At 49.7% G+C, this 71,163-nt stretch overlaps 1 protein-coding gene across 1 annotated transcript; it reads left to right on the top strand.

Moving 5' to 3' along the window:
* Positions 1-63,320: 63,320 nt before the first annotated feature.
* ASPRV1 (aspartic peptidase retroviral like 1) lies at positions 63,321-64,472 on the top strand. The gene has a single exon (XM_012925421.3). The coding sequence runs from the start codon at positions 63,593-63,595 to the stop codon at positions 64,361-64,363; it is 771 nt and encodes a 256-aa protein (XP_012780875.3). The 5' UTR covers positions 63,321-63,592; the 3' UTR covers positions 64,364-64,472.
* Positions 64,473-71,163: the final 6,691 nt, after the last annotated feature.

Raw genomic sequence — 71,163 nt, 5'->3', positions numbered from 1 at the left:
CCTCCAAATAGTTCAGAAAAAATAAAATCTTCACAATTCTTTTTTCTTTCTTAACTTGATCCATTTTCACAACCACTCTAGCTATAAAACCAGATGTGAACAACTCGGAAAACAGTTGCCTAAGTGGGAGAGGCTGCATGGCCCAGATCTTAGTGTATACTATTCTTGTTGCAGCGTTTGTTTTTAAGATCTATTTATTTATTTGAAAGAGTTAGAGGGAGAAACTCAAAGAGTTCTTCCATATGTAGATTTACTTCCCAGATGGCTGCAATGGCCAGAGTTGGGTTAAGCTGAAGCCTGGAGCTTCATTTGTGTCTTGCATGTGGGTGGCAGAGGTCCAGACTCTTGGGCCATCTTTCTCTGTTTTTCCCAGGCCATTTTCAGGGAGCTGGATGGGAAGTAGTGCGACCAGGACACAAACTGACATGGGGGTGCATTGTGGATGGAAGCTTTACCCAATATGCCACAATGCTGCCCTGCCCTCTTTTTAACAGTTTGGTTATTTGAAAGGTAGAATGATGGAGAAGAAGGAAGGTGCCCGGAGAGATTGCATCCATTGGTTTTCTCTCCGAATGTCTGCACCAGGTAGGGCTGGGCCGAGCTGAAGCCAGGTACTCCATCCACATCTCCCACATGAGTGACAGTTCCCAGCTGTCACTTGAGCCAGCTCTCTGAATCAGTGAGATGCTGACATCACAAGTAAGGCTTAACCTCAAACACACTGCAGTGCTAGCCTGTTTCGGTAGTTTCTGAGTAGTTTGCAGACTTTTTATTTGTAAAATGAACAGGTGAATGGGAAAAGAAGAAGGAAGGGGAAAGCACCTCCCGGGAAAGATCCAGGAGATGGGGTGCCTCCTGAAATCAGAGAGGGAGAAACACCAGCAATAGAGTTTGGTACATATAAAGGAGAAACTTCTGAGGCTAGTGCTGTGCCATGTAGATTAAGCCTCTACCTGCAGTGGCAGCATTCTATATGGAGGCTAGTTTGATTCCTGGCTGCTCTACTTCCTATCCAGCTCCATGCTAATGTGCCTGGGAAAGCAATGGAAAATGGTCCGGATACTTAGCCCTCTGGATTCATGTGGGAGACTGGAAAAAAGCACCTACTCCTGGCTTCAGACTGGCTCAGCTGTGGCCCTTGCAGCCATTTGGAGAGTGAGCCAACATATGGAAGAACTCTCTGTCTGTCTTTCTGTCCCAGTAAATCTGCCTTTCAAATAAAATAAATGAATCTTTAAAAAAAAAAAAACCTATACCTTTTCTCTCACCCTTTTGGGCAGTTTAGAGCAGAGGGAAGAGACCAGCCTCAGGAAGGAGATGTGAGTGCAGTCACAGTGCAGCAGCAGGTGCAGAGGTCATTAGCTACTGGAAATTTGCAGAAATGTTGTGAAGGACATTGGACTTCTTGTAGAACTTGGGCTAGAGGATCCAGGCAGATTTTTTAAAGATGCCTAAGGGTAGGATGATTGTCTTTGACGCTTGATTGCTGTGGTAGGAGTTAACTCAGAATAATTCACAGGGGTCCTCTAAGGTCCAATTATGTGGATGCTCTATTAGTTATTATTTATGCTTTCTGCTTAGTGGACACCTTTTTTAGTTCGGGCTACAAAAGAATAACAAAACTAACAAACAAGGGACTGTGTCATAATCTTCCCTTTCTGTGTCATCCAGAACCCAACTGGTTAAAAAGCCAGAAAACTGGAGCCTCCCCAGCCAAACTAATAAAGGTGCATCATCTAGGTGTGAAAGGGAGTTAGCATAGTCTTGAGACTTGAGGATCCATATGGGATTCTGGAGTGTGCAAGGCAAGGACTTTCGCCACTAGGCCACCATACCAACCCCTGAGCACTTTTTTTTCCAGTTAAAAAAACAAGTGTGTATTTGAAAGACAGAATTACAGAGAGGAGAGATAGAAAAATCTTTCATCTGCTGGTTCACTCCTCAAATGAGTGAACTGGGCCAAGCCAAAACCAGGATCCAAAAAATTGTTTGAGATCTCTTACTTGGGAACAGAGGCCCAAGCACTTGGGCCCTCATCCCCTTTCCCGGGTTCATTAACAGTGAGCTGGATCAGAAGTGGAATAGCCAGGACACGAACCAGCACCCATCTGGAATGCTGGTGCTGCAAGCTGTGTCTTAATGTGCTGCACCACACTGCAGGCCCCATTTTGTTTTTTTTTTTCTTGGGAAACCTTCCTTTTTCTGTGTCAGACCAGGTTCCCCTGTGAAGAGTCTATCCATTAGAGGATGCATATCTATTCAAATCAGAGTAGCACTTGGCATGTACATGCTCCTAAATTCAGACCAGTTAGGAATGTTTGGGTTTTTGTTGGCATTATTAAGAAAACAATTCATTTGTTTTCCATTTGGGTTGCTAAGCCTTATAGAATGAAAGCCTTATAGTGCTGGGGGCCCTCTTGCCATCCCAGAGGGATTGCTGCTGAGGATGAGTGGGAAGCCAGCACAGGTGAAAGCTGAGCTTTGGCAGGAAGATGGAGACCTGAAGACCTCGATTTAGCTATGCCTTAACCTAATCTAACCCTGGCATTTATTTTTTTCCTAGGGAAGATTTCCTGCCAGCAGGCTCTGAGACCACTGAGGGGGGAGGCGACAGTGTTCTTCGGCCGGCCGCAAGAACCACCAGGGTGGTTCTGGTGGGACATGTCTGTTTATTGTAAAACAAGCACAAACTTATGCAGACTAGAAATGGGAGGGCAGAAGGGCATCTCCTAACAGTCTTCCCACCCAACAATGATACTGTAATTGGCTAGAAGGCATGTCTATCCCTTTAGATCCTCAAGTCATGTTCTGCATTCCGCATGCATGGCTGGTAGCTGTGCCATGGCAGGTAGGCGTGGGTCACACTCACCAGATAACAAGTAGAGATACAGGGGTGGTTGCCCACAGTTTTTAGTGATGTTTACACAGTTGATGAGGATGGGAAGGGTTGAGGACTAGGGAAAAGCGGCTGAGATCACTATTTCTGCACCTTCCTTCTTCCTGTATCTAGGGAGAGAGGGGAGACAAGGGAAGAAGCCACACCCAGCTTCCCAACCACCTCATTACCCTGGGATGGGGAGTGGCCACCTGATAATGATCCCAGAATCTCTGGTGTGGAGCATTTTCTGGGGGTTCCTTTCAAGTGGTTTCAATAGTTCTGATGTGGTATTTATCTCACAGATCCAAGGATGAGGAAATCTTTTCAAGGTCCATTAGCTGACACAGTCTACCTCACAGTGTCTATTCGCCAAGAAATGTACTGTCAAGCTTCTCTGGGGTAGCTGACCAATTTGTTCTGCTGTGCTTCCTCTGATATGGTGTCAGCTATCCTCCGTAGGCTCCAATGGACTGCCTAATCCTCTGTGTGCATCTAGGTATGCTGTTTGCTGCACCACCTTCAGTAACTGAGGAGGCCCTGTTCAGACACATGCACTCCATTGTCAGATCACAGGTCCTGTCACTCTCCCAACAGTTGAAGTTCTGAGTCTAGCAGTTCAGTTGAGGGAATCCTCAAAGATATCTTGTCTGAGGTAATCCCAGACTTGTCTCCTCCGTGTGCTTGTCGGTATGGAGTCTGGCTTGTTCTGGCACTCACCTCAGTCCACACACACACTGATAGTTACAATTGCAGATCTATCTCCAGCCCAGTTTCTTAGTAAATCAGTGGGTGCTACAGCCTAGCCCAGCCCCACTTGGCCCCCACTACACCATCAAGAGCTGCAGTCCAGTCAGAGCTATATCTGGTAACTCCCACTGGGCCATTCCCCAGCCCTGTTTCCTGTGCCTACCAGCATGTGCAGTAGACTGGTTTGATTTGTTCCACATCCCATTCTGCTCTCATACACATCATTGGGCATTGAAGCCTAACTCAACTCAATTGACTGCACCCTCTAGCACACACTCATGACGGTGGGTGCCACCTCCTGTCTAACTAGGCCTGCTCCCTAGTCCTGGTTCTTGTGCTCACCAGTGGGAGCTGTAGCCCACCAGAAAAGTGCCCACGATTTCCCACTGAACCCATTCCCTGCCCTGGATCTCGCACTCTCCAGATGGTTTTGCTGTCTAGCTCAACAGGACTCCTCCCCACCCCCATTCCTAGCACTTGCCAGCTGATGCTATGGCAAAGCTAAACCAGCCTGCCCTTACTCTGGCTCATGCCTACTCCAGTGGATAGAGTTAGCCCAGCCAGACTCCCTCAACCCAGCTCACATGTAGGCCAGCAGGAGTTGTAGCCCTGCTGGGCTTGGTCTGCCCCCAGTCCTAGCTCTCACACTCACCAGCAGGAACAGTGGCCCAGCAGGGAAGCCATCTTCTCTACTGGGCTCACAGTCCCCTGCCTCCCAGAGCACATGTGTGCTGTTGGGTGCTGTGGCCCAGTCTGGCATGGCCTGCCTCACCTTGGCATTCACTGGCGAGTGCTATAGCCTAGCCAAGCTGGTCTGCCTCCATTTCCAGCTCGGGCTGGCGGGTGCTGCCACCCAACCTGACTCAGCTGCCCCCAGTGCTTGCCCTAATGTGAACTGTCTGGTGCTGCAGCCTGACCCATCCCATCCCGCACCCTGAACTGGTTCTCAGATCTGCCAATGGGTGTAATGAACTGGCCCACCCCCATACCTGAGCCACGTGTATGCTGGTGGGTACTATAACCTGGCCTGAGCTGGACTGCTCCTTGTCTTGGTTCTTGTGCTCATCTGCAGGGACTACATCCTGGCAAAGGAGTTCCCTTAGCTCCTCTGTCAGGCCTCTTCCCAGTGGCAAGTCTTGCGCTCGCTGGTGGGTCCTTGGCCCAGGCTGACTTAGTCTACCTCTTGTCTTGGCAGGAACATTGGCCTTGCCCAGTTGGCCAACCCCATTCCTTGCTGTAGGGTATTACAGCCTAGCCATACCTGGTCCACACCCTGACACAGCTCTTGTGTGGTTGAGCAGGGGCTGAGACCTAATCCAGCCTGTTCTACACCCACCCTAGCTCTCACAAGCATCAATGGGTGCTGGAGTCAAGCCCAGCCTGGCATGCCTAAGACTGAGTCCCCACCAATGCCAAGAGAGATTGCAGCCATTTATATCACAGATCGCTGTCCCCACTCTGGCCCTCACATTCACCAGGGGGAACCACATTGCAGCTGGAGCTCTCTAACCAGGACTGTTCCCAGCCACAGATCTTGTATGTGCCAGTGGTTGCTAGATCTCATGCATGCCAGCAGATGCTAGGTCCTTACAAGGCAGAGTCTGGCTCCTCCGTTCTGGCCTTTGTATGAGCTGGTGGATGTTACAGTCTGGCCCGCCCCTCACCCCATTGCTTAGGTGTGCCTACAGGTGCTACAGCCTGGATGTGCCTGCCTTGCACCCAACCCCAGTACCCATGAGTGTTAGAGGTTTCCATGGTCATTCCTAGCACACCCCCCCCCCCCCCCCCAGCTCATTGCCACCCCAGCTCTTAAGTAAATGAACGGAAATTGCAGTTTCACAGGGTTGGGCCCATCCACCCCTGCACTCACTGATGGATACTGTGATCTGGCCCTGTCAGGTAGGTCCCCAACCCTGGCTTTAGTTTGTGCCAGTGAGTGGTATTTGGTGGTGGTCAATGTTAAGTAGCCCAGCTCAGGTCCCCCACGTGTGCTGGTGCTTTGGTCTGACCCTTGAAGGTCCTCCCATTACTGCATCCAAACTGCTCAGTCTCAGCCCCCTAGCTTACCTGCAAGTACAGTGGCCTTGTCAATAGAAGTCCTTCAGAAGTCACTCCTCACCTGGATGTGAGCTCTCAGGATCTGCATGCACACTCTGTACAATCCCCCAGATCCCCGGTAAATCAACACCCCTAAGTTCCCAAAGCGTGACACTGGGTAACCCGAGGGCTTTGCCCGGCGCCATCAGTGCCCTGACCACATCGCCCAGGCTTCCTCACTTCCAGGGTTAAGTCACCCAACTTCCCGCATGCCTGCCAGTTCCAAAAGACCCAGTGTGGGGCAGCCCTGGTCCTTGCTGGACCTCCTGCCTCTGAGGTTAAGTCTCCTAGCTGCCCATATGCATACCAGTTCACAAGAGTGGCTGTTTATATGGGTTTACATTTTGTTTATATGGGTCCAAGTTTTGTTTTTTAACATTTTCCATCTGAACTTTGATTAGGACTTTGATTACCTGCTGTCACAAATGTCTTAACTGAGCCATGCAATAAAGAATGTATGTAGGTCTTGATATAGAGCACTGATCAGTCTTTCTCAGTAGATCTTTTAAATTGCTGAATTCTGGGGCCCAGCATGATATCCTGGCAGCTAAAGTCCTCGCCTTGCACATGCCAGGATTCCATATGGGTGCCGGTTTATGTCCCAGTGGCCCCACATCCCATCCAGCTCCCTGCTTGTGGCATGGGAAAGCGGTCAAGGACAGTTCAAAGCCTAGGGAGGACCCTGCACCCACATGGGAGACCCAGAAGAGGTTCTAGGCTCCTGACTTCGGATTGGCTCAGCTCCGGCTGTTGAGGCCACTTGGGGAGTGAATCAACGGATGGAAGATCTTCCTCTCCGTGTTTCCTCCTGTCTGTATATCTGACTTTCCAATTAATCAATCAACCAATCTTTAAAGTTTTGCTGAATTCCAAGTTTGTTAATAAAATTCAAATGAGACCATATATGTAAATAACCTGCCATTATCCTCTGCATAGCAAACAACAAAGATGACAAACAATACATCTTAACTTAGGGATGCAAAGAAGATGGCAAAGGGAGGAGAGAAGGAAAGAGAGGTCCACTCTGCAATCCCGAGAACTCTCAGACTCTCTGGTACTCCATTCTAAATGCCTCATAGTTGTCATGGAGGTATCTGTCATATTTTGATCAATGTCTGTCTCCTTTCCTGCCATGCAGTTCTGCAGAGCAGTGGTTTGGCCCACTGCTTCGTCCCCAGCATCTATTCCAGTGAGTGTCCTGCATTGTTATCCCATTTGGACAGATGCTTCCTCGTTATGGTTAGGATTATGATAGAAGTGGCAAAAGTCAGGGGAAGTCCCTGTTCCCTCTAGATCTCCTGTGCCATCTATACTCCCAACACAGAGGCTCCTTGAGGTAGTTTAATTTCTGTTGGGTTGTGAGGCCCTTTACCAAGCCACTAATTTCTATGTTTCTGTTGGATCATTTTAATGAAGAATGAATGGACTCTGGCCCAGTATATTCATAGAAGCCCTTTGTGATGAACAAGCAGGCTTCCTAGCTCTGGTGTCTTCATAAAATCACCTTCCTCAGGCTCCTCTAGCAATGCATCAGAAGCCTTAGGGAGGCCAGAAGTTGCTAAAAAGATCCTGGCTGCTGGGGACTTCGCTGCCTACTGAGAAACAAGAAAAGGTGGCCCTTGGGGGTAACTGGAAGCTCACTCTGTGAGCACTTTTGGTTGGAGCAGCCTTCAAGTCTCAGCTCCCCGCCCACCAGTTGGCCTCGTCTCAGGCATTTCATCCCTTCCCCCTGCTTGTTTTCCCTGAGGTGGGGGCGGTGTTTCCCAGGCCCCATGTGACTTCCATTGGCAAGTGACCCTTACAGGCAGTTTACCAGTCAGTAAAGCGGCTAGAGGCTTTTGTGCCGTAATAATCCTTTTCCTGTTTGAAACTCTGGGGATTTTCTACTGTTGCCAATAGTTTTTCAAGTCAGCACTTATGGTGTAGATTATGTAATGACTGAGTATTAAAATAGAAAAGACCAGAGTTTGCATCTATTTTAACCACATCAAAACAGAGCAAATGGAGAGTAGGGGAGGAGAGGGAGAGAGCAGAGGAGGAGGGGAAAAAGGTGGTCATGTGACAAGCAGGGAGGTCACATCATGTGACTGGATAACAGCCCACAGTTGACGGTGCCTTTATTCTGCCATTTGGCCGGTGGGCCTGCTCTCCCTTCCTTGTACTCCTCTGGGGAAGGGGTGCTGCCGAGAATTCTGTGGCTAACACCCACCACTGTGGGTGTTCCTAGCACAGTATTGGTGTATTTACCTGCTTCTGACAGCGAAAGTGGCTGAAGGGAGGAAGTTGAGCTTGATGTCCTCCCTAGCACCTCCAGTATTCCTATCTTGCTTTCCAGGGCCTTCCCACTCAGCTTGTTTCTACTGTTGTACAGTCAAAGGGTGAATTACTGGGGCAGAGGGTGGGAGTGTCTTTTTCCCCCAATTTATTTGAAAGGCAGGGTGAGAAAGAGAAAAATCTTCTGCTAATTCGTTTTGCAAATGGCTGCAGTGGTTGGTGCTGAGCCAGACCAAGGCTAGGAGCCAGGAATTCTGTTCGGGTCTCCTTTGTCAGTGAAAGATGCCCAAGCACTTAGGCCATCTTCTGCTATCTTTCCAGGCACTTTAGTAGTAGGAAGTTGGATTAGAAGCAAAGTAGCCAGGACTTGAACTTGGGCTCTAATTTAATGGGATGCAGGCATTGTAGGCAGCAACCTAAACCGTTGCAGCACAATACTGGCTCCATGGGTGGAGTCTTTTTTTCAAATCTTTGTCACCTCCTTGACCAAAGACATTAGAAATAAATATTTAGTGTAAGTAAAAACCATGTATCCACTATAAGAGCATAGCTTTAGAATACATACCCCTGACCCTCTAACTTCTTAACCCTCATATCTCCCTGTACTAGATTACCTCTAATGGAGGAATTCCAGGATTGCCACAGTTTGTTCTTGTAGAACTTGGCACCAGTTCTTTCTCCTACCCAGAGTTAAGGGGTATTTGTATTTTTCTGGAGAGCTATTGAGTAACTTTAAAGACTAATTGTGGGCCCGGCTGCTGACCTAACGGCTAAAGTCCTCGTCTTGAACGCGCCAGGATCCCATATGGGCGCCGGTTCTAGTCCCAGCTACTCCACTTCCCATCCAGCTCCCTGCTTGTGGCCTGGGAAAGGAGTCGAGGACAGCCCAATGCATTGGGACCCTGCACCGCGTGGGAGACCCGCGTGGGAGACCCGGAAGAGGTTCCTGGTTCCCAGCTTCGGATCGGCACAGCACTGGCAGTTGTGCTCACTTGGGGAGTGAATCATCGGACGGAAGATCTTCCTCTCTGTCTCTCCTCCTCTCTGTATATCTGACTTTGTAATTAAAGTAAATAAATCTTTTAAAAAAAAGACTAATTGTGAAATGTTAGGTGCGGATTGGATCTGGGGCAGGGAGTATATCCTTGGAAGGAAAACTTCTGAGGGTGTCACAGATGGCATTAAAACACCAAGTTGCTTATTGTGTCACCTCTAGAGTCATCCACGGGGAGTCGGCAGGGGTGGGGGGAGTTTTTGAGTTAATCTCTTGCTAACAGTTCTTGATCCTGTCTGGAGCCCTCCTTCCTGGTATTTGGATTGTAGGGAGTAGTGGTGGCATTAAGGAAGCAGCCTACTAACTTGCGAAGATTGAATCCAGATTGGGCCAGTGGCTCTAGGGAAACCAGAAGGTCTAGATGGTCAACAGACTTGGTCACAAGAAGTATTAGAAAGTTGTCTTTTCGGGCCCGGCAGCGTGGCCTAGTGGCTAAAGTCCTCACCTTGAACGCGCCGCGATCCCATATGGGCGCTGGTTCTAATCCCGGCAGCTCCACTTCCCATCCAGCTCCCTGCTTGTGGCCTGGGAAAGCAGTCGAGGACAGCCCAGTGCTTCGGGACCCTGCAGCCACGTGGGAAAGCCTGGAAGAAGTTCCTGGTTCCTGGCTTCAGATCGGCACAGAACCGGCCGTTGCACTGACTTGGGGAGTGAACCATCAAACGGAAGATCTTCCTCTCTGTCTCTCCTCTCTGTATATATGACTTTGTAATAAAAATAAATAAATGTTAAAAAAAAAAAAGAAAGTTGTCTTTTCATCATTACTTCCATCTGCTCCTGTAGCTATGCCACCACACTCCCCTGAGAGTCTTCATTTGTGCTGGAAAGGAACAATGACAGCAGCTCAATCCCCGCTCCACCCTGGCTCCCCTTAGCTTCATGCGGAACCGCCCAGCCTGGTCAAATTGAAGTGAAAGGAAGACAGCTCTAATTAGGGATTTTAGGCATCATTTCACCAGAGGGAGGACCTGGGGACATTTAGTCACCATACCCTGGACTGGGAAGTACTCATGCTATAATGTTCTCTCAAGATTTTTTTTGGAAGTCAGAGTGGTAGAGGGCAGAGGGAGGGAGCCTGAAAATAAGAAGCCACAGGGTCTTCCACCTGGGTGGCAGTCTAAGGTAGTTGGGCCATTGCCTGGTGTGTCAACAGGGACTTGGATCAAATGCAGCTGGGACTGAGTTGATAGATTACTGCAGTAGTTGCTTAACCCACTACACCACAATGTCAGCCCCCAAGGCATCTTTTTTAAACTTTTGTATGTTTTTAGATCTTTTGTTTCTAGCCAAACTGCCAAACTGTCGCCAAGAGCCTGGCTTTCATACTATACAACTGGTATATACTTTTTTTTTTTAAGAAAGAGCTCTTGGGTGCCAGTTCACTTCTTAAATGCCTACAATAGCTGAGACTGCACTGGGCCAAGGCTGGCACCTAAGAGCTCAATCCGGATCTTTGAAGAGGGTGGAAGAAACATAGCTTCTCTAGCCATCAGCACTGCTTCCTAGGGTCTGTATTAGCAGGAAGCTAGAGTCATAGCCAGAGCTGGGGGTGAAACCCAACTCTGAAATGGAATGCAAGCGTCTTAACTAACATGTTAACAGCTAGGTCAAATGCTTGCTGCTGTGGTCCATATTTTAATGCTACCAACCATGTCCATTAACATTTGAACATGTCTGACCAAGTGTCCTAGCCTTGAATATGGTTACTGCTGGAGTCCAGCTCCAGCCGAGTTGGGAACTCGAGAAGGGTGCATGGATTAGGTGTAAAGAGGAAAGAAATGGACCACTATGATTTCATGATCATAATGTACAAATGGAAGAAAGCTGTCCCCTTTATTTATACAGAAACCCTCAAGAGCTCTGGCACAGACCTTTAACGTAATTGTCAAGTGAGTGTATCCAAGAATAATTCTGCCATTTGTTTCTCCTAAAAACTCTCAATAGAAAGTTCTCAATAGATGGTGTATATCAGTCAGTAACACATTCCTAATCCTCATTCTACAACTTAATCTTGAGTCAGTTAAGGAAGGAAAATAAATCACAAAAAAAGGGGGAATCTAAAGATCAAGGATGGTCAAATGGGGGCAGCAGAGACAGAGACAGCATGAATAGTAAAAGGCCCTTTTTCAGTTATCAGCAACATTAACCTCCAAGCTCACACTGATAGTAAAAAACCAACTCTGCCGCAGCCAACAATGCCTGAATGGATTACAGAATTCTTGAGCAGGGTGGTCCAGTGTCCATGCAAAGGAAGGTGAAACTGCCTTCGGGTGGTTTGTAGAGACATCCACAGGGCCCTGCCATGCAACGGAACAGCTCTCCACACACCTTCATGTCCTCCACACCCACTGCACAGACCCCAGCATCTCTCTATATCTCAACAGGCATGTAGCTCTATACCTTCCATGTCAGCACTGAGCATCACAAATTGTATTTGCCTTCCATATCTGCTCCCACCCCTCACTGAGCAAGGTGGGGAATCAGCCAATAACATCTGTCTTAAAAGTTGCTTGGGTTGATGGAGTACTGACTCCTTAGAAAGGTCCATGAAGGAGGCCTGTTTCCCTAAACTTAACTCGTTGAAGCTCCTCCCCACTTACCCCATGGATAGTACCAAAGGAGACATCACAACTTGATGACAGCAGTGTCAGGTGCATTAAATCATCCCTATAGTTTTCTGAAGGAGATGGGTTCTTTTCTATCATTAAAATGTTAATGAATTCCTGTTCCACCACACATACATGTGCATGCACATACACACGCTGCAGTAGCAACTTTTATGTGTGTTTTTCAAACTAAGTGGCCACAAACTAGTATTTGAAGAATAACAAATACATTTTATCCAGCGACGTTCACAAATTGAAATATAGCACATTTACATGTATGGGACAATTATGTGGTGCAAAGTATAAGTGATGAATCTTTTATATTCCATTACTATTACAGTTGCTCAGTACTGGGCAACTGCTACCCTTTAGGAATAAGTTTGGGGAATACACCAAGACAGATTTTAGTACTCTGCCTGTTTGTTACAACTCTTTTGGCTCTGAGTGTCAAGGAGGTAGGAATGGGGAGAAGGCAAGATGCGGGGAGAGATGGCACAGCACTTGTAGACTTCAGCCACACCTGCTGAAGCTACTCTGCTGTCTACAGAAGATGGAAGATGGGTAAGAGGAGGAGACAGGAGGAGTAAGAAGATTAGTGAGGAGGGGATTATGGGCATGGCATGGGTTGAGCAAGGAATGCCATCTCTTGGGGAACAACTATAGGATGTGTTGCCAACCTGGTATAACCTTGTGGTACTCTGACTCCTCAGGACAGAACCAACCCCGTCATATATATACTAGGATCCTCTTTTCTTCTTCTTTTTTTTTTTTAATTTATTTTTATTACAAAGTCAGATATACTGAGAGGAGGAGAGATAGAGAGGAAGTCAGATATACTGAGAGGAGGAGAGATAGAGAGGAAGTGGAGCTGCCGGGATTAGAACCAGCGGCCATATGGGATCAAGGCGAGGACCTTAGCCACTAGGCCACGCTGCCAAGCCCGATCCTCTTTTCTTCTAAAGCAGACCGACAGCCACAGGCTCCAGTGAGCTCTCTGTTTTTTTGTTTTTTTTGTTTTTTTTTTTTTTTTAAGATTTATTATTTATTTTTGTTGGAAAGGCAGATGTACAGAGAGGAGGAGAGACAGAGAGGAAGATCTTCCGTCTGATGATTCACTCCCCAAGCAGCCGCAATGACTGGAGCTGAGCCAATCCGAAGCCAGGAGCCTGGAGCTCTTCCAGGTCTCCCACGTAGGTGCAGGGTCCCAAGGCTTTGGGCCATTCTTGACTGCTTTCCCAGACCACAAGCAGGGAGCTGGATGGGAAGCAGGGTGGCCGGGAATAGAACCAGCGCCCATATGGGATCCTGGCGTGTGCAAGACAGGGACTTTAACCACTACGCCATGCGCCAGGCCCAAGCTCTGTGTTTTAACACAGAAGATCAATTGGGGTGCAGCCTACTAACACTGACTGCCTTGATGGGTTAGCATCTGCAGAAGAGAGCCCAGAGCTGTTTTAATTCTAGTACTTTACATTATTACTAGAACTATTACTTCTTTTTCTTTGTTGGACTTCGGTAATTTTACTTTTTTCCTAAAAAGATAAAACAGTATTAGCATAATATATTATATATATTATATATAATCGTGTGTGTGTGTGATTTATTTATTGGAAAGTCTTGCGGGTCTCCCATTGGGGTGCAGGGTCTCAAGGCCTTGGGCTATCCTCAGCTGCTTTCCCAGACCACAAGAAGGGAGCTGGAAGGAAAGTGGAGTAGCCAGGACTTGAACCAGCACCCATATGGGATCCCAGCACATGCAAAGCAAGGACTTTAGTCACTAGGCTGTTGTGGTGAGCCCATTGGTATGATTTTCATGTCATATTTCAAATGTCTGCTTCGTCTTCCCCTTTTCATTTTCTTAATCAGTTTTATTTTTAAAAGATATTTATTTATTTTTATTGGAAAGACAGATTTACACAAGGAAGGAGAGAGAGAAAAATCTTCCGTCCACTGGTTCACTCCCCAAGTGGCTGAAACAGTCAGAGCCGAACTGATCTGGAACTAGGAGCCAGGAGATTGCTCTGTGTCTGCCATGCAGGTGCAGGATCCCAAGGCCTTGGCCCATCCTCCACTGCTTTCCCAGGCCACAAGCAGAGAGCTGGAAGGGAAGTGGAGTAGCCAGGACATGAACTGATACCTGTATGGGATCCTGGCACGTGCAAGGTGAGGATTTAGCTGCTGAGCCATTGTGCCAGGCCTTGATTTTTCTAATCACTTAAAAACTCATCCTGTAATTGTGAAGTAACAGAGAATCACTTTCTTTAACAATAATTTAAAAAAAACCTCAACAACCTAAAAGGATGGACAGATTAAAAAGACATTGGCATGGCTTATGACTTTTTCCCTACAGCCTCACATTGCTGATTTACCTGAGGGCTTGAGTGGGGAGAAGCCCTGAGGCCTCTTCAGTGTCTGCTGTCTGCCCTGCTGCCAAGAGGCCTTCCAGCCCCCAGCCCTGTCTCGTACCTACTGGTATTAAGTAAGACTTCTGTTTCTTCTCTTGCAAGTTGTGACTAATTAAAAATGACCCTGCCAGTCTCGACTCTGTGGCTGTGGTATCTCATTAGATACTGGCTTTGGAGGAGATATGACACCTCAGCTCTCCCAGGCCCTGCTCCAAGCTTCTTCCACGGTGGCAAAAGGGAAAGTTGTGGCTGAGCCCAGCCTAGTCTGGCAGAATTCCTGACTTGGCCTGCCACTAAAGTTATTTTGAAAGGAAAGAGAGGGTGTTAGTCTCTTCCGATCGTGGTGCCTGCTGTTTTTATAGACCTTTGGCTGACGTCTTTTTTTTTTTCTTCTCTGAAGAGTTAAAAAAATTCTCTCATAAGAAGAAGTGAGTGGAGTAGGTGAGTGTGGAACAGGGCTCAGGAATAGGAGACAGATGGAAATGGGCATCTTAGGACACTTCCCCATTGCTTTCCTCTTTTTTTTTTTTTTTTCTTTTTTAAGATTCATTTGTTTCTGTTGGAAAGGCAGGTTTACAGAGAGAAGGAGAGACAGAGAGAAAGATCCCCTTTCTGCTGGTTTACTCCCCAAATGGCTGCAATGGTCAAAGTTGAGCTGATCCAAAGATAGTATCCAAGAGCTTCTTCCCCCCATGGGCACAGTGTTCTTAGGCTTTGGGCCATCCTCTACTGCTTTACCATGCCTCAAGCAGGGAGCTGTATGGGAAGTGGAGCAGCGGGGATACAAACTATTTCCTATATGGGATCCTGGCGCTTGCAAGGGGATCAGCCAATTGAGTCATTGCACTGGGCTCTGCTTTCCTCCTTTTAGCATTGTAATTGAGATACAATTGATATACAAAGCTGTGCATACCTTTAACACAGTTAACATACACATCTTCATGGGTTTGGACATGTGCATACACCTGGGATGCTTTCTCCACAGCTGAAATGGTAAACATACTCATAACTTCTGAAATACATTTATGTATATGGCTTTTTAAATTTATTTGTTTATGGTAAGAAACATCATTATCTGTATCTTTACAATATTTTAAAGTTCACTTAAAATTATTTTTATCTACTTGAAGAGCAAAAGAGAGGGAGTGAGAGACTGACAAACAGGCATACCTTCCATCTGCTGGTTCACTCCCCAAATACTCACAGCAGTTGGGGCTGAGCCAGGCTGAAGCCAGTAGTCTGGAATTTCATCTGGGTCTCGTACATGTGTGGCAGGGACCCAGACACTTGAGCTCTCATCAGCTGCCTCCCAGGATGTGGAGTGGAAGCAGAACAGCAGGGACGTGAAGTAGCACTTAATTATGGAATTTGGCTTCCCAATAGGCAGCTTAGCCTCCTGTGCCACAGTGCCTGCCCCTCACATACTGTATTACTTTAGTCATCTTGCACACAGAAGAATGGATGATGTGGTAAAGTATATACACAATGGAGAATGTAGTATTCCATATGTTCATATATATATATATATATATTATGTAATAGTTGTTGAATTATAGAAATACTTTTATATATTTTGGATATATATATTTAACTATAGATTTAAATAATAAATGAATATAAATATTTAAGTATATATGTTAATAGGCTAACCTATTTTAGATACCTAATTTCCAATTTTTTCCATTCTATTCTATAAGTTACCTAGCCATTGTACTGGTTATATCTTCTGTTATACAGAAATATTTATTGCATGTAGTCCTACCTGTTTGCTTATTCTTGCCTATGATTTTGATAATTACAAGCATATTTTACTAAGCTTGTTGTCCATTTATATATCTGCTCTGGAGAAACGTCTATTCAGGTTCTTTGCTTTTTTTTTTTTTTTTGAATGGCAGTTTTGTTGCTGAATTTTTTCAGATTTCTCTATATGTTTTGAATGGCTTTTAAAATCTGTTTCCCATGTCCAATGTGATGGCTCAATAACTATGTCCTCACCTTGTAAGTCCCAGGATTCCATTTGGACGCTGGTTCGTGTCCTGGATACTTCCCTTTCCATCTGGCTTCCTGCTGTGGCCTGGGAAAGCAACAGAAGACAGCCCAAAGCCTTGGGACCCTGTACCCTGTACCCTTTGAATGAGATCGGCTCAGCTCAAGCTGCTGTGGCCACTTGGGGAGTGAACCAGTGGATGGAAACTCTTCAACTTTGTCTCTCCTTCTCTTTGTAAATCTGACTTTCCAATATAAATAAATAAATCTTTAAAACAAACAAACAAACAAAAACCTGTATAGAGAGGTTAGTGTTGTGGCATAGTGTGTTAAGCTGCTGCCTACAAAGCTGGCATCCTGTATGGGCACCACTTAAAATCCCAGCTGCTTCTTTTCCAATCCAACTCCTTGTTAATGCTCCTGAGAAAGCAGTGAAAGTTGACCCAAGTACTAATGGGAGATGCAGATGAAGCTCCCAATTCCTGGCTTTGGGATGGCCCAACCTCGCTGTTGAGGCCACATGGGGAGTAAACCAGCAGATGGAAAGTCTCTTCATTTTTCTTGCCATGCTCACTGCTGCATGAACTCTTTTTGGTCTGAGTATCCTGCAAACTATTGCCAAAGTGTGTACTTTAGGGTTAAGTTTTAATATAGTTGATGGCTATTTTTTCATCATGGACATTCTATGTGAAGCTGACCCTTTTGTTACACCAAGTATGTGTGGTTGGAGAATGTGACTACTGGAGCAGTTTAATACCACTCTATTGATTTGGGTGAAGGCCCTAGAAATTTTACCCTCTGTGGCAAATGTCCATTAACTGAATAATGAAAAAAAAGTGAACAAAAATTTCAAAAAACCTCTTGGTATTTTTATGAAATGGCCCTGAGCTCAAGGGCACCCAGGGAAGGGTTATAGGGATGTCAGGAGTACAGGGATCATAATGTGAGGCCCACTAGCCACGGCCTCTCCCATCTCCATCAGCTCCTTTAGAATGCTGCTCTCAGCAGCCAGTTGACCTCGGTGGATTCCAGGAGTCCACAGTGCTGGCCCCTGGGTACTGGCACCAAGACTGCTTCTGCCTTAGCCATGGCAAGTATTTTTCCTCCTTTTCTCAGCTTCCTCTTCACAGGTCAGCATCCTCTGTGTGTTCACCTCTTATCCCCTCCCTGACCCTTATCCTAAAATGTACTGGCAGCTCTGTGTCAGTCTCTCCCTTCTAGCCAGATGTCTCTCCCAGGTTCCAGCTCTAGGCTACTGCCCTCGGACTTCCCCACCTGAATGCCCTACAGCAGATCAAAGGTGTAAACTGATCTGCTTAGCTTTCCCCACTTGTTGTCCCCTTTTCTAGAACAGCCACTTTTGGTTACTCCATCATCCACTCAACTGCTTAAGCCAGAAGCCTTTCTCTGTTAACTGGCTCACCCCAGCCCATCAGCCCATCAGCCCTGCCTCGCAAACACTTTGTGAGCCACTGCTTACTCTCCAAGTCTACTCCATCTCATTTCCTCTAAGCTTCTGCATGAGCCTCCTTCTAGTCCTCTTAATAGCCACTTCTAGGGCCTGGCACAGTAGCCTAGCAGCCAAAGTCCTCATCTTGAATGCACTGGGATCCCCTATGGGCACCGGTTCTAATCCCGGCGGTCCTGCTTCCCATGCAAAGCTTCCTGCCTGTGGCCTGGGAAAACAGTCAAGTTCAGCCCAAAGCCTTGGGACCCTGTATCCACATGGGAGACTCAGAAGAGGCTCCTGGCTTCAGATTGGCTCAGTTCCAGCTGTTGTGGCCCTTTGTTCTTCTCCTCTTTGTATATCTGACTTTGCAAAATAAATAAATAAATAAAATAAATAATAAATCTTAAAAAAAAAACCACTTCTAACTCATATTCTGCAGCCCAAGTTGGGAAACCACAGCATTACCACCTCACATGTTTATTTTACAGTAGGTTGATACATACTAAGGACCTGGCATGCTAGGCCCTGTGCAGGTTCAGGGATATGGCATCAACACGACAGATAGCCCTTGATCTCCACCTGTCACAGTGCATGGAAGAGAGAAAAGCACCAGCACAGCTTGTTAGGACACAGTGCACTGGGGAAGACATCCGTCTGAGGTGCTGGGAGAACTCCTGGAAGTGTTGGCTGAGGGCCAACTATGTCCAACTGGCATTCAGAAGTACGTCCTGGAAGAAGCAGCTCTCCAGCTGGGTGGGAGACAACTGAGAGCTGGGAAGTGTGAAAGGCTTTCCTAATGAATTCACTCATTTCCTTGTGGAATGGCCCTCTTTCGAGCTCCACCACTGCCTGCAGGATAAAGTCCAGATTCTTCACCACGGAATACAACCCTGACCTCATCTTCCACCACCTCCCTATATCACAGTTAGCCCTAGTTGTTTTCAGTTCCTCCAAACCCATACTTTCTCAGGCCCATGCCTGGGGCACATGTGGTTCCCCAAGCCCTCCACCCTTCCCATCCACCTCCTTGTTGCCTACCGACCTTTGAATCCCCAGCACTGATGGGTACAAGAGACCTTCCCTAACTCCTCCCTTGTAGACTTTGTGGCTCCCTCTCTTTGCTTTCCACCCACACACACACACACCCCACTTTGCCACTTTGTGTTTGTCCCAGTTATCACAGCTCATCCATGTGGGTAATTCTTGCTTCTAGCTGCCAGTGCAGGATCTTAGCCCCTGCCTGGTTGCCCAGTCCTTGCCCAGAAACATATTGGGCATCCTCAGGGTATGTGTTTCCCATGTGCTAGTAGACAAGATTAGCCAGTTGTCATTACCATCCCAGTATTCTCCCCTCCTCCAGCCCTGTAACTTCCCTTTGCCCCCGCCACACCCTAGATAGCTGTCAGTTCTGCTGGACATTGCCATGCCTGCCAGACAGCCAGCATGTGTGGGAGTCACTGACTTTCTTGCTAGTCTTCCCATGAGAGTAGTTCTGGGGGGACTGCTGGTCCCCATTGCACTATAGAGCTGTAGGGCTTGGCCCCAAAGGTGAACCTGGATTTCAAACCCCAGGTGAGCCTAGAGTCCATTCTGTTTCCACCAAGCAAAGTTGTTTCTGGGCCAGCTTGTTGTGCCTGTTTTCTTCTCCCTCTTGAGAGAGCTCTTCCGTCTATGACCTGTCATCCCCTGTGCAAACAGGCTTCCCAAGGGCAGTTCACTGGCATGCCAGACAGGTGTGGCCTCCATCCCCACCTGCAGGCAAAAGACACATGGGCATTTATTTATTTAGGTAATAAACTATGCAAACAAAGTTTAATACAGCATCATCATTAAGAAGCCCAGTTTAGAAACATAGAATGAGAAGTTAACACTGCCATACCTTCTCTCTCTCTGAAAGCATGTCCTACAGCTAGGTGCTAGGAATTATTTGGTGGGAATGTTCAGGTTTCTTGCATTATATTTACATATGTGTGTGTGTGCCTTGTATGTGTGTCTGAGACAATATTTGAAAAATGTATCTTTTAGCTTATTTTTTAAGGAGTTATTTATTCGAAAGGCAGAGTGACTGATCTTTAATCCATTGGTTTCCCAGATGATCAAGCTGGGCCAGGCTGAAGTCAGGAGGCGAGAACTGCATCTGGAGCTCCCACTTGGGTGATAGGAACCGAAGCACTGAGTGATCCTCCATGGCCTTTTCAGGAGCAACAACAGGGAGCTGGACTGGAAGTGGGTAGTCATGTTTCCAACTAGCGTTCCAATTTAGGATGCTGGCATCACAGGCAGTGCCTTAATCTGTTGTGCTACAACTTTGTCCCTGACATTTATCTTTTTAATACCCTTAATTCTCCTCTTTCCTGCTGTCATATTCATAGAGTTCACTACCTCCCCCCAAATGGCTCAGCTTAGAAAATGGAATCCGGGCCTGGTGCAACGGCTCAATTGGCTAATCCTCCACCTGCAAGCACCAGGATCCCATATGGGTGCTGGTTCATGTCCTGGCTGTTCCATTTCTCATCCAGCTTCCTGATTATCATGGGAAAAGCAGGGATTAATGTCCCAAAGCATTGGGGTCCTGAGCCCACATGGCGTGTTGGGAAGACACTCCTGGCTCCTGGCTTTGAATCAGCTCAGCTCTGGCCATTGTGGCCACTTGGCAAGTGAACCAGTGGATGGAAGATCTTTCTTTCTGTCTCTCCTTCCCTCTGTAAATCTGACTTTCCAATAAAAATAAATAAATTTTTCTTTTAAAGACCCAGAAAATGGAATTCATTTACAAACAACTCTGGCTTCGGTGTGCCAGAAGTATAAGCCCTTAGGCAACTTCAGGATTCACTAGTTGCTCCTCAAAGGACAAGGACTCTTGTATAAGCTGAATGGTTAAGTAGATACCTGGTAGAAGACTTTCCTCTGCAATGGAACAACCCCAGCCCTTTTCAGCTCTCACCTCCTCTGACTAGAGTTCCATACCACCACTTAACCTTTTCTGGCTGGCATAAGGAAGAGCCCAGAGAGATGGCCATGTAGTGGGTCCAGGCTATGAGGACATAGGGACATGGTCTAGAGTTCCTGGATGTGCACAAGACATGTGGCAGCAGAACCTTCCAGACCTTGCCTTGGCCAACCCTGCAGAAATCTCCTGTAGTCCAGGCTTCATGTTTAATCCTGTTCTGGAGGTCTTAGACCCACATGAAATTAAGTTTGCTATTGTCATATGAAATCTTGCCATCAACACTGAGTTGAGCTGAGCTAGCATTTTCTTACACACCTGAATTTGTGAACTGAAATTTTGACTTAGTGCTCCTATTCTGCCACTCAGAGCAGTTTTTTTTTTTTTTAAAAAAAGGACTTATTTGTTCATTTTGAAAGAGTTGGAGAGACAGACAGCAACAGAGACAGAGAGAGGATTTCCATCTGCAGGTCCATTCCCCAAATGACTGCAATGGCTGCACCTGAGCCAAGCTGAAGCCAGGAGCCAGCTCCCAGGTACATCAATAGGGAGCTGGTCAGAAACACACTGTTATGTGTGTGCGTATGTGTTGTTTTTGTTTTTGTTTTATTTTGTTTTTAAAGATTTTATTTGTTTTTATTAGAAAGTCAGATTTACAGAGAGAAGTGGAGACAGAAAGATCTTCTGCCCAGTGGTTCACTCCCCAAGTGTCCGCAATTGAGTCGATTCAAAGCCAGGAGCAGGAGTTTTTTCCATGTCTCCTACATGGGTTCAGGGTCCCAAGCCTTTGGGCCAAGAACTCCATCCAGGTATCTCACACTGAAGTTAGAGGCTCAAGCATTTGAACCATCTTCTGTTGCCTTCCTAGGTGCTTGATCTGGAAACTGAGTCAGAATGGTTCAGCCAGGACTTCAGCCAGCACACTGATATGAGATACCAGTATCTGAAGCAGCAGTGTGATTGACAGAGCCACGATGCTGGCCCTTGGTTCTTTTTATGTACCAATAAGCTCAACCTATGTCTACTTTCTGCACATATGTTTTCTATTATATGTAATATAAATACTTCCATCCTACAATATTATAAATGATATACTTTTATTTACTACTTACTGTAAAATATAGTTCTTCATTTATTTCAGTGACTTCCCAGTATTCCCTAGAATGGATATGTCCCATGTAGTTGTCAGTTGATTGGCACTGAAGTGTATAAATTTCCAGCTATTACCAATTAAGGGTATAGTGGACATTAGAATGGTTGGAGTATACATGTATTGAAATTGACATGTCCTATAGATATATACAATTATTTTGTGTCAATTAGTACAACAAAAAAGAATAATTAACATGCATTGTTACATATATAATAATAGACATTGTTGTTGGTATGTAATAACAGTCCAGTGTGGTAGGCCTTCATCCTTGCCTAGTTTGTGAATGAATGAACTAAGTCACCAAGAGGTTTGTAGTAATTTCCCTAAGGGCACGGCATTGGGCAGGTGCGACCTGAGCTCTGGCACTGCATCACAAATGCATACTTCAGATTACTACATCACAGCCATTTGGAAACCTCAACCACTCGCATTGGTGCTTCCTAAAAATCTTTCTGTAAGATCAACCCCTTGGCTTCCTTGCACTGCAGCTCCCACCTGTAGCCACAAGGGGCCCCACTGTGGGACTGCCCTGCCTTGATCCCTGCCTTGGTCCCTGTCTTACAACTCACGGGGAATACGGCCCTGGTTTCTTCAGGGTATGTGACTTTTTTGCTTTGCTGGGTTTTTTTTAGGATTTATTTATTTTTATTAGAAAGTGAGATATACAGAGAGGAGGAGACACAGAGAAGAAGATCTTCCATTTGCTGATTCACTCTCCAAGTGGCTACAACGGCCAGTGCTGCATCGATCTGAAGCCAGGAGCCAGGAGCTCTTTCTGGGTCTCCCATGTAGGTACAGGGTCTCAAGGTCTTGGGCTGTACTTTACTGCTTTCCCAGGTCACAAGCAGGGAGCTGGATGAGAAGGGGGGCGGCCGGAATTAGAACCGGCGCCCATGTGGAATCCCAGTACATTCAAGGTGAGGACTGTAGCTGCTAGGCTACCAAGCTGGGCACGTTGTTTTGCATTGTTTTAAAGATTTATTTGAAAGTTACCTTTCTTTTTTTTTAAAGTTATCTTTCAAATGGGAAAAAAATCTTTTATTTTAGATAAGGACTGGGGGTAGGTGTTATGACATAGCAGGTTGACTTGTGACTGTCCATGGAGGCTACAATGGATCACCTCCAAACAGCTATAACTTGCCCACCTCTGGCCACCTGGCTGCGCACCTGGAGGCTCATTGGAGCAGGGTTTCCACTGAAAGACTGCGGGCCAATGGTGCTTGCTCCTTTCCCAATGCCAACAAGAAGACTTGACTTTTCCTTTCTTTTTTTTTTTTAAGATTTATTTTATTTTTATTGCAAAGTCAGATATACAGAGAGGAGGAGAGAAGAGACAGAGAGGAAGATCTTCCATCCAATTATTCATTCCCCAAGTGGCCACAACAGCTGGAGCTGAGCCGATCCGAAGCCAGAAGACAGGAGACTTTCCCAGGTCTCCCATGTGGTTGCAGGGTGCCAAGGTTTTGGGCCGTCCTCGACTGCTTTCCCAGGCCACAAGCAGGGAGCTGGATGAGAAGTGGAGCTGCCGGGATTAGAACCGGCGCCCATATGGGATCCTGGCACGTACAAGGTGAGGACTTAAGGTGCGAGGGTACTGCGCTGGATCCTTCTTTTATTTTCTTTTTTCCCTTTCCTTTCTCTTCCTGTTCCTTCCTTTCCCTTTCCTTTTCTTTTCTCTTCACTTCTCCCCTCCTCTTTGCTTTTTACTTTTTGTTTCCCTTTTCCTTTCCCTGTCCTTTTCCTTTCTTTCCTTAAGATTTGCTTATTTATTTGAAAGAGTTACACGAAGAGGAGACAGAGAGATCTTCCACCTTCTGGTTCATTCCCCAATTGTTGAAACAATAGGGCTGGGCCAGGCCAAAGCCAGAAACTAAGAGCTCCATCCAGGCCTCCCACGTGGGTGCAGGGCCCAAACACTTGGGCCATCTTCCACTGGTTTCCCTGGTGCATTAGTAGGGAGCTGGTTTAGAAATAGAACAACTGGGATTTGAGCTATTACCCTTATGGAATGCTGGCATTACAAGTGGTTGCTTAATAATAATAAAACAGCAACAACAAAAACAAGTGGTAGCTTAGCCTGCTATACCATAACATTGGCCTCAAGAAAACATTTTCAAAAGATGTCTCTGCTTTTATTTTTAAAGATTTGTTTATTCATTTGCTTGAAAGGCAGAATGAGAGAAAGTGTGCACTTCCACCTGCTGGTCTGCTCCCCAAATGGCTTCAAGATCTGGCCAAGGCCAGGATGCAGAGAGTCGATCTGGGTCTCCATGTGGGCCCAAGCACTTGGGCCATCATCCGCTATTTTCCCAGGAGCATTAGTAGGGAGCTGGCACTTCAGTGTTCCAGGCGGCAGCTTATCCCACTTTGCCACAACCTGGCTCTAGACTGTTCTGCCTTTGTTAGCAGCAGACCCGTCCTGCTCACCCTGCACTTGGCACTGCCCTGCTTGCTTGACATCCATGACTCTCTTGGTCCTCATCACAACTCCATGAGGAAGGGACCACTGTTCTTGTGCCATCTGCAGGTGTGCTCCCTGGGTGGCAGACTGCACTTGACCTAAACACAGTTTCCCACAGGTGCCTGTGGCAAGCCAGACAGGAGTCCATTCCCCACTCGGCTCCTCCCAGAACTGCAAGATCACTGCTGATGGCAGGGATCGTGGGCAGCGGTGAAAATGAACTTGTAGGATTTGGATGAAACAACCCCTCCATCACGCCTTTAAGGCACCTTTGATGTCTGGCCTGAGGGCTGAGCTGCTGGGGCAGTAGATTTGCAAACTTGATCATTTGCAGAAGACTGGGAGATGCTGGTGGGTTGGTCCTGGGAACCAGCTCCGCTGGCTGTTGTGAGCAAACCCCCCACAGCTTGGATAGAGGAGGTGCATCCCTGGAGGAAGAGCAGCCGCCAAACCCAAACCCCAGTCCCCCTCCCCCAGGCCATATGAGAAGGTGTGACAGGGGTGTGGACACAGGAGAGCCAAGTGATCTTCTTGGACCAAAACCAGATTTGCACGTGGAGTGAGGTAGAAACACTGGCCTGGTAATGACAGGATGCCATCGGGTTGGCTTTGCCTCTGGGTGTGGGACAGGAACCTATGCTTTAAACAAATAGCACCGTCACTCACCAAGAATTAGCAACAACAATAGGCAGCTTCATAGAAACATAGAACTGGAGTGACAGGAGTGGCAGGTAGCCCACAACACGCAGCCTCAAGCCTGGCCGAGACGTGAGCTTGGATGGCACACCTTTGGTGCCAACCTGCCCATGACTGGCCAGCACACAGGGCCATCGGTGTCCCTTAGGTGATGCACCTTGGCCTGAGCTGGAAAGTTGTGATGTACAAGGCCCTGGCTGGGGTCCAACAGACATGTGTGCTTTATCTACAGACTAGTTAACTGAGGGGACAGGATTAAGCGTGAGGAATTAGATGACAGGATGAGAAAAACCGGCTACATTGCATAGGAAAGGTGGGAACACTCCCAGCCAAATGAGAGTTGTGCACAAGACAGGTGTGTGTGGGGTGGGGGATAGAGGGAGGTGTGCATTCCCAGGGAGCCTAGGCCAGGACACAACAGTGCAGTTGCTTGAAAGAGGCAGGAAAGACAAGAAAAACAAAAAATGCTAATAACATTTGCCATGTTATAATTTTGGTTCTATCCTTTAAGATCTTTTTTCCTAGGTATATGTATGTTCTATAATATAAATGCATTCATACTGGCTGTAATGTTCTGTGATTTTTAATTGCCTTTCACACTTAGCAATTAGTTACAAACACTTCCTGGCCAATAAGGAGGCTTTCTGTGCACTGTGTACCTACAATGATATAACTCATCCCTCATCATTGTTGCTTTAGATTGTTAACAGTCGTGGCCACTCTGGGGGATACTACAAAAAAGTTAGTGAGAAAATGGAATTAGAGGATAAATTTATTTTGGTACAAAAAAATTGAAATTATATATATGAAGAGTTTTCAAAAAAGTTCCTGGAAAATGCATGGTATAGAAAAACTGCAAGGATTTAGTTTTTAGGGGCACCAAAATAAAATTCTCTTTATTTTGTTTTCCAGGAGCTTTTTGAAGTTTCCTATATATGTAATACAGACTGTTAGTACATTCTTACTTTTATCTTTAGGATATGGTCTTTAAGAATTGCCAAGACAAATATTCAGCACAGTTTAAAGAGTTTTGATCCATATCACCAAATTGCCTTCCACTTAGGCTGTCCTTTCAGAAGGTCTCTTTAAGTACTTTTTTTTAAAAAAAGATTTATTTATTTTTATTGGAGAGACAGATCAGATTTATGGAGAAAAGGAGAGACAGAGAGATCTTCCATCTGCTGGTGTACTCCCCAAGTGGCCGCAACTGAGATGATCCAAGGCCAGGATCCAAGAGCTTCTTCCATACCTTCCCACATGGGTGTAGGATCCCAAGGCTTTGGGCTATATCTACTGCTTTTCCAGGCCACAGGCAGAGAGCTGAATGGAAGTAGAGCAGCCAAGACACAAACTGGCACCCATGTGGGATCCTGTATTTTCAGGGTGAGGATTTAACCATTGAGCCATTTTGCCAGGCCCTCATTAAGTAATTCTTAAAAACTATTTTAGCTTGGGCCTGGTGCAGTAGCCTTGTGGCCAAGTCCTTGCCTTCCATGTGCTGGGATCCTATATGGGCACCAGTTCATATCCCAGATGCTCTACTTCCCTTCCAGCTCCCTGCTTGTGGCCTGGGAAAGCAGTCAAGGATGACTCAAAGCTTTGGGACCCTGTACCCGCGTGGGAGACCTGGAAGAGGTTCCAGCTCCTGGCTTCGGATTGGCGCAGCACTGGCCGTTGTGGCCACTTGGGGAGTGAACCATCAGACAGAAGATCTTCCTCTCTGTCTCTCCTGCTCTCTATATCAGACTTTGCGATAAAAATAAATAAATCTTAAAAATAAATTAAGGAGTGAACCAGCAGATGGAAGATCTCTCTCTCTCTTCTTTCTCCCTCTCCCTGTCTTGCCTCTCTTTATAATAGTCTTTCAAAATAAATAAATGAGGGCCTGGCGGCATGGCCTAGTGGCTAAGGTTCTCGTCTTGAATGTGCCAGGATCCCATATGGTCGCTGGTTCTAATCCCGGCAGCTCCACTTCCTCTCTATCTCTCCTCCTCTCTGTATATCTGACTTTGTAATAAAAATAAAATAAAATCAAAATAAATAAATGAAAAAAAATTTTAAAGTATTTTGTTGTGGTTTGCTTACTTTTCCTTTTCCTTTTCATAATTTTATGACTTTCACTCTTTTACAGGCCAATCACTGGGAATTCGTTTTGAATGAACTGTCCCATAATGTGTTTTATCTAGTTTTCTATTTTTCCATATCATTTGTGTAGTTTGTAAAAATTACGTAGTATGATGAATTCTGTGCCGTTCACTCGTATGAAATATATATTTGGGCTAGTCACTCTTTGTCTTTTATATATTCACATCACAGATATCTTAACCTGATTGTCATTTACGTGGTTTTCATTTTTAGAAGGTTCTTAAGTCTAGAAAGCCCATGTAATCAAGGCTGTGTGTATCAGCTTTCCCAACCCTGGTAGGTGGAGCTGACCGGAGAGGCGGGAATGGGGCAGGGCTGGAGAGGCAGCAACTGGGTGGTGACCTGGCAGCAGAGGAGCCCAGGTGGACTTTCTGGGGCTGACCTGGAAGGGGTGTGGGCAGGAGGAGGGCAAGCAGGGATAAGAGGAGTGGAGGGGTGGGGCACTGAGGTTGGGATCTTTCCCTTTGCGATCGTTGCTGGAGGCTCCTGGTGGAATACCTCCCATGTATTTGGATCTCTAGGACTAGGCCGGTGTCTGTGTTTGTGTTGGGCTCACAAAGGTGTTTTCTGCTCAGGAAGTAGACATTCATATAAATCATAGCTTAATGCTGTCATTGGCTTTTTTGCATTCAGGTTTCAGTGTGCATGGAGCAGGTGATATTTCAGTGAATTGTGAGCCTGGAGGAGTTAACTTCTTGCCCTGAGGTCACTGATGGTTGTAATGGCTTGGCTTGTGCCTTGGGCTTGCAGTGCATCTGCACCTAGCATCTGTAAGCCGTGCTGCCAGCCTCCTGGTCTGTTCTTCAGGACCTTTGGCTCCCATACCAGTGCATCTGTGATCACCATTGTCTTCACATCAACTTTTTCTTTTCTTCTCTGCTCTTTTCTTTTAAGTAGGAAAACACTTTAATCAAATGTGTAGCTTCTAGGCACCAGAACACAGGCTCTCCAATGCCCTTAATCTTCCCCTCAGCTCTTCTGCTGAAGAATCTGGCCTTCACAATGACAGGCTGCTTTGGGAGCTTTACTTTTCCTAGAACTTTGTAGCAGCGCAACCGCACCAAATCAGTGATGGGGACAGCTCCAGGCTTGTTCTTGGCAACATTCACCCGTGTCTGCTCACTGACCAACACCCACAGCTTACAAGGGTTGACAGTTGGGCAGAATCTCTGGTTCCTCTTCAAGAGGGAATGCCCCCTACCAGCTTTCCCAAAGTAAACTGGTGATGTTTGTTGAGGTTTATCCAATGGGGATGCATGCCACCAGCATTCCCCCAGCTTCTCAGGCGCTTTGGATGCCTGCTGACGTGGCTGTAGCTGTGGCTCATGTGGCCATGGCTCATGCATGGAGCTGCACACTTTCTGGGTCTTGATGGCGTGTCAGCTGCTGTGACAAAAGAGCCACATAGATTTACTACGTGCTGGGAAAAGGTGGGCTTCACCATACTTTTTGCTCAGAACAGTTCTTTTTTTCTTTTTACCCCTTCACTTTTTAGAAAGGGCTTCAAAGTCATTTTACCAAGCCCTGCCACTGTAGACTGTGTAGTGGGGGCTGGGACTATGGGACCCAGGTGGGCTTTTTGTGCCTAGGAGCATCAGATGAACCAGGAACTGGACTGGGTGGGGCTGGACCTCCTTCCTCACTGTCACTGGCCTTCCCTTGGGATAGTCCCAGCATCTGGCCCCAGGACAGACCTATGGACCTTCAAATCCCCGGGTTGGGGTTCTCCCGCCTCCAGCCAGTGTCCCTCCAAGCCTGGTCTCTTGTGTGAGGTTTTGCTGTGGGTTATTGCCAGAGATCTTCATCTGGGCTCCTCTGAGTTCTTACCAGAAAGAATTCTTCATGGTTGCTGGTACTTGAATCACTTTCCCCTGGTTTCCTTGCTGGTTCCCTTGACTGGATGCATGTTCCCCCTATTTCAAACTTGTTCCTTCTTCTTTTTTTTTAAGTGACTTTTGAAGGAGCATTTTAATAACACCTAGGAGCGTGAAGTCCCCAAATTTTTAGCATACATGTTGGTCAATTTCCCCATAAATATTCACTGTGAAACTTTTTTTTTTTGGAGTGGGAGGTTGAATCATGCAAGTTTCTGCACACTAAATTTATTTTTCTAGAACTGTCTTTGAACTGTTTGTAAAGGGGCATGGAGAACTGAGGGGACAGGAATGGCATGTTATGTTCTGGTCCTCCCCCTTACAAGTCATGGGACTTTGTGTGCCTCAGTTGTAACAGCTGTGAAATGGGAGTAGATGATAGATCCTTCTTTACAGGCTTGTCATTGCAATTACACAGGGCAGTGCAGGTTAAGTGTGTAAAAAATGTTAATTGTTGTTTTCGTTGTTGTTAGTCACCTGGAGGAGGGAGCCTCTGAGAATGCATCAGAATCACCTGGAGCCTTGCACAGAGCACACACATGCCCAGCCCTGCCAGAGCCACTGAGTCAGGAGCTGGCTTTCAAACGCCTTCCCAGGTCATTGTGTTGCCTGTTCATTCTTTAGAACACTAGGCTGAAGGAGGCCCTGACCGGAAGCAGCAAGGCCAGCGGGAGGTGTGGCTGGAGAGGCTCGCACTAGGCAGGGCTAGAGAGGATGCCAAGCTGGGCAGACAGAGGTGGCCAAGAGGCAGTGACCATGGCAAGGGAGAGGCATGGGTGATCACAGGGCGTGAGCTGGTGGAGGATGAGCCAGATTGGGGTACAGGAAGAGGAGTGGTGGGTTGGAGTGGGGACAGTGCAGTCATTCTCCTGGGCTCCTGGGGGAGATAATGGGTTAGTATTTGGATCTCTAAGTCTGGTCAGATGCTGTGGTTCTGGGAGGTATCATATGGTATGGTAGATACAGCCAAAATCATAGGCCTGGTCATAGAATCCATGTGAAGAGAGGACAGAGCCAGATTTATAGGCTGTCACCCTGCCCCTCATGGCTATCCATTTCTCTTTCTAGCCTCCTGAGACATGGAGAAGAGTTAACGCCCTGGAGTGGGACACTGAACTCCTCTCTAGAGCAGATGATCTTGCAAGGATGATCCACATCCTCCCTGTGAATGCATGGCCAAAGTAGGGCCTGAGGAGACCTCAGGCACATGGGGCAAACCCAATTGGCCTCCTGGCCCTGTTGGTCACTGGTGGGTTCCTTGGGCATGTTCATGAGTGACTGCTCCCCAGGCAGAAAGTCTGCTGACCCCTGGAGACTGTCCAGGGAGAGGACTCTCACCTTGGTCTGTACTCCCTCAGGTTGGCAGCTCTAGGAATGGAGGAAGCAGAGGGGCCATGCAAGGGTCCAGGGGCAACCTGGTATTTAGCTGGGGGTTATGTTTGGCGTAGTGTTGAGTGGGCTTAAAGAACACAGCCTCTTCACATGCTTTGTCCTTTGTCTGACAGAGGGCAGTCCACTCTTGCAAGGCAGGACCTACTCCCGGTTTCCTTATGCCTGGCCCCTCAAGCCTCCCTGGCTACTCATTCCTCACTTTGCACATCTGTGACTCACCCTGGTGACCTAAGGGTTGCCATAGTAGGGAGGGGCCTGCAAGGACAGCCATGTGTTGCTGAGACAAGGCAGGTGGCATGAAGTGGGAGCAGTGGGATTGGAGTTCTGCAACCTGCCCAGAAGGCTTCTCTGTGACAGAGCACGCATCTGATCACATGAACCAACTAATGACAGCATGGTGACATTACTGCTGCTCTATGAAGAATTGTATTTACTGTATCTGAGAGGCAGAGCAAGAGACTGAGAGCTCCTGTATCCATTGGCTGACTCCCCAAATGCTCACAATGACCAGGACTCAATCTAGCTCTCCCACACTGGTGGCCAGGAACTTGGGGTAGGCGTCAGTGGGAAGCTGGAATGGGGGCTGAGCCAGAACTTGACCTGGGCACTCCAGCACAGGGTTTGGGCATTGGCAGTGGAGGTTTAACCAGTTTGTCAAACACCCACCCTGAAATGGTTTCGTCTGACAGGAGAATAACAATAAATGCAAAACAGTCAGCCCTCTGCACCTGCAGCTTTTGCAAGTTCAAGTTAACTTGATCAAGATTGGAAAAAAAAAATGGTGCTGAACACGTACAGACTTTTTTTTTCTCTGTCATTATTACCTAATATCATCTAGAATGAATTACAGAAAGATGTGTGTGGGTTGTACGCAAATATTACTCTATTCTGTACCAACTTGTGCAGGGCCCTTGAAGACATGGAGGGCTAGCTGTCTTAACCTACAATCACCACATCACATGTGTGAGAAGATTCCAGAGGGCTCAGAAAACCACTTGCGATAGGTTCCCTGGTCTTGGCACAGAGGAATCTGTGACAGGGCTGCAGCCAAGAAACTGCCTGCCAAATTCCCATCTCAGCAGGAATGCAGCAGTGTGAAGGTAGAGAAAAGCCTGCTCAGTATAGGCATTCCAACTGGTGGGCATCAAAGCCTAATGGAGAAATCACCAATGATATTCATAGAAAAGAAGGTAAGGGCTGGTGTAGTGGCACAGTGAGTTACACTACTGTCGGTGATACCTGCCTCCCATTTGAATGCCAGTTCAAGTCCTGGATTCGTCACGTCCATCAGCTCACTGGTAATAACCTGGGAAGGCAGTGGAAGATGGCCCAAGTACATGGGTTCCTGCTACCCACATGGAGAGACTGGGATGGTGTTCTAGGTTCCAGGCCTCAGTCTGGCCCAGCCCAGGTCATTCCAGTCATTTGAGTAATGACCCAGTAGATGGATGATCTCTTTCTCCTCTTCCTCTGACTCTCTCCCTGTCACTCTACCAGTCAAATAAATTTTTTAAAATCTTAAAAAAGATAAAGAGGGCCCAAGATGATGGGAGGACAGACTGGACTAGTCTGCTGTGCATACTGGCAAACCAGGGTAGGGGGCAGGCCTGGTGGGGGTTACTGTGGGTCGCTCTGACTGGGCTGCAGCTCCCACTGGTTTATGTGAGGGCCGAGTATGTGCTGGGCAGAACCAGGCTGGACTGCAACGCCCATTGGTTCCAATGGAAGTCGGGACTGAAAACAGAACCAGCCCAGCAATTACAACCACCAGCTGATCGGGGCAATGCACTGTGCTGGGCCCTGTGCTTGCTAGAACACACAAGAATCTGGTCTGGGAACACCTCAGACAGTTTCTTTGGGGATCTCCCCAATCGAACTGCCAGACTCAGAACCCTAACCATGAAAAGACAGAAGACAAAACAAGTCAATCAACCACCTCAGCCATATGTTGGCAATGAAAATACTGGACAAATGGAGACTCTATGATGGACTATGTTAATCAGTGGATTCTTCAACGACCACATCGTGCTTGGAGTGGCGAGACTGGTAGCAATTCATAACTGTTGAACTATCAAGGACACTTGAGCAAGTATCTCAGAGCATGCCCTACATCAGGGAGCTGGGGTGGGTGGGAGACTGGGTGCGGCTTCTCCCTTACAATACCCCTTTACCTCAGATACATGAAGGAGACAATGTGAAAATAATAGTCTTACCCACTTTCCTGTAGCCCTTGAACCTTTTGCCCTAATTAACTATGTAAAGATTGTAAAAAATATAATTTAAAAAAATGGAAAAAAGTCTTAAAAAAGATAAAGAGGGCCCAACATGATGGCTCAAAATGGCAAAATCCTCACCCTGAAAGTACAAGGATCCTGTATGTGCACTGGTTTGTATCCCAACTGCTCTACTTCCCATCCAGCTCCCTGCTGTGGCCTGGGAAAGCAGTAGAGGATGGTCCAAAGCCTTGGGACCCTTCACCCATGAAGGAAACCCAAAAGAAATTCCTGGATCCTGCTTTGAGTCAGTTCAGTTCTGGTCCTTGTGACCACTTGGGGTGTGAACCAGTGGATGGAAGATCTTTGTCTCTCCTCTCTGTAAATCTGATCTCCCTTTCCAATAAAAATAAACGAATATTTTTTCAAATTTATTTATTATTTTTTTATTGGAAAGACAGATATACAGAGAGGAGGAGAGACAGAGAGGAAGATCTTCCGTTTGATGGTTCATTCTCCAAGCAGCTGCAACTGGCTGCAACAGCTGGAGCTGAGCCAATCCAAAGCCAGGATCCTCTTCCAGGTTTCCAATGCGTGTGCAGGGTCCCAAAGCTTTGGGCCGTCCTCGACTGCTTTCCCAGGCCACAAGCAGGGAGCTGGATGGGAAGTGGAGCTGCCGGGATTAGAACCGGCGCCCATATGGGATCCCGGTGCGTTCAAAGCTCTTACTTTTGCCACTAGGCCACCTTACCGGGTCCAAAGATAAACAAATCTTAAAAAATGAAAAAGGGAGGAGGCAGGCAGCATCCTAGTAGGCAGCCAAGTCTCTTGATTCTCTTGTTTGCAGGATGTATTCCTTGTGGTAGATACAGAGATGCAGGGTGTCCAGAATGGGGGTGACTGTAAAGGAATCCTATGCAGTGCCAATGTTTGCTCCCTTCCTAGTCTCCTTGGAGCAAGAGGAGGTAGAAGCCACAGGTGTCCTCTGCTGAGGGGACAGAAATCACGTAGTGTGAAATGGGAATTGGACGATTGCCACAGCGGGAGCACAGCTTGTGGGATCCTGCATCCCACATCCAGGTACCTGGCTCTGCTGCTGACAGTGTCTACTGATGCTCACCCTGCGAGGCAGCAGTGGATGGCTCAAGTACCCAGGTCCCTGCCGGCGACATAGGTGATGTGCAGGGAGTTCCTGGCTTCAGCCTGGCCCAGTTCCACCCGCTGTGGGTGCTTGAGAAGTGAATCACAGTGGGTGAGATCTCTCTTGCTCTCACTCCTTCTCTGTCTCTGAAATCAAAGAAATATATATGTTTAAAAAGAGGGACTCTGTATATCTGCCTTTCCAACTAAAAAAAAAAATCTTAGAAAAATGAATGTTAGTGAAGTTCCCCTCCAATCTCTTTCCTAGAGCAAGACCCCAGTTGTCACATTACCCCAAAGGTTGTTATCCAAGGGTTCAGCACCCTGGACCCAGTCCTTTCGGGCAGAAGGGGCGTATCTAGGCACCACCCCACGTGCTACTGCAGATTTAAACATAGACCACAAGCCAGAATCTCTGCTACTCAGCAGGTGGTCACTTTTTTTCAGCAAATACTACAGGTAGCCCAGCCTTGGGAGGGACAGTTAATAACTTTAGGGTGACAGAGTCAAGAGTCAAAATAAGCTTGTGAGAGTGGAAAAAGATGGGCCATCCGAGTGGGTCCCGGGCAGCCTGAGGACCTGAAGGCCTGTAGGGGCTGGTTTCGCACAGGCTTCACATGGACCTGCAGTGGCAGGTTCAGTTGAGCCCGGTCGCTGGTGGAGCAAGGCTCTAGGACAGGAAAGGGCCACAGCCTGTCCACTCCCTGCCCTTCAGGCCACGCAGATGCCTGTGTAGGGTGCAGGTTCCAGGACACTGACTTGAGTTGCAAAAGCCCAGGCAGGTAGGTGGCCAGGAGGGAGGAGATGACTGGGGATGTCAGCCTGGAGGTGGGGACCTGAGGAAGCCCAGGGGTTTAGGGAGGGGACACAGTCCTGTGTGTTGGGTGGACCATGTTTGAGGACAGCAGGCCTGGTTCTGCCTGAGCCAAGGGCTCTGGATGATGGCAGCCACCCTGTCTGTGGGAGGGTGTGCCATCCCTGGAATGGCTTTGCTGGAAGGACGCTGCCAAGGGGTTTTAGAGCCTGTAGAGAAAGGTGGCCAGAGTGCCCTCTTGAAATGCTATTGACTACTGTGGGTGAAGAGAGGTGAGCAGCTGGCTCAGGCAGTTTGTAGTAGCAGTCACGAGGACAAACCAGGGCACCAGGGCTCTTGTCCTGTGGCTGACACTTTGGCCAATTCTTTGCAAGTTTTTTTTTTTTTTAATTCTGTGCCTCTATGCTCTCTCATTAAGCAGGAGGATGGGGCATATCTGTGGGGATTTGGCAGCAACAGGGTGGGAGGTTAAAGGAATTAGGGCGCTTAGGACCAGCCCTGCCCAGGGCAAGGCTGGGAGGTGCTGGATGGGTGCTGGATAGCTGTTGTGATTGTCCTGGTTGCCAGCAGCACCACTGAGCTGCCACCCAGTGTGCAGTGCTCTCTAGGTACTGGGGGAGCAGAGGTGAGCAGATGGGAGGGGGATCCTGTCCTCAAGCCCTCACAACCTAGGGTAGGTGGTCCAGAAGTGACATGTGGGAGCTGTGCAGGGCGCTGTGCTGGCACCTGGGTGGGGTCGCCCAGAGATTTCCGGAGGTGGTGGGCAGGAGCCTTGGAAAGCAGCTCCTGAAACCGTGATGCGGCTTCTAGGCATTTGGGGTGCTTTGTTGGGCCTGTGCTGTCCAGGTTGTCTGCTCTAAGGGTGGCTGCACGAGCACCCCACTCCATGTCCTGAGGACCCACTGGGACTGGCCTGGCCAGTCGGGCAGGTCTGAGACGGCAGGCCTAATCCTGGGGATTCCTGCCACAGCTGTCCCCCTCCCGCTCTCACAGCCCCCTCTTCCTTACACTTAAACCAAGAGCCAAGATTGCCTGTGTCCAAATCAGGAGCAGTGGCTCCACCCCACCCTGGGTGTGGCAGAAGCTGGCTCAGCCAAGAGCCCTGCTCTCCAGGAAGAGATGGAGCCTGGAGACCCACTTCCAGCCAGCACCTTCCCTGGGCCCCCCGCGGATCCCAGGGGACCTCCTGCAGGGGGAGCTACCTGCTGCCTCCTGGAGAAAACCCCTGCCCCTCAGCAGACATTTTAGAGGGCAGTCATGGTTTAGGAAAAAGAGGCTTAGGATGCGTGATGGCCTTTGCCACCAATCTCACCTGTTATGCCCTAAATTGACATCAGGCAGAAGGGGACTGTTCTGGCTGCGGGAAGACCCCTCGCAGTAGACCCCTCCTCCCTGCAAGCACCTGGAAGAGCCATTGTAGTGTGTGAATTTGGGCCTGGGAGTGAGTGCTGCTGGGACATGCTTTGGCATTGGTTTTGGTTTGTTTTCTTGTTGTGGTAAAATACACACAAGGTAAGATTCACCATTGTAGCCATTGTTGAGTGTCCATCTCAGAAGGACTAAATATTTTCTATATAATATTTGCAGCCATCTCTGCTGTCCCATCTCCAAAACCTTCTCCTCAGCCCAAACTGAAAGTCGGCACTTGTTAACCTCTGACTCCTCACTCCTTCCCTGCAACTCTGGCAGCCACCATTCTTCTCCCTTCCTTCCTCCCTCTCTCTCTTTTTTCTCTTTCTTTCTTTCTTTCTTTCTTTCTTTCTTTCTTTCTTTCTTTCTTTCTTTCTTTCTTTCTTTCTTTCTTTCTTTCTTTCTTTCTTTCTCTCTCTCTCTCTCTCTCTCTCTCTCTCTTCCTTCCTTCCTTCCTTCCCTTCCTTCCTTCCTTCCTTCCTTCCTTCCCTTCCTTCCTTCCCTTCCTTCCTCTCTTCCTTCCTTTCTTTCCTTCTTCCTTCCTTTTAGGATGCACATTTGGGTGCTGCTGCCTTAACCTGCCCAGACTGTTGTCAGTTCCTTTACCGGTGAGTGATGGCAGGTTCCATGAATCACCACCCCAACTCTTGAGCTAACCAGTGGGACTTGTATTTCCACAGGGTTGGCCCATTTATCCCCTGCAGAATCTACCCGCAGACCTTGTTCCCTTGAGTGCTGGCTTCTTTCCTTTCTTCTTTCCTTCCTCTCTCTCTCTCTCTCTTTCTTTTTTTAAAGATTTATTTATTTTTATTACAAAGTCAGATATACAGAGAGGAGGAGAGACAGGGAGGAAGATCTTACGTCTGATAATTGACTCCCCAAGTGAGCGCAACGGCTGGTGCTGTGCCGATTGGTCTCCCACGCGGGTGCAGGGTCCCAAAGCATTGGGCCGTCCTCAGCTGCTTTCCCAGGCCACAAGCAGGGAGCTGGATGGGAAGTGGAGCCGCTGGGATTAGAACCAGTGCCCATATGGGATCCCAAGGCATTCAAGGTGAGGACTTTAGCCACTAGGCCACGCAGCTGGGCTCGTTCTTTCTTTCTTTCTTTCTTTCTTTCTTTCTTTCTTTCTTTCTTTCTTTCTTTCTTTCTTTCTTTCTTTCTTTCTTTCCTTCCTTCCTTCCTTCCTTCCTTCCTTCCTTCCTTCCTTCCTTCCTTCCTTCCTTCCTTCCTTCCTTCTTTCTCTCTGTCTCTCAGCCTCATGACTCCAACTTTGCTAGGTCACAGCATGCACGGGAATAGGCCAATACTGCTGCAATATGTGGCTGTCCCATGACATATTCCCCTGCTCTTGGGCATCAGGAGTCAGCCACACCTTTTGCAAGGGACAGAGACAAATCTTCCCCTTGCTGGTTTACTCCCCAAATGCCTGCAACAGCCAAGTCTAGGTCAGGCTGAAACCAGGAGCCAGGAATTCTGCTCAGGTCTCCCATGTGGGTGGCAGGGGCCCAAACACTAGGATTGTCATGGGTAAGGGGCTGGGTTGGAAGCAGAGCCCGGACTCGGACACAGAGACTCTGTGTATCTCAAGCAGCAACTTCACTGCTGCCGCAAACACCTTCCGGAGCCTCCCTGCTTGTGCACCTGGTGTTGCTGGAACAGGGAGCCTCTTCTTCTGGGGACTTCTTATTCAAGCCGTGCTTCCTGCCTCACTTCCCTTCTCTTCCTCTGTACCTTTGCTCATGATGTCCTTTCTCCTCCTGGGAACTTTATCCCTCCTTTTCCTTTCTTTCTAACCCAAGGCCACTCTCAAAGTCCAGAGGAAGTCACCTGTTCTCCTCAGAGCAGGGACTGTTGTCGCCTCCTCCCAACCTAGCTCCAGCTTTGTGTGGCTACACCAGTGGACTCCTCGCTCCAGTGGGTCTGACCACTATGTGACTTCCCAATGCTCTCCCACACCTGGTTCGCAGTGAGAGGCACACACTGCTGAGGCTCCATGTTGTACACTAGTCAGAGAGAGAGAGAGAGAGAGAGAGAGAGAGAGAGAGAGAGAGAGAGAACAAGCTTCCATTTATTGGCTCACTCTCCGAGTGTCCACAACAAGTAGGACTAGGCCAATCAAGACCAGGAACTAGGAACTCAGTCCTCATCTCCCATGTACATGACAGGAGCCCAACAACTTGAACCAACAGCCCTGCCTCCCAGGAAGCTGGAGGCAAGAGATGGAGATGGGGCTCTGTTACTCTGATGTGGAGTGTGTGTGTCTTAACTGCTAGGCCAAACATCTGCCCCCAGCTGGATTCTGATCCTTGAGAAAGCAAAGAAAACCAAAGGCTTGACTCAGCCAGGTAGCAAGAGATCATACCCTATCACATGTGGGCTATAGTCATGGGGCCATGAAAAGTGATTCAGCAAGGTGGGCAATAAAGCAAGAAGGAGGCCTTGCATGGACCAGTGGTGACAAGTGCTGGGAACTGAGAAATGCAGTTCACTCTGCTCCCTAGCAAGAGAGGAGAGGAGAGGGAGGGAAAGAAAGATGGCAGACAGGGAGAGGCGGGAGAGAAGAAAGAAGAAAGCCAGATCAAGCCGAACCTGAATCTCCTTTCCATTTCTTTTGTGTAACTCTAGACGAGTCATTTCTCTTGAAGTCCCAGTTTCTGCCTATGTGGATGAAGGATCAGAGTGAAATATGTGGTATTCCTCCCATTGCTGTTGCCAAGTGGCAGACACTCAGCAAAGAATGGGTTACAATTCCTATGCATCAGGTTTTGCATACTCTGTTCGGGTTGAGCTAATTTAAATAAAAAAGAACATTTCTTAGAAGGGGTTGAATCGCAAGACCTCAGGAAGGCCAGGAAGGGAGTTATGGATGAAGAGGTTGTTCCTAGCCCCATGGCTCCAGGCTCCTTCTGTGACCTCCAAGTTTAAGTCCTCATAGTATTGGCTGGCTTGGTTCCTGTACTGGCAGTGCCCCTAGGACCAGGTGGAACTGGGAGCAAGATAGCTACCCTTAGGAAAAGAGAAGGGCTGAAGCAGGTGTTTGGCACAATGGCTAAGACCTCTGCATCCCGTTTCAGACAGCTGGGGTTCAAGTCCCAGCTCTAGTCCCAATTCCAGCTTCCTGTTAATGTGCTCACTTGGAGGCGGTAGTGATGGCTGGAGTGATTGGGTCCCTGCCACCCTTGTGGGACGGATAGATTGAGCTCCTGGGCTCCTGACCCAGATCATACCCTTATGAGCAATTGGGGAGTGAATCAGTAAATGGCAATCCTACCTCTTAAATAAAAGAAGCACATATTTATAAAAAGACCCCCTCCCCCACAGTTGACCCCCACGCTGGTGCCCACACGGGCTGTGCAGGTGGTCCTTCACGTGCAGAGCTGTATAATTGCACCACCCCTCCCCTCCACCATTCTTCACATTCCTCACTGGTTTCAGTTTGACGTTGTCTCCCCAGCCCAGAGACCGGAGCCAGCGGAAAGGCAGCTCTGAGCAGCACATTCTGCCTCCTTCCATTTCTCCCCATATGCTGCAGACCTGGTGCCCACCTGCTCTCTGCAGACCTGGGTGTGTCCTCATTCCAGGGATTGCTGTGCTTGTGCAGCAGTTAAGCCATTGCCTGTGGTGCCAGCATACCGCATGAACACAGACAGATTCGAGCCCTGACTTTCCCTTCCATGCAGGTCCCTGCTAATGCACCTGGGAGGGAAGTGGGAATATGGCCCAAGTGCTTGGGCCCCTACCCTCATGAAGTTCCAGGCTCCTGGCTTTGAGCTGACATACCCATGGCCATTGTGGCCTTCTAGGAAGTGAACCAGAAGATAGACTATGTAACTGCTTTTCAAACAAATAAATCTTTTACAAGACCCTCACACCAATTATTCCATTCCATTTTTCTAAAACCAGTCTTTTATTTTGCTTTCTCTTGGCCAAATCCTACAGAAGATGTTTTCTCAGGGAGGTCACAGGATCCAGCAGAGCAAGGTTCTTTGCTGGGAATGATAAAAACTGAGGAGCCTTAGGGTTCGTGAGGCCCCCCACAGTACAGGGGAAAGGGCTTTGAGAGAGGCCCTGCCAGGCCAGCCCTTGCTGGTCCAGTATTCTGTCACAGCAAGAGTAGCTTCTCATGGTATCCTTAAAGGGCCTCCAAACTTCCTGAGGACTGGTGAGTCAACAGGTGTGTCTGTACCTTTGTCCTCTGGCTGCCCCACGATTCCTGCTGTCTCATGTCTTCATCTTCCCACCCAGATTCGTCTATTCCAGATAAACCACTTCCTGTCAGTCTTTCTCTACCTCCTTCTGTCCCTCCCCTTCACCTTTATTAAAGCCTGTCTCTCCTGTACCCGCTTCTCTTTTAGCTGGCTGTTGGTTACAAGCCCCTGATCAATGAATGCTCATGTAAGTGGTACATTTTTATTTTTAAGTAAAAAATAATACATTTATTTTATTTTTGATGATGTTTACATAGTTAAGAAGGATACTTGCCCATATGGATCACAGATTAGGGTGGAGAGGATCAAGGAATTGGGGAAAGTGGATGAGGCAACTGCCTGCAATCTCCTTTTTTCTTGTGGTTCCGGGGAAAAAGGGGAGAGAAAGGGAGAGGGCTGCTCCCAGAAGTCCAACTACATCAGTACCCAGGAATGAGGGGTGGCCACCGAATGTCATCCCAGAGTCCTCTCTGTGGAGCATATTCTGAGGATACTGCTTAAGTGGTTTTGATAGTTCTGAGATGCTGCTGATTTCATTGCTCCAAAGTTGAGGGAACTTTTCCAAGGTCCAATGGCTGACATAGCCCACCTCAGAGTCACCCCTCGTGCCCAAACACTAGCTGTCAAAGCTTCGGCAGGAGAGTTGTGCAAATGTTCTACCCTCCATTGTACTAGACATCCTCTGCATGCCTCAGTGAACTGGTTGTCATGTCCCCCATGTGCATCTGGGCATGCCATCTGCTGCACAGGCTTCAACAACCAAGGAATCCCAGTTCTGACACATGCACTCTACAGTCAGACCAAAGATCCTGTGATTTTCCCCATGGTTGGAGTTCTGAGTCCAGTGGTACAGTTGGGGAATTCCCAAAGAAACATCACCAGAGGTGACCCCAGACCTGACTGTTTTGTGTGTCAGCCAGTGTGGGGTCCAGCTAAGTCCATCACCAACATTAGACTACACACACACACTGGAGATTGCAGTTGCTGGATCAGTTCTGTCCCCAGCTCCATCTCATATACAAACCAACGGATGATGTGGTTCAACCCATCCCTCCTCACCACATACTCAGACCTCATGCACACTACTGGGAATTGCATCCTAGTCAGAGTGACATCCAATAATCCCCACCAGGCCCACCCCAGCCCTGGTTCCTGTGCATGGCGTTATGTGCAGCAAACTGATCCAGTGTGTCACACATCCCATTCAGCTTTTATACACACAAATGGGTGCTTCAGCCTAGCTCAGCCTGACCAACCCCACTACCCATCCCACATTCATGCCGGCAGGTGCTACTGCCTCTCTAGCCAGGCCCACTTCCAGCCCTGGTTCTCATGTTCACCTGTGGAAGCTGTAGCTCATCAGATGGGTACTCACATTATCTCTACTGGACCCACTCCCAACCCTGGATCTTGCAGTTTCCAGGTGGTTCTGCGATCTAGCTAGAGTACTTGCCCCAAACCAGTGGTAAATTTTTAAATCTCAGTGAACTTGTATTTTAATATGGGAAATCTAACCCCAGAGTGCCTATTTTGGAGGGTAATTCTAAAGATTAGTTCTTAGTTATGAGGCATCCTTGGCAGGGTAGATTTAATGTCAGAGGGAGAGGGTTATAAGGTGCATCGATGGATGCACGCATGGATGGGTGCATGAATAAATAGTGGGATTAATGGATAGGTGGATACATTTGTGCATGAATGGGTGGGTGGGTAAGTGCCTGGATGGTTGGGTGGATGAATGAGTGAATGATGGGTAAATGGATGGATAAATAGTGGATAGATGCATGGATGGATAGGTGCGTGAATAGATGAGTAGATATGTTTATGCATACATGGATGCAATGGATGGGTGGATGGGTGAGCGGATGGTGGATGGATGAGAGAGTATATGTGTGCATGAATGGTGGATGAATAGGAGATGAATGGGTGGATGGATTGACGGTGGATGGATAATGGGTAGTTGAATGGATAAGTGGATGTATGAGTGGGTAGGTGTGTGTTTGAGTGAGTGACTGAATGTATGCCTGGATGTATGGATGGATGTGTGACTGGGTGAATGGAAGCAGATGAGGGGGAAATTGGGAAGGAATGTCAGGGAGAACTTTCCAACCATAATCCCTTTGTCAAGCCTTGTTCTGGCTTGGGGAGTAGCAGGATTCACCAACTTGAGAATTTTCAGAAGCTGAGAGAAAAGTTTTCTGTAAAGAAATTATGAGAAACTGAAATGTGGCTTTGGGGTACTCACGTTTTTCTTGATTTCTCCTCTTTTCTGTCCTCCCTTTCTTCTACCTTCCCTGCCTCCTTCTTCTTTTCCTTTCCTCTCTCCTCCTCTCCCTTCCCTTCCTTTCCTCTCTTTTCCTTTACTTAAATATAATAATCTACAAACCACAAAACCCACCATTTAAAGTGTATACTTCAGTGACTTGTAGAATATGTACAAAGTTGGGCAACTTTCACCACTACCTTATTGCATCGTATTTTCTTCACCTCCAAAAGAAACCCCAGACCCTTTCAGAGTCACTCTCCAGTCCCTAGCAATGACTGATCAGCTTTCTGTACCTATTGTTTTGTTTAGATATTTTGTATAAAAAGAAGCATATACAATATGGTCCTCTATGTCTTCTTTCACTGAATCTAGCATTGCTGAGGTTTTCCATGCTGAATAATGTCCCATCGCTGAGATGTGCTCCATTTGATTACCCTGATAGGCCGTTGCCTCTTTTGGACTCTTATGAATAACATTGACATGAGCATTCATGCACAAATCTTTTTTTGTGGGCATAAGTTCTCCTGGGTATATACCTGGTAGTGGAATTGCTAGGTCATCTGAAAAGTCGTGTTTAATTTTTGAGGAACTAGCGCATGTAGGGATGTTTAGTATCTTTTTTTCCTAACTATAAACATGTGTTAGTTGTAGAAAACTTATTTATAAATGAATTGAGAAGAAAAGATCAATTCTAATGATGTGTTCCATTAATGTTAATCTTTAATCTATTGATATGTTTCTTCTTTTGTCTTTCTTAGGTGCCTAATTTGAAAAATTGCATTAAGCTTAAACTATGCATGGTTCTGTGTCCTAATTATTTCACCTTACCTTCTACCGTGAACGTCTTCCACTTCTGTAGGCATAGTTATAATCGGAGTCTTTCTGATCCATGATATCATCACCAGACCCATCCTAGCATACTGAGTCTCCCTGCTGTGCTTGGACATGTAGATAATGGCGACATTTTTGTGATTATCTCAAGTGATGCAATATCCTGGATGCACGTGTCTGCCTGCATCTCGGATAGGTTCTGAGATGAAGTCTTAGAAGTGAAATTCCGAGTAAGGGTGTTAAGATTTCAAAAAACTGAATTTTTTATTTGGAAACAATTTTAGATTCACAGAAAAGTTGGAAAGACTGATACAGAGAATTCTCACCTGTCTTTCACCCAGCTTCCTCTAATGTTGCTGTCTCACCTAGCCCGGGGGACACTTGCCAAAACTAATAAATTAACATTGGCAAGATAGTATTAACTCAGCTCCAGATTTTATTTTGATTTCATTTTTTTCATGAATGTTCTTTTGCTTGTTCTGAGTTCCGATGCAAGATACCATGGTGTGTTTAGGTTGTGAATATCTGTAAAACTTTAAAGAGATTATTTATTTGTTTACTCATTTACTTATTTATTTGAAAACCAAAGTGACAGAGAGGGATAGACAGAAATCTTCCATCTGCTGGTTCACTCTGCAAATTCCTGCAACAGCCAGGGCTGGCCCAGGCCAAAATCAGGAGGCAAGAACTCCATCTGGATGGCCAGGGTGGGTAGCAAGGACCCAAGTACTTGGGCCTCCACCTGTTGCCTCCCAGGAGTATTAGCAGGGAGTTAGGTCAGAACAGAGGCAGAATTTCATCTTAGGCTTACAGACATGGGATGTGGGCACCTAAGCAGCAGCTTAACCCGATGTGCCACAACACTTGCCCCTTGTATGACTTTGAGATACCTGCACACATGCATGTAGATAAATTATGCTCCTGTGTATGTATGTGTGTGCATATAGGACGGCTTTTCGAAGAGTTGATGGAAAGAAGACAGTATCTTCTAGCTCCGTTTTCCATGAACCTTTCGAAGTGCGCCCAGGTGGATGGAAAGGATGCAGTGTGTATTTCTACCCATTAGCACTGTGGAGAAGGACTGGGCCAACCTAATTAGCATGATGGCAAACAATGCCAACGTAATTTTGATGAGCCTTTCTTAGTTGTTGGTGAATTTACATGTTTTTGTTTTTTCATGTTTGGTGGCCAGTTGTATGTCTTTAGTTTTAATTTCCCAATCACCTGTAGGCATTTTTGTCAGTGTCTAGGTCTTTAGCTCTCCTTCAGGGTGACATACAGCAGAGTTAGGCGAGCATCCACACAGCACGACTGAGTCTCCTGGGGGTCTCCATGGCTGTGATGCCCCCTGCACTTTTCTTGGGGTCCCTGATGTGAATAGCTGGGGCCAGGCAGAAGGGCAGCCCTGGTGAACAAGCCTAGAGCCCCAGGTGGCAGGAGATGGTTTTCTCCTGGCTCTTTTCCTCCATGGGTGTGATTGAGTGTATCCATCCACTTTTCAAGCTCCAGTTTGCCCCTCTGTGAAATGGATGTACCTTCAAGCCTGTGGTGGAATTGGGTAGCCCCCTGGGAAATTGCTTCATGAAGCACTGTGCACGCTAGTGCTCCCCACATGGTGAAGAGGGCGGGGAGCACCTTACTTGGGGAGCATGGCCTTGGAACACACATGTAGACTGGCCACGGCCATGCATGCTCCTGAAATCCACCCAGCTCTAGTTGGAGCTCTTGCCTTGCTGGGTGAAGGGGGAAAAATCCCTGCTCCTCCAGGGAGGGAGCTGTTAGCATCAGGCAGATTGGTGATACTGACCAAAAGTCAGGGCCAGAAGGGCCTGGGGACAGGGGCCATCTGTGGGATGTTGACCCTCATGGGCCTGTGACGCTGAGGCTCTATCCTGGAGAACCCTGGGCCCAGGGCCAGCTGTCCACCTCTCAGGCCAGTCTCCCTGAGAGCTCCTCCTTCGGCTTCCTAGGCCCCTCTTATCTTCCTCTTACTTCTCCCCCCTCTCTTAACCCTCTGCTCCCCTTGTTCCTCATAGGAATCTAAGTGGCTCAGACTCAGGAAAAGAGGTACAAGGGCAGGCAGGGCCTGGGGCCAGCCTCTGTTTGCCTTGAGACCCAAATATCCCCTTGAGACAAGGGGTTTCCAAAGAGGACAGACCCTTGACCTTGCTGGGAGAGAGAAGGAAAAATGCGGGGAGGGGGGGCAGTCTAGACTAGATACCAGCGAGTATCAGAGGAAGCCATCAGGCCACAGGGAGAAGAAACAAGAAAATAGCCCCTGGCTCCGGGCTTGAACATGTTGAGCAACCTCCAGAACCTGTAAGTAAAGCAGTCCTGGATGTCGCCACCTCTTTGGAGACCAGAGGTCCGACCCGCTGTTCCTGGTCCTTGCCCTCTCTTGAATGCACTCAGTATGGCCTGTCATTTGCAGGTCTGCTGAGAAAGGAGAGGCCCAGCTACTCTCCTGCCTGCCTGCTGGGGTGCTGGGGCGCTGGGGTCAGCCAGACTCTCAAGCCAAGCTCACCAGCTCTTTGGGTACGTCCTACTGGCAGGCAGTTGTCTTGAGACAAGCATGGAAAACCTTCCCTGAGGAGCCCCTGTGGTTCTTGTGTCCCTGAGCTAGAGCGATGGAGAAAGAATTAGGGGATCATAGTGGTCCCCAGAGACCTGGCTTCACTGGTTCACCACGTGTTGGGGTTGCCATCTGGTTGAGAGGCCTGGGACCTTGCAGGTGCACAGTCCTGCAGAGGTCAGTTGTATTCACACACCAAGCATGCAGCCTCACTGAGTCTGGATGGAGGTGCCTGAGTTTGGTTCCAATCTGTAAGAGGATGCATGCCCACACTCACCACACACCACCCAAGGACACACAGACACTTCTGGGCCCACATCCAGCAGTCAGGTCAACACAGCCTGTGATGGTGCAACTCAGGGCAACTCCCCAGAAGCTGTACCTTGGGGTTCCTGCCACTGCCTTCCCCCATACTCCTCAACAGAGTGGCTGCTGCTGACCCCACCTCTCTACTTCCTTCCATGAGCTCAGAGTCACCCATGGGAAAAACAAACTCCAATTTGTTTTGAATTTTTTACTTGGGGGACAGAGAGACAGATCTTGATGTTCTGATTCAACTCTGCTATTGGCCACAATGGCCAGGGCTGGACTTAGCTGAAGCAAGGAGTTTGTTTTGGGTCTCAGGGGCCCAAGCGCCCCAGGCTCTCCCAGGTGCTTTAGCAGGCAGCTGGGGGTGGGAAGTGGAGCGCTGGGCACTGCATGGCAGGGACTTACCCCGTTGCACCACATGCCGCTGGCCGCAGCAATTTCTTTTCCTCTGATATGTTAAGGCCTTCTCAGGGTAGTGTGAGAAAAGAGCAGAAATGTTTGTGTTACAGGCGATAACAGGACAGCCCAGAGGCACAGAGGACCCCGCCCAGGGTCACACAGCCTGGACTTCAGGGCCAGGTTCCTGCCTCTTTGCTGTGCACTCTTTCTCAGCCTCTTGCACAACTGACTGTGTGGTTGACGAGGCCGGAGTCACGCCTCTGAGAGGACGGTAACACTTGCTGGGTCAGGGGCTGAGTTCCCTGGCCTGGTGGTTTCCCACCCACACTGGCCTCCTATCAGTGTCTTCACATTGTTTACTTATGGAAGCTTCATGGGGGTTGCCATTTTCTTTTGAGAAACTGGGAATTCCCATCATAAAAAAAGAAAAGTAAAATTGACTTCTTAGCCTATTTTTCCCCAGTTTGTGTTTCTTTTTTCTCTCTCTGTGTGTGTATGTGTGTTTTGAAGGGGGCACGATGACAGAGAAGGATGGGGGATGGTGGAGGGAGGGTGACTCTCCGTCCAAGTGGCTAGGTCACAACAGGCTGTCTTACTGACCAGGGCCACCCCTTGCCTGGAGATGAGGGGGCCTGCCCTGCTTGTTCTCTGATGGGGTGGGGTCTCTGGATGAAAGGAAGGAGGCCAGGAAAGGGTTTTCATAAGCACACATACAGGTAATGAAGTCTTCTGATTTAAGGTCAATGTCATTGTCCACCAGTGTCAGTGTCCAGGCATTCACTACTCAGAAATTCTGGAGAGCAGTACAGAAATGCTTATCTAGGGACCAGCATGGTGGTGTAGCAAACTAATCCTCTAGCTATGGCACCAGCATCCCATATGAATGCCAGTTCTGGTGCTAGCTCCCTGCTTATGGTCTGGGAAAACAGTGGAAGATGGTCCAAGTCCTTGGGCCCCTGCACCCATGTGGGAGACCTGGAGGAAGCTCCTGGCTCCTGGCTCCAGCTCAGGTCCTCCTCAGCTCAGGCCATTGCAGCCACTTGAGGAGTGAACCAGAGGTTGGAAGATCTTTCTCTTTCTGTTTCTCATTTTCTCTGTAAATCTGCCCTTCAAAAACAAACAAAAAATGAAATAAATTTGAAAAAAAACCCAATGATTTAAAATTACCTTTAATGGGTGGGTATCGGCAGATAGTTGATACTGCTGCGAACGTTTGTTTCCCATACTGGAGTTCTCAAGTTCAAATTTCTAATTCCAGCTTCCCACTAATGTGCACCCTGGGAGGCAGCCCATGATGATTCTCAAGTACTTGGGTCCCTGATACCCACATGGGAGACATGGATGGATCTAGGCTCCTGACTTCAGCCTGGCCCAGCGTTGGCTGTGGCATGCATTTGGGGAGTGTGCCCATAGATACAAGATGTGTCTCAAATTTAAATAAAGAAACAAACAGAAACTTACAATTGCTTCTGGGCAAAGATTCTGTGTCAGGGCCAGCAAGGACTTGTTTCATTACTCAGCCCACTGTATAGTAATAGTCCCTCCTACACAGGAGGGAGTTGAGCCCCTCCGTGGCCCAAGGCCTGACCAAAGACTCCCACCTTGCCTCTGGGACGCCGGAGTTGACTCCTGCAGGGACTGGATTCTGAGCCTCTTGGGCTGGGGTGTAGAGGGTTCTCATGACTGCCTCATCAAGGTCAAGGTAAGGAAGCCGGGCACTAGGGGGCAGGGCCTGAGCTGTTGAGGCGGATAGGGTGAGGCCACGTGCCCACCTCCTGACCTCTGGAACTGTGAGTTGGATAGATGGCATCTGGTGCTCATCCCTCATGAGGCAACAGGCAGGAGGCAGGGGCCCAGCGAGCAGGAGGCACACAGGTTCTTCTTTTGTGCTGTTTAGCAACTTCCTGTGAGTTCCGAGCAAGCACAGGTGTAACCCTCATGCCCTGAGGTTTATAATGGCTAACAGCTGCCGTGGTCTTGCAGCTATACAGAAATTGACTCCCAGCTCAGTCAGAGCAAATCCAAAGCCATGAGCAGATTCCCTGACTGCTGGGGAGCATGTGAAGGCCATTCCGTCGCCACCCTCCCTTCCCTGCACTGGCTAGCCACCCTGCACAGTGTGAGCACCTGCTGTGTGCAGCGTGTGGTGAGGAGTGCTAGACTTCTTTACACTGCCTTACTTGCCTTGTTCTACTCAGCGAGGTGTGCCCGGTGAAGCTGGAGGACCACAGGCCCATGAAGGAGTGCAGCAGTGTCATTTCTTGGCTAATCCAGATACACCTGCTATAGTCGTTCCCTCTGGACATTCTGGGTGCTTTCCAGACTTCACAGTTCCCTAAGGCGTGTGCATGGGGGTTAGTGTGGGCTAAGGGATTGTGAGGAGGCCAAGGAAAGGCAGCTCATCTGGGTGCTGACTATGAAGCAAGGGGCAGTATGCAGGCTGGGCTTCTGCCAGGCCAGTGAGACCTCTCTGGGGGCCCCATTGACAGCCCTTCCTAATGTGGAGCTGCAAAACCCAGTGTTCTTCTTGGTCTCTTTGCTTCTCTTGGTGGACTCCTTTCCTTTGTGGAGGAAATGACTCTGAAATGCCATCTTTCTGCCCCCAGACCTGAGTCCAGTCCTCCATTGGGCTGCACCATGTGTTCCTCAAGCCAGGTGTGTCCCAAGATGAGCCACAAGGCTGCTCTTCCAGTGTTCCCATCCTCTGTCGAGTCACCCAGAGCACAAGCCAGGGAGGTGCCCCTCAGCTTCCCTGCCTGATGGTGCCCATGTCCTGGGCATCCTCTGCCTGCCCCTGCCAGCCCCTCCTCATAGCTCCGCAACTACCTATGGGCCTTCCACATTGCCTGACTCTCAGTCCACCTCTAAACTCCCACCTGGTCCTTTCTTTTGTGCTGCCTAAATCCATCTTGCTGGATGGCTTGTGAGTCTGTCTCCAGGGCCTCCATGGCTACCCATCAACATTCTCGCTCTCCGTAGTATGTAACAGCTCTCTTCAGGGGCCAATGGAAGCCCCTTTGGGAGTGGGTGTCTAGCCTGGCAGTTCGGATGCCCCTGGCCCATTCCAGGTGCCTGGACCCTGGCCCCAGCTCCAGGCTGCAGCTCTGTGCTGATGCAGACCCCTAGGGGCAGTGGTGACAGTCATGGAACTCAGCCCCTACCGCCTACATAGGAGCCCTAGACTGAGAGGTAGCTCGAGGGTGCCCTTGGGAGGAATATTCAACACCATGAAGATAAGCAAAAAAGCACATAGATTAAGGCTTGATTTATTGCTTGGTTCATGTCTAGACTTAAGAAAATTACAGAAAGGGGCTGGTTTTACCTACAGTGTCAACATCCCATATGAATACCAGTTTCAATCCTAGTTGCTCCACTTCTGCTCCAGCTTCCTGCATATGTTCCTGGGAAAGCAGCAAAGGATGACCCAGTTACTTGTGTCCCTATAATCCATGTGAGAGACCTAGAAGAAGCTCCTGGCTCCTAGCTTCAGCCTGGCCCAACCTCGGCTGTTGCAGCCGTTTGGAGAGTGAACAGGCAGATGGAAAGTCTCTTTCTGTCTCTCTTTATTTTATTTATTTATTTTTGAGATTTAGTCATTTTCCTTGCATAGTCAGACTCACAGAGAGAAGGATAGATAGAGATCCTCTATCTGCTCGCTCACTCCCCACGTGGCCATAACGGCCAGAGCTGAGCTGATGTCCGCCAGGAGCAAGCCTCTTCTGGGTCTCGAGTGTGGATTCAGGGTCCCAAGGCTTTGGGCCATCCTTGACTGCTTTCCCAGGTCACAAACGGGCAGCTGGATGGGAAGTGGAGCAGCCAGGACACTAACTGGCACCCAGATGGGATCGTGGTGATGGAAGGCAAGGATTTTGCCACTAGTATCCTGCTAGGAACCTCTTTCTGTCTCTCTTGCCTTCTCTCACTTTGCCTTTCAAATAAATAAATATCTTTTCTTTTTAAAAAAGGAAAATATGGAGAAATGTCAACAATGCATGTAAACTTAAGTGTATGTTTTGTCCTGAGCCTTTGTTTTGCGAATTTTCTGGGAAAAGCTAGCAAATATTCTATTTAAAAGCTGTTGCCTGCTTCAGCAACAGAGCTGCTGACACCAATGAAGCTCCAACGTATGGCATCCTTGCTTTGCTTTGTTCTTATGAGTTAGTACTACCAACATGTCAGCTTGTGCAGGCATTTGGTGGAGTGCTTAAGATGTTCCCTGGCTGGCCTGGCGGCATGGCTTAACGGCTTAAGTCCTCGCCTTGAATGCGCCAGGATCCCATATGGTCACCGGTTCTAATCCCGGCACCCGCCAGCACCAGGGGAACTGGATAGTGGGGCTGTCTGGGAAGAACTAGGCTTCAATGGACATTGACATATATAAGAGCTGAACGGGATGTGGGACAGACTGGACCAGTCTGCTGTACATACTGGTAAGTACGGGAACCAGGGCATAGGGCAGGCCTTGTGGGGGTTGTTGCGGATCGTTCCTACTAGGCTGCAGCTCCTACTGGTTTGTGTGAGGGCTGAGTGTGTGGTGGACAGGATCAGGCTGGGCTCCAACACCCATTGGTTTGTGTAAAAGACAAGGCTGGAGACAGAACTGACCCAGCCATTGCAACCACCAGCATGTGCATAAACTGATTGGGGTGATGGACTGTGCTGGACCCTGCATTGGCAAGCACAAACAAAAATCAAGTCTGGGATCACCTCAGATGAAGTTTCTTTTGGAATTCCCTCACCTGAATCGCTGGACTCAGAATCCTAATCATGGAGAGAATTACAGGTTCCATGGTCTGACCATGGAGTGCAGTATCAGAGCTGGGCCTCCTCAGTGGCTTAGACACAGCAGTGACCAGTACATCCAGATGCACATGGAGGATATGGCAGTACAGCTGGAGCCTGCAGAGGACACCTGGTACTATAACAGAGGATGGAGGACAGAACAACTTGATCAACTACCCCAGCACAGAGTTGGCAATGAATACATGGCCAAATGGAGACTCTAAGGTAGATTATGTCAACCAGTAGATTCTGGAGAGATTTCTTCGTGCTTGGAGTGGCAAGAGAGGCAGTAATTCAGAAATGTTGGATTATCAAAACCACTTGAGTAGGACCCTTGGAGCATGTCCCACATCGGGAACCCTGGGATGCTGTTGGGTGGCTGTCCACCATGCCAGGGTACTGAGGCGGTTGGGATGGTGGGTGTGGCTTCTCCGCTTTTCTTCCTCTTTCCCCCAGATACAGGAAGGAAAAAAGAGAATGTGGAAATAATGGCCTAACCCAGCTTCCTGTAGCCAGTGACCTTTGTCGCCCTAATCAACTATGTAAAAATCATCAAAACCAAAAAATAGTTAAAAAAAAAAAAAAGAAAGACGCCCCTGTGGACACCTGTGTTCCACACGGGAGTGTGTGTCATTGCATCCAATTCCAGTTTCCTGCCGATGTGCACGCTAGAAAGCTGCAGGGGATGACTCTTGTGAATGGTTCCCTGCCACCCATGTGAGAGAAACAGACCGAGTTCCAGGCTCCTGGCTCCAGCCTGTCTCAGTCCCAGCTGTTTGGGGACATTTCAAGAGTAAGCCTGTAGGTGGATTTCTTTCTTTCCCTATCTTTCAAATAACTGAAAACAAATTTTATTTCATTTAAAAAAATTTTTTTTAAAGATTTATCTGTTTTTATTTGAAAGGTAGAGTTACGGAGAGAAGACAGAGAGAGCTATTCCCTCTGCTGATTCACTCCTCAAATGGCCTCAATGGCCAAAGATGGCCTGGTTTGAAGCCAGGAGCCAGAAGCCTCTGTGGGCCTCCCATACAGTTGTGGGGGGCCAAGGACACAGGCCATTCTCATTTGTTTTCCCAAGCCATTAGCAGGGAGCTGGATTGGAAGTGGAACAACTGGGACATGAACCAGCGTCCATATGGGGTACTGGTACTATAGGCCAAGGCTTAATTTACTGTGTAACAGCACTGGCCCTATAGCCAATTTTTTTTAAAAGAAGATTTATTTGCTTTTGTTGGAGAGGCAGATTTACAGAGAGAAGGAGAGACAGAAAGATCTTCCATGTGTTGGTTCACTCCACAAATGGCTACAGTGGCCAGAGCTGAGGTGATCTGAAGCCAAGAGGCAGAAACTTTTTCTATGTCTCCCACATGGGTGCAAGGTTCCAAGACTTTGGGCCACTCTCTGCTGCTTTCACAGGCCAGAGCATGGAACTGGATGGGGAGTGGAGCAGCTAGGACATGAACCAGCATTCATATGGGGATGCTGTTGCTTGTAGGTAGAGGACTAGCCAATTGAGTCATTGAGTCGGTCTACCCCACCCCCCCCCGAAAACAATTTTTAAAAAAAAGATGCATTTAGTTTTATTGGTTAGTCAGATATACAGAGAGAGGAGAGACAGAGAGGAAGACCTTCCATCTGCTGATTCACTCCCCCAAGTGTCTGCAACGTCCAGAGCTGAGCAGATCTGAAGCCAGGACCCAAGAGCTTCTTCTGGATTTCCTACGTGGGTGCAGGGTCCCAAGGCTTTGGGCCCGTCCTCAGCTTCTTTCCCAGGCCACAAAGCAGGGAGCTGGATGGAAAGTGGGGTTCCTGGGACATGAACTGGCGCCAATATGGGATCCTGGGCATGCAAGGTGAGAACCTTAGCCGCTAGGCTACCGTGCCGGACCCCCCCAAAAATTTTGAAAAGTCAACCAACATTCATGATAGAAAGCCACTTACGGGTTTTAACTCTGGACTGTCTGTGGATTCAGGAGGCTGGCAGCAATCAAGAAGAACTCTCTGGGAGACACTTGGCAGTTTGCACACTGGTCAAGCACACTGCACGTTCTGCTGTTGTTTGTAAATTGCTGGCCATCTTACATCCCTAAGATTCATAATAAAATGGTCTTTGCATGTATATATACACACTTCCTCCAGGGAGCCTGTTGTTAACTGTCTGCCAGCCCCTCACCTGACACATGGCTCTAGGGTGAGGAGGGCCAGGGCTGTGACTTTCTGGAAGGCTTCCCAGAAGAGGGGGGAGTCCCTGATGGAGAGAGGCTCTTGCGGAGGGGCACTTGCTCGGGTAGAAAACTGGCCTGGGCCAGCAGAGCGGACAGAGAGAGAGGAGGCCGGAGCAGCCATGGCCTGGCTCGGGTGTAGCATGGGCAGCAGGCAGCTGAGGCTCCCCTAGGCAGGATGTGAGGCAGAGAATGGAGGAGTGGGGAGGGGCTGGGCCACAGAGGGCAGCATGGGGCAGAGACTCAGAGACTCAGAAGGCTGCTGGACACAGGAGACACCAGAAGCCAGGCGTCTCAAAGTCACGTTTTTGTACACACACACACACATACAACTGCAACAACGGGAGAATTTAATTATTGATTATTTATTTTCATTGTGTTCAAAAGGCTAAGGACTTACAGCCTAGGTTTGGCCAGGCCAGAGAACAGACCAGAACTTCATTAGGGTCTCCCTGCATGGGTGGCCAGGGCCCAAACACTGAGCCATTACCTTTAAGGTGCACAATATCAGGAAGCTGGAGGCCGAGCAGCCATGACTTCAACCCAAGCACTCCAGTGTGGGCTGCAGGCTCCACAAATGGCTTAATCATAGCACCACACATCTGCCCGAACACATTATATTTCATACAAATTGACGCATCTATGTAGGGAATTAAAAGGAAAAAACGCCTTTCTTACTAGGACCATAGTAAAATAATAATAACAGCAATAAAAATAATAAAGCAACTCTGGTTCCACTGGCCTGCCAACATTCAAACCCACCAAGGCACAAGCAGCTGCTGCTGACAACCAGGCAACGCTGTGTGGGTAGCAAATGAGAATGAGCTGGACTTGAGCATCCAGGGTTGTGTATGAGCAAGTGCCAAGAAACATCCCGAGTTCTGTGTGACTTGAGCCAGTGCAACAGCCCAGCAGAGGTTGGAGGGCAGCCCTCAGAGCTCTTGGTTGGCCTGAGGGTCTAGAGTCTGTGATGGGAACCCAAGAACTGCTCTAAGTTGGCTAGGGAAATCAAGAAGGACTTCCTGGAGGTTGCAATGTATCATTAGCTGATTTCCTAATGGAAGCACTCAAGTTTGTCAGGAGAACAGGGCTGAGGGAAAGGTCCAGCTGGTGGGTGTCTTGTGAAAAGGCCTGTCCTGTCTGGGGCTCTACAAACCTTGAGTGTAGTGGAGCTAGAGCTGGCAAAGGGCCCTTCCATGTCATGTGGGAGGGGGATTTTATTTTGGCACCAGGGACCATGGAGGAATTCTGAGCAGAGACAGACCTGAGCTGACTTGGGTCTTTGGAAGATGACCTCATGCCTGGCGGGCAGGGAGACCAGTAGGTTGGCAAATTGCACTTGGACCGCCTGAACCAGGGAGGGTGGTGGGAGTGAAGATGGCTGATGGTGGGTGGGGTGGACGGGGAGACTCCTGATGGGGCGGGGAGTGGAAAAGGGAGGTGTCACTGAACCCCCACCCTGCCAACCGGCTGGACGGAGTAAGGGTGCCTGGCAAAGAAAGATTGAAAGTGTTGGCAAGGTTATACTTGTGATATTAAAAGGACACTTGTGGGTGGGCATGCTGGGTGGGCAGCAGGAAGAGGCAAGACAGGCCAGGAGCTCTGTGGCCAGGGAGGTTTGTAGAGGGCGAGGCAATGGCCAGTGTCTGGCAAGCCTATGGATGCCACATCAAGACACGTCCACAGGGCACCGACAGGGGTGACCTTGGAAGCTGCAGATCCAGTACTGCAGGCCCATTGAGGCGAGGGGACCCAGGAGAAAAAGCCATGAGGCAACACTCCCCCAGAGCTGAGGGGGCGCAGCAGATGGCACTGGATGGGGTGTGCAGTGGGGTACTAGAAGCCAGGGTGTCGCAGATGAGGCTGTGAGAGTGCAGAGTGGCACCCAGGCCCCACCTGCCTTCTAAGACTCAGACAGCAGGGCTTCCCTCTCAGGGCACATCCAGCCCCTTCCCCTGGGGTTGGTCCAGCAAGCGGAGTATGGGCTGACATCCCTGTGCACATGGTGGGCAGCTGTGGGACACCTTTGCGGATGCTGCCTTGGGAGGAAGCGGCCGTAGGCTGTACAGGGGCCTTCCTCTTTCAGGAAGAGAGAGGCCATGGTGATGGCAACCACGATGAGGGAGCCTGCGGAGGACTGTCTGGAGAGTCAGGAGAAGCGGATGCAGGAAGGGGAGACAGACAGGGACTTGGATGCAAGACTGATCCGCGTGAGACAGCACCTTGGGACCCAGGTGAGGCTTCGCTCAGCATTGGCCATACTGGGCAGGGACACCGAGAGGCGCGTCAGGCCGGCTGCCCGTGCCTGGGGAGCAGCAGGTCCAGTGCTGGAGAATCGCCTGGGTGTGAGCCAAGAACTAGGGGGAGCAATCTGGGGAGGGTCCTGGCTCAGGGTTCTTGTTTCCATTTTACTATGGAAAACCTGCCAATGGGCCCCAAAGCAATGGAAAGCTCCCAGCAGCTCCCGGTGAGGAAGCCCTGGTAGGCCTATCATTTAGCTTCAACAGTGAGGACTATTGTCTTCCCATTTTGCCGGCCCTTCCTTCTAAGGGCCTTTAACAGCCCTCCTGTTTCACAGCAGTGTGGCGGTTCCTGCAAAACTGGAGGAAGGGTGGCGAAGAAGCGGGTAGGAAAGCTTAGACAGACGGGGACAGGAACAGTGGAGAAAAGGTTTTAAAATGCAGCCACTTTTGCCAGTTTTTCCCGGACCTCCAAGAATATTCCTCGTCATTTTAGTGTCGCTGCAGGGCGGCGACAAAGAGCCATTTCCCAAACTCTCTGCCGTCACTGCTTTGGCATGTGTATTTGTTGTCTTTTATATATAAAATACACTTAAAACAGTGAGTTATTTTTTTTTTCTCTTAAAAGATTATTTAAGAGGCAGAGAGAGTAACAGAAAAAGAGAGAGACTTAGAGGCATCTTCACTCTCCAAACGGCCCCAAGAGTCAGGACACGGCCAGGCTGATGTCAGGATATAGGACCTCCATCTGGGTCTCCCATGTGGGTGGTAAGGGGCCCAGTAGGCTTACCCAGTGGCGCCACAATGCCAACCTCACTTACAAACAACAGACCATGGGTTCAGAGACTGACCCACCTCCAGAGCCCTCCTGCCTGCACATCCACTTGCATGGTGTAGGGAGGGGGATGGTGGTGGCAGGGGACAGGGCTTCACTTTCTAGATTCCTCCTCAGATGGTCAGCCACAAAAGTTATCCAAAGCATTTGTCCCACCCACCTCCCCCCATACCTCAACCCTTGCCACCCTATTCAGTGGTCCTCAGGAGCATGTGCAATTCTTGCCAACTACGTAAACAACATCAAAAATTAAATTAAATTAAATTTAAAAAGAAAGTCATCCAAGCAATGGGTTGGTGGATGGATTCCCTTGATTCCCAGTCTTGGCACTCAGGCAAGCTTCCCCAGGAATACTGCTTTTATTTTTCTCTGTCTGCAGTCAGGTTGGTGGATTCCTGGTGGGAGGTGTTACCTGATACTCCTTGGGCCACCATCTTGTCCGGAAGCCTCCCTGTGTTGCCCGTGTGCATGCGCAGCGCCTCTCACACTCACCTCTCTGGACTCCAAGGATTTGCAGTAAGCCTCCTCCCCCACTGCTCTGTGGATTCGGGAGGGTAGGGCTAGGTCTGATTCATCTCACAAAGTGAGGCAGCGCTGGCCTCAATAGGCATGTATGGAATTCTCTCAGCCCACTTGTTTGACACCATCTGCCTCCATGCATGCCACAGGCTGAGTGCCCGATGCCAACCTGCAGCCAGCAGTATAGTGCCTGGCATGTGGCAGCTTGCTGAGTGCTGATGCCACAACCAGGAAGTGAGCTGGAGATGTCCCCACGTGTCAGGGCTCTGCCAGGCCTGCCTTCTTCACTTCCCACTCCCTCTCGAGCCCAAGGGAAGGTTCCACTCTGTGCCTGCTGTCCCCAACCAACCTCTGCATGGCAGGGGCTAGCAGTGGAGGGCACTCAAGCAGGTGCTGAGCCGAGGCTGGTTCCCGGTTCCCTCGCCCTCAGTCCTGGTTTCTTTTGCAGCAGGATCAGCTCTGAGCTGCTTGGAGGTATTCAAAGCTGGACACGGGTGCCACATGGGTGTAGCTCTGAATCGAGTTTTCTGGTGTCATTAGAAACCACTTGGACCTGGAGAGTACCCAATTCGTGTCACACACACTACAGGAACATTTGTCAAGAGTGCTTTAATGTCCCCAAGACTGTTGGAACCTGTCTTACAAGTCCCACTCCCAAGTGCAGCATGCCAGAGACCCTGAAGGTAGGGTGGGTGCAGAGAAGGGAGAGGGGAGATGGGAGAGGGAGAACATCTTCCTGGCTCTTCCCTTGAAACCCTGGGCCTCTGTGGGCTGAGGAGAGTGGCAGGAACTGGGACAGGAAAGGATGAGGGCTTGGTTCCAGGGTGCAGGCACCAGGAACTGGAAAAAAAAAAGGTGGGAACCCAATTGGGAGGGCCTGCAGGACATCTTCGTAATCTTAATATTTGATTGAAAGATAAAAACCTGTTTTGGCAAAATTGGATTTCAAAGTTAGTCAGCACCCTGTTCCCACCCACTGTTGGTTGACCTTGGACCTGACCCCGAGCCTGAAGGGTTCTGGAGGACACTGGAGCCCAGGGTGAATATTCCCAAGGTCAACGCTTGCACTGGGCATCTTGTTGCCTGCTGACACTGGTTTCGGTGGTGGGCATTCCAAACAATACCTACTGGTGGGGGTGGGCTAAGCCTGTGCTTGGCAGTAAGGGGAACCCCTTGGCCATGGGAACAGTGGAGAGTCAGGCAGGAGCCCCTTATCCCATGTTGGAGCAGTGTTCATAGCAGAGACACCTCCTGGGGAGGTCTGGCAGGGAACAGAAAAGAGGTCAGGTGTCCTGCCCACATGACTATGGCTGTGACTACAGCATCAAGGACTGCAGGCACGGGGAATGTGAGGGCCAATGGTCTGGGGAATGTGCCTGTTGCTGCCTTGGGTCCCCCCTTAGTCCGCACCCCTGGGCCCTTGAAGGGAATCTCCAGGCAGACGTTTGTGCCAGCTTCACCTCTTCATGTCCCTGGTCAGCTTGGAGACCGGGCACGATGCACCAGCATGGCGAGTGCAGGTGTGCACTAGCCCCTACACATGCACACTCAGCAACCTAGGCACAGGGGCAGTGGGAGGGGCCATGGTAGAACGTTGTGCCAGACTGGGGCAGGCCAGTGCGTGGGGGGCCTAGCTCCTGGGGTGCGTGCCCAGAGGAGGGCAGAAGGATACCTTCTGTCCTTGCCCTCGCAGGGTGAGAGGGAGCAGAAGGCAGGCTGACCCACTTACGAACTGGCTCCTTTCAAAGCCGTGTGGCTGTGACTGGGGGCTGCTTGAAGTGGGTCAGACTGAATATATGTGTTGATCTTAAACTCTTCAAAAACTCACCCATTAACCGTCCACATCCTGTGTTCATTAGCTTGTGAGCCATGGTGATGAGGCCTTGCCTGCTTTCCTAAAGCAGCAAATGTGCCCAGGGGCTAATAAACAGCAGGTGCTTCCAATAAATAGGACTTTAATACTCACTGTAAATGTGGGTGCAAATAAAAGGTGGAAATGAAAGGTAGGAGTCGAGTTGGACAAGCAAGTTACACAATTTTCGAGCTGTTTTGAAGCAGGAGCGTGGCTGTATACGATCTCTGCATCAAAGCTACAGGGAGTGTACACAGCGTGAGGGGGTGGGGGGATGTGCTTTTGTGACACTGCATATGTGTGCGTGGTATGGAGGATGCTGTGTGTATGAGAGAGGAGGAGAGATGGAACACAGGTGCCAAGGGCAGGTTCCTGTGCAGCGGTTGGGAGGCCCACATCCCACATCAGGGTGCCTGGGTTCCCGCCCCAGCTCCTCCACTGACTCCAGGTCTCCCACTAGCGCACAGCTGACAGCAGGTTGGCTGTTAGGCCCTTACCACATATATGGGAGACCCAGATGGAGTTCCTGGCTCCCAGCTTTTGCCTGGCCCGGTTCTGACTGCTGTAGGGTGAACCAGCAGATGAGAGGTCTTTGTCTCCTTCAAATGAAAGACTCCCCTTCCAGATGGGTTGGCAATCAAACCAGCTGAGTCTTCTGTGGGGCTTGAGCGTCCAGATAGAGCAGGACATGAAGCCAGGGGCTTCTTGGAGCTTAGGAAAGGTACCTGCCCACACTGCCAGCCCTGATAGCAGGTAGGGCACTTCCTTGTTACCCTTCCTCTTCCCCGCTCCTTGACAAGACCTGGAGCACTGTGTCCTCTTCCCCAACCAGCCATCCTGGGGTGACTTTGGCCTCTGCAGCGTGGGGAGAAGGCCATGACAGGCTGGAGAGGGGCTGCAGAAATGTCTGAGAGTTCCTTCTGGGCCCCCATGCGATGTCTCTCATGCTTCTTGCTCAAGAGCCATCTCCTTAGAAGGTCAGTCCCCCCCCCCGCCCCCTGCATTGGGGGACCATGCCTTCAACCTCTCAGGACCCCCAGAGCTGCAAGCTCCTCTGTAAACCCTGACGGTGTGCTCTGGACGTCATCAGGATATGTCCCGGGAGCATAGACTGTCCCTGCGGAGACAAGAGCTTCATTTCGATCGATGTGGTGATGTGGCGCTCTCCTGGGCCGGGTCTAAGCCGCTTACAGACGAGAAAAAAAAAAAAAAGAGCTTCATTTCAGGGACCCTGAAGGGTCCTTGCTTTGGGCTTGCACACTGCCAGTGGGGAGACAGCAGTGGAGCCGGGAAGCTGGGGCAGAATTGGACTGTGACAGCCCCAGGCAGGCATGTGAAGGCGGGGACTCCCAAATCCCTCCTGTTGCCTGTCCTCATGTGCTTCTTCTCGGGTCAAGTGCAGTGTGCCTGCTTCTGAGCTCATTCGGGAGATGCTAATGGGGACTAATGAGGGTGTTCTGCCTCAATACCAATATTGTCAATAATTAGCTGTGATTTCCTAGGTGCTGGGAGGAGGGAATAGCACCTGGCCTGGCCCAGCTGGTTTAGTTCATTCATGTACCACCAGTATAGCCACTCCAAGGTCTTTGGGTGTTTCCGGGATGTTCCGGGTATGGACATTTCCCAGGAGTTAAGGGAACATGAGACCTTCCCTCCAGTATGTGTCTGATTCTAGCCAGAGATTGGCCCCTAAATTCAGCCAAAGATTGGCCCTTGGCCTTTTCTAGCTTGCAATGCAAGACTCCTGTGTGCAACTGTATAAAATCGACCTGGGGGGTCCCCTGGAGGGAGCATGGCCTGCCTCGATTCATAGCAGCCCGACAGCATCAAGATGGCAGGAGAAGGAGAGCTCTTCCATTCTCAAATGGCCACAATGGCTGGGGCTAGACCAAGTCAAAGCCAGGAGGTTCATCTGGGTCTCCCATGTGGGCACAAGGGCTTAAGTACTTTAGGTCATCTTCCATGCCCTCCCAGATGCACTGGGGAGCTGCCAGGACTGTAACCAGCACTCATATAGGATGCCAGCATGGCAGGTGACAGACAACCTGGCCTACTGGGCCAAAGCACTGGCCCCATCATTTGCTGATGTCTGTGGAGTAAATACTGCCAGCAAGTCCACTTTGAAACTGCCGCTTGGCTTGATAAAAGGCTCACAAGACCCCTGACCAGTTGACAGTTGGCTCTTGATTTACTGCGCAGTGAGTGCTAATCAGAAGCCCCCACCCCTACCCTAGACCTAAATTCTGTCCCTGGAGCCCAGCACTCCATGTCCTTGGCTTTGCAATGTGCTCTTCTGCAGCCCCTGGCTAGCTCAGGGTCCCCTGCTCTCCAGGATCCTGGAGTACCGGCTGGTCTGCCTCATAGGCTGTCAGGATGGTCACTCAGGTGGTGGATATGAAATGACTTTGCCAAAGTAACACCACACCAAATCAGGTGAAGTCCTGAAGGACCACCTATTTGTAGCTCAAGAGCCATGGGGTAACATCACAGTTCAAAAAGCCACTTGGTGACAACTGAGTATACGAGTTGATAGGTCCTCCTCCCTGGGTCACATGCTAGCCTCCTCACTTCTTGCCACTTCTGGGGGCCAGGTGTCTGATGCGAAGAGCACCTGGGAGCCAGGAAGCACTGGGTCTATACCCTGTGTCACAGGATGACACCCAGCCAAGGGTCTGGGAGCCTTGGCAAGCCTCATTCACAGAAGGGGTTTCCTGGTCTTATGGGCAGCTGGGCCATTTCTCTGGACACAGGTGTAACTGTTATGCAATCTTCTCGGACACCCACCTGTTCTTGACACCTTGCCTGTGACTCCACTTCCCCTTGCTCTGGGCTCCTGGAATGCCACCACAGCCCCACCTTAGCCAGGCAGCTGTGCCGAGAGGTGTGGAGCCAACTGCTTGTCCTGTGGCTCACTGTGTAGGGTGGAAGGTGCTGGAGACCGCAGCGGGGAGGGGACCCTCTTCCAGCATGGATAGGACTCCAGGGAGTCTAAAGGCAGAGCTGGAACTGGGGTACACGCGGGATTTAGCCAGACACTGGATGACAAACGACACTGGGAGCAGGTGTGGGACAGGTTCCAGGTTCCAGGTGTGCCACTGAGCCCTCTTCGTCTCCTGTCCTTAATCCCTGCTGTTTGGTGACAGTTCAGGGCCAAGCAGGAATGCCCCTAGGCCCTAGAAGAAGTCTCATTGGGGGCTGCCTATGTAACCCCCAAACCAGGTAGGCAAGCCTCAGGCTACAGCATCACAGAAGTGGGCCTAGAGAGCAGCCGGTGGCACGTGGTCAGCCAGGGGTGGGCACATGGGCTGGGGTCGGGAAGAAGGCTTCATGGAGGAGGTGACATTTGAATGGGGTCATTAAAGTGGGTCACTTCACTGGCCCCATCTGCCTGCACAGGCCAAGGTAGGCCTGCAGTTCTGGGCTTGTAGATCTGCTCTGTGGGCCTCTGCCAACTCCAGGACTGCCCCTCACCCCAGGAGCCGGGGGCCACACCAGCAGACCCTGCAGCCAAAGCCTTCTGGGTTCTCACAGCAGCATCACAACCCTGGCAGAATCTCCCTTTCAGAACGAAACACAGGAGCACCCCATCCCCCACCTGCTGTTTTCATAAATGCCCAGGGGGGTGTGTGTGTGTGGCAGGGAATGGTCTTGGAAGGGGCCAGACTGGCAGGGGACAGCCAGCATAGCTGGGCTTGCTCAAAGTTGAAGCTGGATCCCGGATTCCCGCCTGTATTCCTGGAAGTTCAAAATCACAGTAGCCCACTTCTGGGCCTTGACGAGAGCCCATGGGCTGCAGCCTCGCTCCAGACAGGGCTGACTAGGTCAGGAGTGATCAATGAGGGAAAATTATCTCAGCAACTGAGTTCCTCTGAGAGGATTCCAAGTGTATGTGTGTTTGTGTAAATGTGTGTGTTTCTGTATGTTTTTGTTGTGTATGTGGATGTGTCTGTATGTGTGTGCACTTCTGTATGTATATGTGTGTGCTTGAGTGTGTATGAATGTGTATCTGTGTGTGCATTTCTGTATGCTTGTTTTTGTATGTGTATGTGTGTGCTTGAGTGTGTACGAACATGAGTCCTCCCTCATTTAGAGATCCATTTCTGTGCACTGTTGAGAAATTCTGGGGCCTTCCTGGGTCTCCCTCTCACAGGAGTCAGAAAGAATCCAACAGCTGGTGGGCTAGGGTTAGCATGTGAGACACCTGCCTGTGGTGCAGCACCTTTCCCCTGGCCGCGGTGGTCCCTTGGGGTGAGGCCAGAGGGGCTTCCACAGCTCCAAAGCTGCTGGCCTCTGCTCTCTGCCTCTTCCCTCCTACACTGGTTGATGACAAACACCCCAATGTCCTAACACCTTCTTCCCCAGTCCCTTCCAGAGGAGGGTCCCCGGGCAACCCCCTGCCCACCTCCCTGAAACCGGCCTTGCTTGCATTGTGGGCCGGCCTGTCCATCCCGGGATGGCTGCAGAAGGGCTGGGTGAGGCACCCATCCTGCTAGTCCGGCAGGATATTGGGGAGAGGGCGGGACCAGGAGAGGCGGGGCTTCCAGAACAAAGGAGAACGGGGAGCCCTGGGGGCCCAGGCTAGGCATCAAAAAGGCTGTGCAGAGCGAGCAGACCACACAGTGCCTGCCTCTGCGCCCCGCAGCCAGCCAGCCAGCCCTCACCCACTGCCTCCTCTGCCTCCCACTTGCCCTCGGCCGGGCAAGCACACACCAGCTGCTGCCAGAGGCCCTGTTCTCCAGCGTGATTGCTCCCACACTGCTCTGTGGCTTTCTCTACCTGGCGTGGGTCGCGGCTGACGTTCTAGAAGCAAGCAGAGGGATGGCCGCCAGTGGAGCCAGAAACCAAGTGGGGCGCCGGGGACGCACCTTTGTCCCAGAGCCTTTCGACGGAGCCAATGCGGCCCCCAGCCTCTGGCTGCACCGCTTGGAGGTCATCAGCAACCTCAACGGCTGGGACCAGGCCACCAAGCTCAGGTCTCTGAAGGAATCCCTCAGGGGAGCTGCCCGGGGAGTCTACAGTGGACTTGACCCTCAGGCCCAAGGAGATTACCGGGTTGTGAGAGAGACCCTTCTGCAGGCCTTCGGGGGCCCAGGGACCACCCGCAGCTCCCAGCCCAAGGAGATCCTGTTCGCTAACAGCATGGGTAAGGGCTACTACCTCAAGGGCAAGATTGGCAAGGTGCCTGTGAGGTTCCTGGTGGATTCCGGGGCTCAAGTATCTGTGGTACACCCCAGCCTCTGGGAGGAAGTCACTGACGGTGACCTGGACACTCTGAGGCCCTTCGAGAATGTGGTGAAGGTGGCCAATGGGGCTGAGATGAAGATCCTGGGCGTGTGGGACACGGTGGTGTCCCTGGGCAAGCTGAAGCTAAAGGCTGAGTTCCTGGTGGCCAATGCCAGCGCTGAGGAAGCCATCATTGGCACCGATGTACTGCAGGACCACAACGCCGTCCTGGACTTCGAGCATCGCACCTGTACCCTGAAGGGCAAAAAGTTCCGCCTGCTTCCTGTTGGGGGCTCTCTGGAGGATGAGTTCGACCTGGAGCTCATCGAGGAGGAGTCCTCAGCAGAGCAGGAGCTGTCCTACTGAGAACCTTCGTCCCCAGCCCTGTCTCCACCGCAGCACCACCTGGGAGACCTGCCATGCTGTGTGGCAGGGTGGAGTGTGGGGGGAGCCCCGTCCTTAGCGGTATCCCTGCGCTTAGCCAGTCCTCTGAGAATGACTCCTCCCCTCCCCTGTAGGGACCTTCCTCTACTCTTGGGTTGGGGGAGACTTCCAAGGGATAGGCCAGGGACGGGGGAGCTGTGGCTTACACAGAAAGAGAAGGGTCTCCATGCTCAGCAAACAAAGATGCGAAGGCTGGAGAAGTTTCTGGGGGGTGGGAGGACTAGGAATGATGGGCTTTGAGTGGGAACTGGAGGACCCCTTCTGAGGTGCAGCCAGGTAACCTGCAGACCCATGGAGCCTGCTCAGCCGGGCTTGGTCTTGGCTACCAGATGGTTTGAGCTGGGCCCAGCTGGCAGGTGACAGGTGCTGAGGGATGCCTTCCCGGTGACTCTTCCTACCCGTGCAATGGTATGTTTCCTTCTGTCATTTGCTTTGAACCCCATTGAGCCCTGTGCCGATAATCTGATTACCTCAAAACTCAATAAAGACCAATTCATGGAGACAGCATGCAGTATGTTGCTTGGGGGTAAATGGCACAAATATGGGGTAGGGGGGAATAGGGGACAAATGTCGAAGACTAGGGAGGTATGCGGGCTCATAGGAGCATGGGGGGGGTGGGTTCCTGAGATGGCCTTAGTCCAGCTGGCTTCACACCCTCCACAAGTTCTCCCATCAGTTCTTATCTAATCTTCATCTGCAATTTTTTTCAGCCTGTAATAGTTTGGCATCCAAATTGCCCCTAACGCCCAAAAGTGCCTCTAAAGTGATTTGTGAGATGTCTCCATTGGGGAGTGGTTATTGTAGACAAATGGGAAGGTGCTGCTTAGATAGCTTCTTATGGCCATCTCCAAGCTGGAACCAGGGCAAAGAGCAAGGCTGTGGGCCAAGCACTGACCTGTGTGGGGTGGTCCAAGGGGATTCTGGGGGCCAGGGGAGGAGATGGCAGTGGGCACTCTGGTGGAAACAGTGTGTGTGTGTGTGGGGGGGTGGTTCCAGCAGCTTCTTCCTGGAGGGACTGGCAGTGGGGCGCAGACCTGGGGAGAGCACACAGTAGGAAGGACACCACCAGATCTGGGGAGTGGTGCTCCTCTCGGAGGAGTCCAATGCAGGTTTGCTAACCAGCACTTGCTTCTTCCGCTGGCAATTGGCAGAGCTGGAAGGTTGTAAACGGGGATGGAAATTTCCACTGGGAAGCAGGTCTCGTTGCCAGGTGCATCGAGAGAGCCGATTGCCCACACCCTCCACGCTGACCTTGGAGGCCTGAGGCTGGGACATGCTGGCACCTTGCCTGTGCAGGGAGCCTGGGGGCCTAGTGTTTGGACAGCCTCTTGAAGGGGGAGTGGGGGGACATGAGGGCCATTTTCCCTTCCTGAGGGTGGGGTGTGTCTCTTCTAGAAGTTTCCACTTGGACCACTCCCGAGGGAGAGGCAAGCAGCCTGGGCAGGAGCCTGAAGGCAGGTTGCCTCCTGAAGCCCACTGGAGCCCGTAACAACCGCTTCCTCCTGCAGCTCGCCCTGCAGCTCTGCTGGAAACTGAGGCAAGGCTCAGCCCTCCCTGGACAGCCCCGTGGACACATGGGGCAGAGGACAGGTGCAGGACCAGGAAGAAGCCCAGCCAGGAACTAGAGAGTCAGGGGCGGTCTTGAGTGTCCTCTACTCCAGCATCTCTATCTTAAGTCTGTTTTTCCGCCCTCTTCTTTTGCTGGCGTCACAGACCCTGAGGAAACCACCTGGTGGCACCTCCCTGTGACCTATTTTCCTCTGGGTCCTTCTGATCCTGGCCACGTGCTGGGCTGCAGGAAGGAGGGTGGCAAGTGGGAGAGGGCCATGCATAAATCCAGGGCACCAGCTAAATCCCCTGCACGCTGTGTGTGTGTGTGTGTGTGTGTGTGCATGCACACCAAGGGACTGGGCCCTGTGCTTGGTGTCCCCCGTTCTCTGGACACCCCTGGCTCCCAGGCAGCCATCTCTCTCTTAGGGGAGCAGGCCACCCCGGAAGGACCCAGGGAAAGGTGGGTCTGTGGCCTGGAGACAGCATGAGACCAGGGCAAGGCCGTGTAGGCGTGAGAATGATTACAAATGCAGCCGTGGGTAGGTCGGGCCTGCTCTCCCAAAGCTGGTTTCAAAGGGGGAGCCCGGGAGAGAAGCCAGAAAAAGTGGGTCGTGGCCACATCACAGAGGATTCCAGCCGGGTGAGGAGTTCGCAGCTGCCTTGCAGGAGAGAAGCCTCTGGCTGGAGGATGGAGCAGTGGAGCATGAAGCTGGCCAGCTGGCCAGTGGAAAAGAGGGTGCTGGATTAAGGAGCTTGTTTCTTGGGAGAACTGGAAAGAGGCAGAGAACTCCTATTGCCTAGTTCATTGCTTACATACCTGCAACAACCAGGGCTTGGCCAGCCAGCTGAAGGTGGGGCCTAGGAATGAAATCCAGGTCTCCCATGTGCAAGACAGGGACCCAACGACTTGAGCTGTCCCCACTGCCTCCCAGAGTGTGCCTCAGTGGGAAGCTGGAATTGGGAGCTGCAGTCTTGAACCCAGGAACTCCAATGTGAGATGTGGCCATCTCAGCCCAGCCTTTCACTCAATGCACTACCCAACAGTGAAGGTTTAATCTTGGCAGTATGTGGGAGTCCCACGAAAGACCAATTACAATTCAGCTCTCCTTGGGATCCCGGAGTGCAGCCAGGCTTGAGACCTTGGGTCTCAGTGCCAGTGATGCTGGCCCCAGCCTGCTCCAGAGTTGAGCCTCTGACAGGAAGGCCATATTAGCCTCACCTGGGAGCTTGTTAGAAACATGGAATCTTTGTCCTCACTCAGTCTGCACCAGCTTCGAGTCTGAAAGAGCTCCTAGGCAAAGATGCCCTGGCCTAGAACCTTCTAGCACTTCTTGCCAAGGGGCATCATCTACCTCCTCTGACACACCCTCTCCACTCATGACCACGACACACTAAATGCTGAAGAACTCGCCAGCCTGTGCTCAGTAGTTCTCAGGCTTTCATGTAGCACTGATTTTTTTTTTTTTTTTAACACTTTGTTTTGAAACAGTCTCAGAACCACAGTAAAGTCACAGGAGTGGTTCAAAGAATTTCCCAAATGCCTCACCCAGTTCCTGCAAATATTCACTGTTTACTGATTACCAATCATTCTGTCACCCTCATTCTTTCTGCATGTACATGAGCTACTTGATAATCTCAAATGTGATGCATATTTACCTTTAAACTGGTCCATTTTATTTTTTTAAGATTTTTTTTTTAAATTTTACCTATTAGAAAAGCAGAATTGAGAGAGAGATAGAAATTGCCTATCTGTTGATTCACTCCCTAAATTGCCACAATGGTCAGGCTGGGTTAGGCTGAAGCCAGGAGCCAGGAATCTTCTCCAGGTCTTCCAAGTGGGTGCAGAGGCACAAACATTTGGACCATCTTCCATTGCTTTCCTAAGCACATTTGCAAGGAGCTGGACTGGAAATGGAGCAGTGGGAACTAGAACCAGGACATGTATGGGATGCCAGCATTACAGGTGGTGGCTTAACCCACTACACCATAATGCCAGCCCTTCAATTCTAATTTTCAAAAGAACATTCATTTATGTAGCTACAATAAAGTTATCGAAATCAGGAAATTCACTCTGATGATATAACTGTAATCAGCAGAGCTTATTAAAATTTTCCCAGTTATCCCCTGAATTTTTATAACTGAAAGGAAAAAATAATATTTTCTACTCCAGGGTCCAATTCAACTGCTGGTTGCATTTAGCCACCACGTCTCCTATTCTACAATTTGAGCAGTTTATCAGTCTCTGTTCTCGTGAACTTGACATTTAAACTGTTTGATTGTTTTACACTTGATCTTAGCCAAAAGGCTGAGAAGCGATTGGTTGTTTTTTAATACGAGGGACCCAAAGAGCGCTCTCTTCCACTGACCTGAGCAGAGTGAAGCCCAGAGTCAGGTACTCAATCCAGGTCTCCCCCGGAGGTGCTGGGGACCTAGGCCCTCAAGGCATCACCTGCTGCCCCCTCCCAGGGGACCCTGGGAATGGCAGCAGAAACTGGAACTTGACTCCAGATGCTCCCATATGGAACGTGGGAGTCCCAAGGGGCGACCTAACTGCTGTGCCAAATGGCAGTCCTTCCCAAGCCTGCCCGTGCCATTTCTGGGTACTGTGTAGACTGTCTCTAACTTTGGGTAAATCCCAGGTGCCCAAACTCGTGATCAGTTTCAGGTTTTTTGTTTCAGGTACAAACACTCAGAAGGGCAGGGGTGGTGCCCTCAACCATCCTGTCCTGGGCCCCAGGATGCCCCTGAATGCTATGGGTGCTGAGGTCCACTATAGTCACGGGGTCAAGGTCTCCACAGCTGTTCTCCCCGTGTGATGAGTACGTGCTGAATGAGGCAGCGCTCTGGGGGCAGTCTCTCATCAGAGGGCCACCCACTGGATCAACACCCATCTGTAAGTTACTCATCACTGGGACGGTCAGTCACTGCTGGCTTTGCAGCCTTCCCTGCTCTGTGTGTTAGCTGACGCCCAACCCTCACGCTTTCCAGACTTGTTGACTGACTGACTGACAGCATCGTGGACTCGGAGAGTCTTATTTTAGTCAATGAGTCATCCCTCAGTTACTGTGGCTATTTATCTTAAAGCACACATTGTTTTAGATTGGGCTGTGGGAGCCTCTTCAGGCTGGCTCCCATCTTCCTGCGACACGTCTCTATGGTAGGCAGATCCTGGGAATATTTTCTTGCACATACGTCTCTATCGGAAGCAGATCCCAGCTGTATTTGCTTGCACGAGAAGTTGCAGGTTCACCTCCTCCCTTCCCTGAGCCAGCCCTGGGAGCCACTGTTTCTACCAGGAGTCCTGGTGCTTGTGTGTGAGTGGATTCCAGTTTTGGAAACCTGCCCATGGGGGAAGGGTACTCTGTCTTCCCTCCTGCTCAGTTATCAGAGCTAAGAAAGCATGTGTAGAATGTTGGCTGCCTGCTGCCATCTCTCTCTCTCTCTCTCTCTCTCTCTCTCTCTCTCTGTGTCTCACATATACACCTAAAGTGTGAGCTCCTGAAAGTGGGCATTTGGCATGCGGTTCAGATGCCACGTGGGCCACCTGCACCCCCATAGCAGTGTCTGGATTCCATCCTGGCTCTGCTTGCAGTTTCGGCTTCCTGCTGATGCTCACCATGGGAGACAGGAGGTCCACCGTGGGTCCCTGCCACCCATGTGGGAGGCCCAGATGGAGGTCTGGGCTTTGGATGGGTCCAGCCCTGGCTGTTCCAGGTATTTGTGAAGTGAACAAATGGACAGGAACTCTGTGTCTCTCTGTGGCTCTCTGCCTTTCAGAAATGAGCTCTGAGTTCATACCCGTTGCTCCAGTTCCATCCCAGCAGCAGATGGCATATCCTAACCTCCTTTTCCGCATTTACAACTTCTTTCTCCAATAATGATAAACTTGGCTCTGGGTTACTTAATTTTTGCTGGGAAGTACTTTCGGACTTGCTTACCCATATGCCAACAAAAAACAAGCCTAGAGGTGACCAGCTCCCAATGTCACCTGCTTGGTGTCAGGTGTGGGTGGCCTCTGGCAGCCAATGAGCAAAATGATGACAGCAGGAAGCTGTCATCGGAGGCAGGCCGCCCAGCTGTGTACCAGTCAGAGGAGTGACATCATCGGCGGACACAATGTGTCACCTGGAGTGCAGCTGGACTCAGAGGCCAAAGGCCACAGGCCTTCTCTGGCTGGCTCCACACCCTAGGCAGGTGAGCTGGCAAGCCCACCTGGTCGTCGGCCACAGCGGCAGCTGTCAGAACTGACACCACCCCGTGTTCTGGTGCCATCAGTCATTGCTTGGGTCTCAGATCCTCCACAGCTGAGCAGCCCCAGGGTGTGGATCTTCCTGGCCAGGTGGCAAGGAGGGCTGACCTGGCTCAGGCCACTGTGACCCCCTCGCCCCAGCTGCTCCCCACTGCAGGGGAGTCAGTTGGTTCCAAAATCTTTTTTTTTTTTTTTAAGATTTATTCATTTTATTACAGCCAGATATACACAGAGGAGGAGAGACAGAGAGGAAGATCTTCCGTCCGATGATCCACTCCCCAAGTGAGCCGCAACAGGCCGATGCGCGCCAATCCGATGCCGGGAACCAGGAACCTCTTCCGGGTCTCCCACTCAGGTGCAGTGTCCCAAAGCATTGGGCCGTCCTCAACTGCTTTCCCAGGCCACAAGCAGGGAGCTGGATGGGAAGTGGAGCTGCCGGGATTAGAACCGGCGCCCATATGGGATCCCGGGGCTTTCAAGGCAAGGACTTTAGCCGCTAGGCCACGCCGCCGGGCCCGGTTCCAAAATCTTAAAGCACAGAATCCCACAACCCATCAGGTTCGGCACCCCCTCATCTCCCAGGCTCCCCTCCTCTCTGAGCCTCACCCCATACTAGCTAGTCCTGCCCTCTTGGCAGGGGAGGGCCAAGACAGCTAGGTCCTAGGGAGGCCCAGTGCTGGGTCACCTCTCTTTCCTCTCTGTACCTGAGCTTGGCAGGGGATAGGGGACAGGAGAGCTTCCATCCTCTACCAGGGAGCGGCAAGGACATCAGGAGGGTTCCCTGGAAGAGACTGCCAAGCTGAGCATTGAAATCCCCAAGAGTGGGGGTCTGGAGGGAAGTCAGGAGACAGAGGGAAGCAGGGTAGCCAGGCCAGGATGGCTGGCAGGGTGACCAGAGGGGAAGGCAGAGGGTGGTGGGGCC

This window comes from Ochotona princeps, chromosome 8, assembly GCF_030435755.1.
Source record: "Ochotona princeps isolate mOchPri1 chromosome 8, mOchPri1.hap1, whole genome shotgun sequence".
Lineage (NCBI taxonomy): Eukaryota > Metazoa > Chordata > Mammalia > Lagomorpha > Ochotonidae > Ochotona > Ochotona princeps.
Note: the sequence above shows the minus strand (reverse complement) of the source record. Positions and strands in the feature narration are given on the sequence as shown.

Coding starts and splice junctions, on each gene's coding strand:
- ASPRV1 (XM_012925421.3), top strand. CDS start 63,593: ATGGCCGCCAGTGGAGCCAGAAACCAAGTGGGGCGCCGGGGACGCACC.